Source organism: Salvelinus fontinalis, chromosome 8, assembly GCF_029448725.1.
Source record: "Salvelinus fontinalis isolate EN_2023a chromosome 8, ASM2944872v1, whole genome shotgun sequence".
Classification (NCBI taxonomy): domain Eukaryota; kingdom Metazoa; phylum Chordata; class Actinopteri; order Salmoniformes; family Salmonidae; genus Salvelinus; species Salvelinus fontinalis.
The window spans coordinates 39,625,984-39,698,072 of NC_074672.1; the positions used below are offsets into that span (position 1 = coordinate 39,625,984).

General features: G+C 42.8%; 1 protein-coding gene and 1 long non-coding RNA gene across 7 annotated transcripts; one reads left to right on the plus strand and one right to left on the minus strand.

Annotated features, from left to right (window-relative positions):
- Positions 1–3,385: 3,385 nt before the first annotated feature.
- On the plus strand, positions 3,386–48,151 carry LOC129861228 (GRIP1-associated protein 1-like). 4 transcript variants are annotated; one of them, XM_055932454.1, is made up of 7 exons: positions 3,898–4,149; positions 12,165–12,305; positions 13,083–13,216; positions 14,148–14,264; positions 16,038–16,131; positions 41,520–41,704; positions 44,782–48,151. In XM_055932454.1, exons 3-7 carry the CDS (start codon positions 13,181–13,183, stop codon positions 44,857–44,859), a joined length of 510 nt encoding a protein of 169 aa, XP_055788429.1. In that variant the 5' UTR covers positions 3,898–4,149; positions 12,165–12,305; positions 13,083–13,180; the 3' UTR covers positions 44,860–48,151. The 4 variants fall into 4 exon arrangements, with proteins under 4 accessions (XP_055788432.1, XP_055788430.1, XP_055788429.1 ...); XM_055932457.1 differs by lacking the exons at positions 12,165–12,305; positions 44,782–48,151 and adding an exon at positions 22,255–22,403 and having other exon boundaries at positions 3,386–4,149; positions 41,520–41,606; XM_055932455.1 differs by lacking the exon at positions 12,165–12,305 and having other exon boundaries at positions 3,651–4,149; positions 41,520–41,723.
- On the minus strand, positions 22,285–31,091 carry LOC129861229 (uncharacterized). 3 transcript variants are annotated; one of them, XR_008760521.1, is made up of 5 exons: positions 30,815–31,091; positions 30,023–30,106; positions 22,627–29,796; positions 22,466–22,546; positions 22,285–22,373 (listed from the first exon to the last, which is right to left on the minus strand). It is a non-coding gene; the product is annotated as an uncharacterized LOC129861229 (long non-coding RNA). The 3 variants fall into 3 exon arrangements; XR_008760522.1 differs by having other exon boundaries at positions 22,627–22,831; positions 25,612–29,796; positions 30,023–31,091; XR_008760520.1 differs by having other exon boundaries at positions 30,023–31,091.
- Positions 48,152–72,089: the final 23,938 nt, after the last annotated feature.

Consider the following 72,089-nt stretch of genomic DNA (forward strand, 5'->3'; position numbering starts at 1 on the left):
CTCTCCCTCTCTCTCTCTCCTCGCTGCCCTCTCTCTCCTCTCTCTCTCTCCTCGCTGCCTCTCTCTCCTCTCTCTCTCTCCTCGCTGCCTCTCTCTCCTCTCTCTCTCTCCTCGCTGCCTCTCTCTCCTCTCTCTCTCTCCTCGCTGCCTCTCTCTCCTCGCTGCCTCTCTCTCTCTCTCCTCGCTGCCTCTCTCTCTCTCTCCTCGCTGCCTCTCTCTCTCTCCTCGCTGCCTCTCTCTCTCTCTCCTCGCTGCCTCTCTCTCTCTCCTCGCTGCCTCTCTCTCCTCTCTCTCTCCTCGCTGCCCTCTCTCTCTCTCCTCGCTGCCTCTCTCTCTCTCTCCTCGCTTCCTCTCTCTCTCTCCTCGCTGCCTCTCTCTCTCTCTCCTCGCTTCCTCTCTCTCTCTCCTCGCTGCCTCTCTCTCTCTCTCTCTCCTCGCTGCCTCTCTCTCTCTCTCCTCGCTGCCTCTCTCTCTCTCTCCTCGCTGCCTCTCTCTCCTCGCTGCCTCTCTCTCTCTCTCCTCGCTTCCTCTCTCTCTCTCCTCGCTGCCTCTCTCTCTCTCCTCGCTGCCTCTCTCTCTCTCTCTCTCCTCGCTGCCTCTCTCTCTCTCCTCGCTGCCTCTCTCTCTCTCTCCTCGCTGCCTCTCTCTCTCTCCTCGCTGCCTCTCTCTCTCTCCTCGCTGCCTCTCTCTCTCTCTCTCCTCGCTGCCTCTCTCTCTCTCTCTCTCTCTCCTCGCTGCCTCTCTCTCTCTCTCTCTCCTTGCTGCCTCTCTCTCTCTCTCTCTCCTAGCTGCCTCTCTCTCTCTCTCTCTCTCCTCGCTGCCTCTCTCTCTCTCTCTCTCCTCGCTGCCTCTCTCTCTCTCTCTCTCTCCTCGCTGCCTCTCTCTCTCTCCTCGCTGCCTCTCTCTCTCTCTCTCTCCTCGCTTCCTCTCTCTCTCTCTCCTCGCTGCCTCTCTCTCTCTCTCCTCGCTTCCTCTCTCTCTCTCTCCTCGCTGCCTCTCTCTCTCTCTCCTCGCTGCCTCTCTCTCTCTCTCCTCGCTGCCTCTCTCTCTCTCCTCGCTGCCTCTCTCTCCTCTCTCTCTCTCCTCGCTGCCTCTCTCTCTCCTCGCTCCTCTCTCTCCTCGCTGCCTCTCTCTCCTCGCGCCTCTCTCTCTCTCTCCTCGCTGCCTCTCTCCTCTCTCTCCTCGCTGCCTCTCTCTCTCTCTCCTCGCTGCCTCTCTCTCTCTCGCTCGCTGCCTCCCTCTCGCTTGCTCCCTCTCCCTCTCGCTTGCCTCCCTCTCTCTCCTCGCTGCCTCTCTCTCTCTCTCTCTCTCTCGCTGCTCTCTCTCTCTCTCTCTCTCGCTGCTCTCTCTCTCTCTCTCTCCTCGCTGCCCTCTCTCTCTCGCTCCTCGCTGCTCTCGCTCCCTCTCTCTCTCGCTGCCTCTCTCTCTCTCGCTCGCTGCTCTCTCTCGCTCCCTCTCTCGCTCCCTCTCTCGCTCGCTCTCTCTCTCGCGCTCTCTCTCTCGCTCTCTCTCTCTCGCTCTCTCTCCCTCTCTCTCTCGCTGCCTCTCTCTCTCGCTCCTCGCTGCCTCTCTCGCTCCTCTCTCTCTCGCTCCCTCTCTCTCTCGCTCCCTCTCTCTCTCGCTCCCTCTCTCTCTCGCTCCCTCTCTCTCTCGCTCGCTCCCTCTCTCGCTCCCTCTCTCGCTCGCTCTCTCGCTCGCGCTCTCTCTCGCTCTCTCTCGCGCTCTCTCTCGCGCTCTCTCTCGCGCTCTCTCTCGCGCTCTCTCTCTCGCTCTCTCTCTCTCGCTCTCTCTCCTCGCTGCTCTCTCTCGCTCTCTCTCTCGCTAGCTGCTCTCGCTCTCTCTCGCTCTCTCTCTCGCTGCCTCTCTCTCGCTCTCTCTCTCGCTGCCTCTCTCTCGCTCTCTCTCTCGCTCTCTCTCTCGCTCTCTCTCGCTCTCTCTCGCTCCCTCTCGCTCCCTCTCGCTCCCTCTCTCGCTCTCTCTCGCTCCCTCCCTCTCTCGCTCTCTCTCGCTCCCTCCCTCTCTCGCTCTCTCTCGCTCCCTCCCTCTCTCGCTCCCTCCCTCTCTCGCTCTCTCTCGCTCCCTCCCTCTCTCGCTCTCTCTCGCTCCCTCCCTCTCTCGCTCCCTCGCTCCCTCCCTCTCTCGCTCCCTCCCTCTCTCGCTCTCTCGCTCCCTCGCTCGCTCCCTCCCTCGCTCCCTCCCTCTCTCGCTCTCTCGCTCCCTCGCTCGCTCCCTCGCTCGCTCCCTCCCTCTCTCGCTCCCTCGCTCCCTCTCTCCCTCTCTCGCTCCCTCCCTCCCTCGCTCCCTCTCTCGCTCCCTCTCTCGCTCCCTCTCTCGCTCCCTCTCTCGCTCCCTCCCTCTCTCGCTCCCTCTCTCGCTCCCTCTCTCTCGCTCTCTCTCGCTGCGCTCGCTCCCTCTCCTCTCTCGCTTCCTCTCTCTCTCTCTGGCGCTCGCTCCCTCTCTCTCTCCTGGCGCTGCGCTCCCTCTCTCTCTCTGGCGCTCGCTGCCCCTCTCTCCTCTCTCTGGCGCTCGCTGCCTCTCTCTCTCTCTGGCGCTCGGCTGCCTCTCTCTCTCTCTGGCGCTCGCTGCCCCTCTCTCTCTCTGGCGCTCGCTGCCTCTCTCTCTCTCTGGCGCTCGCTGCCTCTCTCTCTCTCTGGCGCTCGCTGCCTCGCTCCCTCTCTCGCTCCCTCGCTGCCTCCCTCTCCTCTCCGCGCTGCCTCCCTCTCTCTCGCTCCCTCGCTGCCTCGCTCTCTCTCTCTCTCTGGCGCTCGCTGCCTCTCTCTCTCTGGCGCTCGCTCCCTCTCTCTCGCTGGCGCTCGCTCCCTCTCTCTCTCCTGGCGCTGCGCTCTCTCTCTCTCTCTCTGGCGCTCGCTGCCTCTCTCTCTCTCTCTCTCCTCGCTGCCTCTCTCTCTCTCTCTCTCCTCGCTGCCTCTCTCTCTCTCTCTCTCCTCGCTGCCTCTCTCTCTCTCTCTCTCTCCTCGCTGCCTCTCTCTCTCTCTCTCTCTCCTCGCTGCCTCTCTCTCTCTCTCTCTCTCCTCGCTGCCTCTCTCTCTCTCTCCTCGCTGCCTCTCTCTCTCTCTCCTCGCTGCCTCTCTCTCTCTCTCTCTCTCCTCGCTGCCTCTCTCTCTCTCTCTCTCTCCTCGCTGCCTCTCTCTCTCTCTCTCTCTCCTCGCTGCCTCTCTCTCTCTCTCTCCTCGCTGCCTCTCTCTCTCTCTCTCTCCTCGCTGCCTCTCTCTCTCTCTCTCTCCTCGCTGCCTCTCTCTCTCTCTCTCTCCTCGCTGCCTCTCTCTCTCTCCTCGCTGCCTCTCTCTCTCTCCTCGCTGCCTCTCTCTCTCTCTCTCTCTCCTCGCTGCCTCTCTCTCTCACTCACCACTAACTTCTGAAACTGATGAGTCAGTCCCCTTCCATTTAGTACAGAGTGGAAATTTAAATTATAACTTACAGGTGGCAGGTAGGCAGACAACTCACACAGCCTTTTCGATGTGTACGTTTTTTAAAGTTTTCTTTAAACTTACTAGGCAAGTCAGTTAAGAAAAAATTCCTATTTACAATACAAACCCTCCCCTAACCCGGACGACGCTGGGCAAATTGTGTGCCGCCCTATGGGACTCCCGATCACGGCCGGTGATACAGCCCGGGATCGAACCTGGGTCTGTAGTGATGCCTCCAGCACTGCGAAGCAGTGACTTAGACCACTGTGCCACTCAGGATCCCTTTGTAACCACTCATCAGATGCCTGCCTGCCTTGATAAGTATTTTTTCTGCAGATAATTGCAAGCTTGCCTGAGGCGTAGGGGTTGTAAGGCATAGGAGTCGTAAGAGCTGTCTGTAGCTCCTTTTCCCAGCCACAATCTAAATAGTTTTCAGGGTAGGATGGTTCATCTTATTTGATTGTTTTCTTTGTCTTAATCAGACGCCTGTCTAAGATGACCTTTGCCTCTCCCTGAGTCGTATGCTGCTGTCTATGCATAGAGAGAAAAAAAACATGCTGCAATGTTGTTTAAATGAAGTAGTGTACTCTCCTCTCAAGGGCTTTGTGATGTTGTTTGTAGCTGAAAGACTTGAAGAGGCAGCTACAGCTGGAGAGGAAGAGAGCTGATAAACTCCAGGAGCGGCTACAGGAGATCCTCACCAACACTAAGACCAGGACAGGTGAGAGGAGACAACCTGATTGACCTACACACATTTCATGTCATCAGGCAAAAGTCTATATATACCACTATATGATGTTATGCAATGCCATCAAAGTATTCAAACCCCTTGACTTTCTCCAAATTTTGTTGTGTTACAACCTTAATAAAACACACTTCTTTTTTGGGGTCACTGACCTACACACAATACCCCATGATGTCAAAATGGAATTATGTTCTTTGACATTTTTACAAATTAATAAAAAATGTAAAGCTAAAATCTTGAGTCAATAAGTATTCAACCCCTTTGTTATGGCCAGACTAAATAAATTAGTCGAGCAGTGAATTTCAAACACAGATTCAACCACATTGGTTATCCAATGTCTTGCAAAAAGGGCACCAATTGGTAGATGGGTAAAAAATAAAAAAGCAGACATTGAATATCCCTTTGAGCATGGTGAAGTTATTAATTACACTTTGGATGGTGTATCAATACACTCAGTCACTATAAAGATACAGGTGTCCTTCCTAACTCAGTTGCCGGAGAGGAAGGAAACTGCTTAGGGATTTCACAATGAGGCCAATGGTGACTTTAAAACCGTTAGAATTTAATGGCTGTGATAGGAGAACTGAGGATGGATCAACAACATAGTGGTTACTCCACAATACTAACCTAAATGACAGAGTGAAAAGAAGGAAGCCTGTACATCCTGTTTGAGACAAGGCACTAAAGTAATACTCCAAAACATGTGGCAAAACAATGAACAATTTGTCCTGAAAACAAAGTGTTATGTTTGGGGCAAATGCATTTCAACACATTACTGAGTGCCACTCTCCATATTTTGAAGCATAGTGGTGGCTGCGTCATATTATGGGTATGCTTGTAATCGTTCTTAAAAGTCTACGCTGTTGTGGGGGTTCTAAGCTGATATATGGAATTGTTTGAAGATGGTCATACTATGGATCATTTAGCTATTGGGTTTAGAATTTTAGGAGCCCTTTAGCTATAAAAAAAAAATATATATATATATAAAAAATGATTTGATAAATTATTACATTTGGCCTTTACTACTATATCCCATAGAAACACATTCATAAATGGCAAAAAAGAAAGTGAAAAAGTAAATCACAAGAAACAAGGTTTTGACCTTTGTCCTATATCTAGAAGATAATAGAAAGCTCAGGAATTGTGTGTGTGTGTGTGTGTGTGATATATATATATACACACACACACACAGTTGAAGTAATTTTTCCAACAATTGTTTACAGTCAGATTATTAAACTTATAATGCACTGTATCACTATTCCAGTGGGTCAGAAGTTTACATACACTAAGTTGACTGTGCCTTTAAACAGCTTGGAACATTCCATAAAATGATGTCATGGCTTTAGAAGCTTCTGATGGGCTATTTTGCATCATTTGAGTCAATTGGAGGTGTACCTTTGGATGTATTTCTACCTTCAAACTCAGTGCCTCTTAGCTTGACATCATGGGAAAATAAAAAGAAATCAGTCAAGACCTCAGAAAAAAAATTGTAGACCTCCACAAGTCTGGTTAATCGTTGGGAGCAATTTCCAAACGCCTGAAGGTACCACGTCCATCTGTTCAAACAATAGTACACAAGTATTAACACCATTGGACCACACAGCCGTCATACCTCTCAGGAAGGAGACGCGTTCTGTCTCCTAGAGATGAACGTACTCTGGTGCGAAAAGTGCAAATCAATCCCAGAACAACAGCAAAGGACCTTGTGAAGAAAGATGCTGGAGGAAACCGGTACAAAAGTATCTATATCCACAGTAAAACTAGTACTATATCGACATAACCTGAAAGGCCGCTCAGCAAGGAAGAAACCACTGCTCCAAAACTGCCATTAAAAAGCCAGAATATGGTTTGCAACTGCACATGGTGACAAAGATCGTACTTTTTGGAGAAATGTCCTGTGGTCTGATGAAACAAAAATGTAACTGCTTGGCCATAATGACCATTTTTATGTTTGGAGGGAAAAGGGGGAGGCTTGCAAGCCGAAGAACACCATCCCAACCGTGAATAACGGGATTGGCAGCATCATGTTTTGGGGGTGCTTTGCTGCAGGAGGGACAGGTGCACTTTACAAAATAGATGGCATCATGATGGAGGAAACTTATGTGGAAATATTGACGAAAAATCTCAAGACATCAGTCAGGAAGTTAAAGCTTGGTCGCAAATGGGTCTTCCAAATGGACAATGACGCTAAGCATACTTCCAAAGTTGTGGCAAAATTGCTTAAAGGACAACAAAGTCAAGGTATTGGAGTGGCCATCACAAAGCCCTGACCTCAATCCTATAGAACATTTGTGGGCATAACTTGTGCGTGCAAGGAAGCCTACAAACCTGACTCAGTTACACCAGCTCTGTCAGGAGGAATGGGCCAAAATTCACCCAGCTTATTGTGGGAAGCTTGTGGAAAGCTACCCAAAACGTTTGACCCAAGTTAAACAATTTAAAGGCAATGCTACCAAATACTAATTGAGTGTATGTAAACTTCTGACCCACTGGAAATGTGATGAAATAAATAAATCGTTCTCTCTACTATTATTCTGACATTTCACATTCTTAAAATGAAGTGGTGATCCTAACTGACTTAGGACAGGGAATTTTTACTAGGATTAAATGTCAGGAATTGTGAAAAACTGAGTTTAAATGTATTTGGCTAAGGTGTATGTAAACTTCTGACTTCAACTGAGATATACACACACGCACACACGCACACACACACACACACACACACACAGTACCAGTCAACTTTGGACACACCTACTCATTCAAGGGTTTTTCTTTATTTGTACTATGTTCTACATTGTAGAATAATAGTGAAGACATCAAAACTTTGATATAACGCATATGGAATCATGTAGTAACCAAAAAAGTGTTAACCTCTCTTGGGTACCTGAGACGTTAGCGTCCCACCTCTTCAACAGCCAGTGAAACTGCTGGGCGTCAAATTCAAATACAGAAATACAGTAAAAATAAAGAAAACAAAAACATATTTTACATAGGTTTAAAGATGAACTTCTTGTGAATCCAACCACGGTGTTAGATTTAAAAAATGCTTTCGGCGAAAGCATACCTTATGTTTATTTGAGAACATAGCCCAGCAGACAAACCCAGTTACAAATAGTAACCAACCACAAGTAGAAGAGTTACACAAGTCAGAAATGGAGATAAAATTAATCTCTTACCTTTGATCTTCATATGGTTGCACTCAGCAGACATTCATTTACTCAATAAATGTTCCTTTTGTTCGATAAAGTCTCTTTATATCCAAAAACCTCTGTTTTGTTCGCGTTTTCTTCAGTAATCCACAGGCTCAAACGCAGTCAAAACAGGCAGACAAAAAATCCAAATTGTATCCGTAAAGTTCATAGAAACATGTCAAACGATGTTTATATTCAATCCTCAGGTTGGTTTTAGCCTAAATAATCGATAATATTTCAACCGGACAATAACGTCGTCAATATAAAAGGTAAACAAGAAAGGCACTCTCTCGGTCGTGCGCATGAAAAAGCTCTGTGACACTTTAGGGTTCACTCATTCAGACTGCTCTTACTTCCTCATTTTTCAGAATACAAGCCTGAAACAATTTCTAAAGACTGTTGACATCTAGTGGAAGGCATAGGAACTGCAGTTTGAGTCCTAAGTCAATGGATACTGTAATGGCATTGAATAGAAAACTACAAAACCACAAACTACTTCCCGAGTGGATTTTTCTCAGGTTTTTGCCTGCCAAATCAGTTCTGTTCAACTCACAAACACTATTTTAACTTCTCTGGGATATGTGGGACTTAGCCAAAAGCCAGTAAAAATGCACAGCGCCAAATTCAAATAAATTACTATAAAAATCAAACTTTCATGAAATCACACATGCAATACACCAAATTAAAGCTACTCTTGTTGTGAATCCAGCCAACATGTCAGATTTCAAATAGGCTTTTCGGCGAAAGCAAACAATGCTATTATCTGAGGATTGCACCATAGTAAACAGAGAGAGAAGCATATTTCAACCCTGCAGGCGCGACACAAAACGCAGAAATAAAAATATAATTCATGCCTTACCTTTGACGAGCTTCTGTTGTTGGCACTCCAATATGTCCCATAAACATCACAAATGGTCCTTTTGTTCGATTAATTCCGTCGATATATATCCAAAATGTCCATTTATTTGGCGTGTTTGATCCAGAAAAACACCGGTTCCAACTTGTGCAACGTGACTACAAAATATCTCAAAAGTTACCTGTATACTTTGCCAAAACATTTCAAACTACTTTTGTAATATAACTTTGGGGATTTTTTTAATGTAAATAATCAATAAAATTGAAGACGGGATGATCTGTGTTCAATACAGGATTAAAACAAACTGTAGCTAGCTTTCTGGTCACGCGCCTCTATCTAACAGTACACTTCAAGTTACCCTCGTTCTGGATCGCCGTACTAATTCATTACACAAAGGAAAAAACCTCAACCAATTTCTAAAGACTGTTGACATCCAGTGGAAGCGGTAGGAACTGCAAGAAGGTCAATTACAAATCTGGATTCCCAATGAAAACCCATTGAAAAAAGAGTTCTCCAAAACAAAAAAAATCTGAATTGTTTGTCCTCAGGGTTTCGCCTGCTAAATAAGTTCTGTTATACTCACAGACATGATTCAAACTGCCTTGAATTCGAAATAAATTTGTGTCACCAGCAAAGCACCATCACACCACCTCCATGCTTCACGGTGGGAACCACACATGCGGAGATCATCCGTTCACCTACTCTGCGTCTCACAAAGACACACTGGTTGGAACCAAAAATTTGGACTCTTCAGACCAAAGAACAGATGTCCACTGATTCACACTGTCTCTTCTGAACAGTTGATGTTGAGATGTGTCTTACTTGAACTCTGAAGCATTTATTTGGGCTGCAATTTCTGAGGCTGGTAACTCTAATGAACCTATCCTCTGCAGCAGAGGTAACTCTGGGTCTTCCTTTCCTGTGGCGGTCCTCATAAGAGCCAGTTTCATCATTACGCTTGATGGTTTTTGCAACTGCACTTGAAGAAACTGGGACATTTCTTGACATTTTCCAAATTGACTGACCTTCACATCTTAAAGTAATGATGGACTGTAATTTCTCTTTGCTTATTTGAGCTGTTCTTGCCATAATATGGACTTGGTCTTTTACTAAATGGGGCTATTTTCTGTATACCAAACCTACCTTGTCACAACACAACTGATTGGCTCAAACGCATTAAGAAGGAAAGAAATTCCACAAATTAACTTTTAACAAGGCAGACCTGTTAATTTAAATGCATTCCAGGTGACTACCTCGTGAAGCTGGTTGAGAGAATGCCAAGAGTGTGCAAAGCTGTCATCAAGGCAAAGGGTGGCTACTTTGAAGAATCTAAACAAATTAAAATACATTTAATATTTTAACACTTTTTTGTGTTACTACATGATTCCAAATGTGTTATTTCATAGCTATGATGTCTTCACTATTATTCTACAATGTAATTTTTTTTTTTTTAAATAGTAAAAATAAAAACCTGTGAATGAGTAGGTGTGACCAAACTTTTGACGTACTGTATATAACAAATGTTTACATATATTTATCTCTCAGATATAGGACAGACACTTCAGAATAAACTTCCTGTTTTATCTGTTATTATCTGTTATTCAGTGCCCCTGGCTTAGACAGGGTTTAGTCTCTTATTGGTTATAGAGTTTCCCAGAAATATTGCTGCTACAATGTACTGACTCAGGTTTGTGAATACTTATGCAAATGCATTATTTCTGTTTTCAATAAATGTGAAATTTGAAACATTTCTAAAAACACGTTTTCACGTTGTCATTATGGGGTATTGTGTGTAAATGGATGACATAAAATATACATCAATCCATTTTGAATTCGGGCTGTAACACAAGAATGTATATTAAGTCAAGGGGTGGGAATAATTTCTGATGGCACTTAAGCTACATGTGATATATGCGTTGGGTTTTTTTTGGGGGGGGGGGGGAGGTTTGACTGGGTTTAAAGGACATCCTTTCATGCCCTGAACTGTGATGCAGCGTATGTTACATCATCACAGACATGAAACATTTAGCGCAGGGAAGGGAGTCTGCAGAGATGACAACCTTGATGTCCGCAGTGTGGTTTGCTACAGGCAGGGAATAATGAGGTAAAAAGATGTGCATTGTTCACCAATATCATACAGCATCTATAACTGAGAGTGTGAATTGTTCGAGACATTGAAGAAGTAAAATATGTTTAGGAATGGTAATGGCTTGGAACCAACGGGGTTATTGTCCCTTAGCATCTAGAGACACTTGTGTTTCTAAATATGTGGGTGAGCAGCTGATTGTTGAACGTTATATTGATATGTAGAGCTAGTGAGGAGGAAATATTTAGTGGTTTATGCCACACGCTCTCCATTAACATGTCACCTTCTGAATGTAGCTGTTGTTTTTACAAAGCAAGTGAACACGTGGCACCCAAAGATTAGAAACAGAAAAACAACCACTGCAGTACCTGTGTTTTTCTCAGTAAAGTGTGGTATATGAAAAACATTTACTCCTGTGGGGACAGACCCTTCACCCCAAACACTGTCAATGAAATTAAGATATCTTAATATTTTATGTTACGCTCCCTCTTAAAATGTGCCACAGAGCAATGCAACTCTTACTTTCTCTCCGTAGGTTGTTGGTGATGCCAGGGCAATCCTCTTTTGGGCCATGTATAATTTACTAGGTGGTCATAAATGTTTAATGGTTTCTCTACAGAAAGTTGAGAATCAGACATTTTTAAAGTAGGGAGAGTTATCTCTGTCCAGAAGGGTACTGTACCCTACACCAGTCCAGAAGGGTCTTAAGTTAGTAGATACCTACATACAGTTGAAGTCGGAAGTTTACATATACCTTAGCCAAAGACATTTAAACTCAGTTTTTCACAATTCCTGACATTTAATCCTAGTAAAAAATTCCTTGTCTTAGGGCAGTTAGGTTTACCACTTTATTTTAAGAATGTGAAATGTCAGAATAGTAGTAGAGAATGATTTATTTCAGCTTTTATGTTTTTGATCACATTCTCAGTGTGTCAGAAGTTTACATACACTCAATTAGTATTTGGTAGCATTGCCTTTAAATGGTTTAACTTGGGTCAAACCTTTCAGGTAGCCTTCCACAAGCTTCCCACAATAAGTTGGGTGAATTTTGGCCCATTCCTCCTGACAGAGCTGGTGTAACTGAGTCAGGTTTGTAGGCCTCCTTGGGCGCACACGCTTTTTCAGTTCTGCCCACAAATGTTCTATAGGATTGAGGTCAGGGCTCTGTAATGGCCACTCCAATACCTTGACTTTGTTGTCCTTAAGCCATTTTGCCACAACTTTGGAAGTATGCTTGGGGTCATTGTCCATTTGGAAGACCCATTTGCAACTAAGCTTTAACTTCCTGACTGATGTCTTGAGATGTTGCTTCAATATATCCACATAATTTCCCTCCCAACGCCATCTATTTTGTGAAGTGCTCCAGTCCCTCCTGCAGCAAAGCACCCCTACAACATGCTTCCCCCCCCCGTGCTTCATGGTTGGGATGGTGTTCTTCGGCTTGCAAGCCTCCCCCTTTTTCCTCCAAACATAACGATGGTCATTATGGCCAAACAGTTCTATTTTTGTTTCATCAGACCAGAGGACATTTCTCCAAAAAGTACGATCTTTGTCTCCATGTGCAGTTGCAAACCGTAGTCTGGCTTTTTATGGCGGTTTTGGAGCAGTGGCTTCTTCCTTGCTGAGCGGCCTTTCAGGTTATGTCGATATAGGACTAGTTTTACTGTGGATATAGATACTTTTGTTCCTGTTTCCTCCAGCATCTTCACAAGGTCCTTTGCTGTTGTTCTGGGATTGATTTGCACTTTTTGCACCAAAGTACGTTCATCTCTAGGAGACAGAACGCGTCTCCTTCCTGAGCGGTATGATGGCTGCGTGGTCCCATGGTGTTTATACTTGTGTACTATTGTTTGTACAGATGGACGTGGTACCTTCAGGCGTTTGGAAATTGCTCCCAAGGATGAACCAGACTTGTGGAGGTCTACAATTTTTTTTGAGGTCTTGGCTGATTTCTTTTGATTTTCCCATGATGTCAAGCAAAGAGGCACTGAGTTTGAAGGTAGGCCTTGAAATACATCCACAGGTACACCTACAATTGACGTAAATGATGTCAATTAGCCTATCAAAAGCTTCTAAAGCCATGACATAATTTTCTGGATTTTTCCAAGCTGTTTAAAGGCACAGTCAACTTAGTGTATGTAAACTTCTGACCCACTAGAATTGTGATACGGTGAATAATAAGTTAAATAATCTGTCTGTAAACAATTGTTGGGAGAATGACTTGTGTCATGCACAAAGTAGATGTCCTAACTGACTTTCCAAAACTATAGTTTATTAACAAGAAATTTGTGGAGTAGTTGAAAAACGAGTTTTAATGACTCCAGCCTAAGTGTATGTAAACTTCCGATTTCAACTGTATATACACCTGCCAAGAAGTTCTTCCCACAGCAGCCATTAGTTTTCTATGGGAAATCCATAAGTGCCTACGGACTGAGGCTTCCCTCTATGCACAATGCACTGGGTCCTAACTTAATTACTGTGTTTGTTTCCTTATCCAAGCTCCATAATGGATGTTGGTGGTAGACGATGTTCTGTAGTTACAGTTGGGAGGACAGTAATGCAGCTTATGAAAGCCAGCCATACGTAAGCGGGTTGAAATGGTCAGCAGTGTGCCCTTGCTTTGTCCTGAAAGGGAATGTTATCCACGTCAAAAAATGTCAAACGGTGTTTGATGACTGAACAGTGACTACTTTTTTCCCCACTTAGAAATAATGACTTCAGCTGTAATTCCTCAGTAAGACTCCCCCATTGAGAGAGTGTTTGTGTGTGTTTCCAGGCCTGGAGGAGCTGGTGTTGTCAGAGATCAGCTCTCCTAGTCCTAAGCAGCAGAGGGGTGATAGCAGCAGTGTCTCGTCCTTCAGCTACGGGGAGATCATGAAGGAGGGAGCCACATCACAGAGCATCAACAAGGTACTGTGCACTACACCAGTCAGCACAGAGCACCAACACGGTACTGTAGACTACACCAGTCAGCACAGAGCATCAACAAGGTACTGTACACTACACCAGTCAGCACAGAGTACCAATAAGGTACTGTACACTACACCAGTCATCAAAGCACCAACAAAGGACACTACACTAGTCGGCTAGAGACAGGAAACCAAGTCTGCACACTGGTCCACAGAACTGGCCAAGGCACATACAATGTAGTTCGTGAAAGCAATGGTACGCAGAGTATTGACGAGATCGATGTTTGACAGTAAAGAGTACAAATGAGGTGGAAAAGAGTTATGAAACTGCATAATCCACACATAGAATAATGAGAAATGTTTTGATGTAAGGAGCCACAAAGAGAACCAATGATGTTGTCTGCAGCAACACAGTACCTCTTACATTGCATTGGTAACTGCCCAGAGTACAAACAGTACGCGCTGAGCCAGAGATGAGAGGCTGAACTTTCAGCAACCACAGTCATGACAGGCAGCTCAACAGGGAGCTCACGTGCATTTCATGTTAATGTGCTCCTCTGCTATGAATAGCTTTATAAAAACTGTGGATACTATAATTAGAATCCTTTGAATAAATACATGTCCTGTAATGTTTCTCTGCCAGGGATGTGGTTTGTTAAGGAAAGGGAAAGATGGAGAGAAAAAAATCTCTAAACCATACAATTTAGAACTCTCCAATTGTTTCCACTGTACAGATCAAATAAGGAGTCCAATTATGTGTGTATAATTCAGAGATAAGCTTGTACCATTAGACTTGTCAAGCTCCCAGTCACTGATAGAGAGAGAAGTATAATGAACGGATTGCACAAAATAGCTTCTCGCTCTGTCTGACTTTGTCTCTAAGTTAATGTAGGGAAGGTGTAACAGTGCTGTCTGGTCCTGTGTGTCCTCAGTCCGCCAGCGGCAGCCCCCAGTCCCAGCGACCTGCTGACCTGTCTGATGATGAGGTTGGGGAGCTGTTCCAGAGGCTGGCTGGGGTGCAGCAGGAGAAGTGGATGTTGGAGGAGAAGGTATAATCTCTATGCTATTCATACTTAGTTATAATATAATACTAGTGTATACATAAGCAGCAAAGGCTCAAGGAGGTGTGGGCTATGGCCAATATACCACGGCTAAGGTCTGTACTTATGCACGACACCAAGCGGAGTGCCTGGACACAGCACTTAGCTGTGGTATATTGGCCATATATCACAAACCCCTAAAGTGCTTTATTACTATTATAAACTGGTTACCAATGTAGTTGGAGCAGTAAAAATACATGTTTTATCATACCCATTGTATACGGTCTGATATACGATGGCTGTCAGCCAATCATCATTCAGGGCTCGATCCACCCAGGTTATAATATACTATTATACTACTCTACTATAATCCGTATAATATACCATACTACTATCTATATATACACACTACATGGCCAAAATGATATGGACATTCCTTTAAATTTGTGGTTTTGGCTAATTCAGCCACACACGACGGGTATAAAATCGGACACACCGCCATGCAATCTCCATAAAATAACACTGGCAGTAGAATGGCCTTACTGAAGAGCTCAGTGACTTTCAATGTGGCACTGTCATAGGTATGCCATCTTTCCAACAAGTCAGTTCATCCTATTTCTGCTCTATTAGAGCTGCCCCAGTCAACTGTAAGTGCTGTTATTGTGAAATGGAAATGTCTAGGAGCAACAACGGCTCAGCCCGAAGTGGTAGGCCACACAAGCTCACAGAACGGGACTGCAGAGTGCTGAAACGCGTTCTCTGGCGTGTTGAATCACACTTCACCATCTGGCAGTCCGACGGACGAATCTAGGTTTGGTGGATGCCAGGAGAACTCTACCTTTCTGAATGCATAGTGCCAAATGTACAGTTTGTTGAAGGAGGAATAATGGTCTGGGGCTGTTTTTCATGGTTCAGGCCCTTTAGTTCCAGTGAAGGGATATCTTAACGCTACATCATACAATGACATTCTAGACGATTCTGTGCTTCCAACTGTTTGGCAACAGTTTGGGGAAGGCTCTTTCCTGTTTCAGCTTTACAAAGCCCCCATGCACAAAGCGAGGTCCATACAGAAATGGTTTGTCGAGGTTGGTGTGTAAGAATTTGACTGGCCTGCACTAAGCCCTGCCCTCAACCCCATCGAACATCTTTGGGATGAATTGGAACGCCGACTGCGAGCCAGGCCTAATTGCGCTATATCAGTGCCCGACCTCACTAACGCTCTTGTGGCTAAATGCTAAAAGTCCCCGCAGCAATGTTCTAGCATCTAGTGGAAAGCCTTCCCAGAAGAGTGGAGGCTGTTACAGCAGCAAAGGGAGGACCAACTCCATATTAATGCCCATGATTGTGGAATGAGATGACATGAAAGAAAGTTGTGGAATAAGGTTAATGTTCCTCTCTGCAATTTATGAGTCTGCGGCAGTGATGAATCCTTATTTTTGGACCACTAGAATTGATTTATTTCCCAATGAAATTGTGATAGCATCTTTTACTGGTGATTTTAAATCACTTTGAAATGCACCAGAATATGTCTGTAGCTGCACTGAACGGGAACCTATTGCTTCTGCTTGTTTTCATGCTTTGCTGTTTTCGTGCCTTGGCCTGGCTGTTTTGCAGCCATTTTCTCGAGATCATATTATTTATTTACACTGCCTGCCTGCTCTGTGTGAGAGATGATTGATGGACTTGGTACATGCTGGTAGCTCTGACGGGTGCTTTGTATACAGTATGTATGTATTCCTGTGGTTCTGGTGCATCTAATATGTCTATCTACTGTGCTTGCAGGTGAAACACCTAGAGGTCAGCTGCTCCTCCATGGCTGATGACATCTGTAAGAAAAGTGCTATTATCGAGACCTATGTCATGGACAGCAGGATAGGTAACGTTCTGAGCTTGGGCGATATACCGTATATACTGTATACCAGGGTATTTAGAAATAGCCACAGGATGCTTTTTCAGTACCGTTCTTTTTCAATAAATTTTAATATTTGTAGCTACTTTAAGTACAGTGCATCCGGAAAGTATTCAGACCCCTTGACTTTTTCCACATTTTATTACAGCCTTATTCTAAAATGGGTTAAAATGTGTTTTTTCCCCCTCATCAATCTATACACTACCCCATAATGACAAAGCAAAAACAGGTTTTTAGAAACCTTTGGCAGCGATTACAGCTTTGACTCTTCTTGGGTATGAGGATACAAGCTTGGCACACCTGTATTTGGTGGAGTCTCTCCCATTCTTCTCTGCAGATCCTCTCAAGCTCTGTCAGGCTGGATGGGGAGCGTCGCTGCACAGCTATTTTCAGGTCTCTCCAAAGATGTTCGGTCGGGTTCAAGTCCGGGCTCTGGCTGGCCCACTCAAGGACATTGAGACTTCTCCCGAAGCCACTCCTGCATTGTCTTGGCTGTGTGCTAAGGGTCGTTGTCCTGTTGGAAGGTGAACGTTTGCCCCAGTCTGAGGTCCTGAGCGCTCTGTAGCAGATTTTCATCAGTGACCTCTCTGTTCTTCATCATTCCCTTGATCCTGATTCCTCCAGACGTGATGCTTGGTATTCAGGCTAAAGAGTTCAATCTTTGTTTCATCAGATCAGAGAATCTTGTTTCTCATGGTCTAAGAGTTCTCCAAGCAGGCTGTCATGTGCCTTTTACCGAGGAGTGGCTTCAGTCTGGCCACTCTACCATAAAGGCCTGATTGGTGGAATGCTACACAGATGTTTGTCCTTCTGGAAGGTTCTCCCATCTCTACAGAGGAACTCTGGAGCTCTGTCAGAATGACCATCTGGTTCTTGGTCACCTCCCTGATCAAGGCCCTTCTCAACCCATTGTTCAGTTTGCCCGGGCGGCCAGCTCTAGGAAGAGTCTTTGTGGTTCCAAACTGCTTCCATTTAATAAGAATGGAGGCCATTGTCTTCTTGGGGACCTTCAATGCTGCAGACATTTTAGTTCCCTTCCCCAGATCTGTGCCTCGACACATTCCTGTCTTGGCGCTATACAAACTATTTTTTCAACCTCATGACTTGGTTCTTGCTCTGACATGTGCTGTCAACTGTGGGACCTTTATATAGACAGGTGTGTGCCTTTCCAAACCATGTCCATTCAATGGAAATGACCACAGGTGGACTCCAGTCAAGTTGTAGAAACATCTCAAGGATGATCAATGGAAACGGGATGCACCTGAGCTCAATTTCGAGTCTCATAGCAAATGGACTGAATACTGACATAAATAAGGTATTTCTGTTTTTTATATTTAATACGTTTGCAAAAAAATGTCTAAACCTTTTTTCGTTTTGTCATTATGGGGTATTGTGATGTCATTATGGGGTATTGTGTGTTGGTTGATTTTTCTGTTTATTTAATCTATTTTAAAATACGACTGTAACAAAGAAAAGGTGGAAAAACTCAAGGGGTCTTAATACTTTCCGAATTAACTGTATGCCTACATATTTTGCTTAGTATTTTGTCTGTCGAATGGCAATGTAAGTTTTAAAGCCAGTTAAGATTTACTTTCATTCTGAAATGTAGCCCAACTAGGAAGTAACAGCGTATTTTCGCTGTTCGTGCAATTTATTTTTTGAATCGTGAGTTTATGGTTATGACCGTTGAACCAAAAAACAGAGGGCGCTTAAAGATGAGAGTTGACTGTTGATTATTCCAGTACATCTTGTTTCATGTCTCGAGGGCAAAAGTAGAATTGTATTTCACCTTAAATAAACTATTCTCTAACTACTTGCATAAATAGACACTATCCTGCTCCTTCACGGTGGGGGATTTATTCAATTATATTATTACATTTGAACCTGACTCACTGTCTTCCTTTTATAATCCACTCTTAAATGTTTTTCCGTTCCTATTTATAATTACGTAAAACTTAAAATAATATCCCGGAAGTTTATGTGCTTAAATCACAGAACACAACAGATGCTTTTTAGAGACAGGCTTCTATTTAAGCCAGGCTTCTATTTCCTTAAAGCACACCGCTTTTCTTCATTTGCATAGTTAATTGTTTAATTCCAGCATTCCCTTCCAGCAATTTCTTCATTTCCTGCTCATATGTGTTATCATTTACACACTTTACACTGTCACATTTATTTTGTCTTAGTATATTTTATTTTTCTAAGTAGAGTCAATGTCCTTGACAGAATAATTACTTTCCTTGACTGTGCTTTTTCAGCAGTTCTTAGAGGGTGATCGGCCGATTTCTAGGGGTCTGTACTCCCGAAGTTGATTGTTATGATTTCCAGTTAGCTAGCAGTTCTCAGCTGTTAGCAGCCAATGGCTAGCAGTTTCTTACTGGTGATTTAATTTTTTTGTCATTACTGAATTATTTAATGTAACAAACAATTCATGGTAATTCATGTTAACTTCGTAAATAATTAATTTAGACATGGCATTTATTTGAAACGCCGCTTTTATTTTTGTGAAATGTTTGCAATTGCTTGGCTATTTAAAGGGACAGGCGGCTATTTGAGATTTGGCGTTTAACATTTTACGGTAATTCGATTTTAAATTTGCCACTATTGGAGCGCTCAGACTCACTTGAAACAGCTCTTTGTTCAAACTAATAACTCTATGATAAGCTGTGGGCTCTGCTTATCATTTTATTTTGTATTTTAATAAGGTCTGGGTGGTTCGGCTGGCTGTGTATTTGAGATTCCTCTGCACCCTGTTCTGCTGTTGTCCTCGACAAGATTAGCACAAGTTCCGTTCTAAGTATTATCCGTGCTAATTTAACGTCCATGAGGCATTATGTAGAGTGGAGTGGTAAGTGGAACACCATTACCATATAAAACTGGCAGAGTTTACAAGAAAATCTATTCAGAATGAAATTCAAGCACTTTTTAGAATGATTAGCACAGTGAAACATAATAAAGTTATGCTAAGTATGCTAGCTGTGGTGTTGTTATTGGCTAGGTAGTAAAGACAGTTTCAGAAATTCACATCGAAATGGCATATTTCGCAGATCCAAAACGTCAACCATAGCAACATTTCACGTTAAACTGACGAAGATGGGCTTTAAAACGTACCATAAGCTCAATAGAGACTGACCCAGTTTCACTACCTGGACTTGTCATCAGTGCTCAGACTTGGGTCTCTGTCTGAATGCCGTCCTTATTGTGAGCGTGCGGGCACTCAAGCTCAATGATATCATCAGGCTTTAGTTTCATGAAGGTCTGTAGCATGGTGATAGGGCTCAGAGGGCACACTCCAGGGCATGCCTTTAGGAAAGCACTAGCAAAAAAGATTTGAAGTAGTTCACTCTCAAATAAAACTCTCGTTCACCCTGGATGTTTTTTCTTGATCTTCATAATGGTCCTCCTGTTGGCGATGTTGAAGAGGATATTTTCATCGTTTTCTTTGTAGATGTTGTGCATTTAAATGTAACTACTGCAATAATTGATTGAATTATTAAGACTTTTATGTAGGCCAAGTCTTAGTTACATGATACTGAAAAGAGAGCTTGTTTGTTGAAAATGTGTCTTAAGTTAATCATGGCGTAGAGACAGTACAGGTATGAGGTGAAAGATGCAAGGACAATGGCAAGATTTCTGAACCTAGAAATGTGTTTACACTACACCATGTTCTAAAATGCTACAGTGTTTAAAGCTCATTTCACATTGACATTTATTGCTTATAACTTTGAATATTTAGCTCAAATCTTGGAAGTATTCAAATTCACTTTTAACTTTGACGGATGCATCCTTTCTGTGCTCCTCTTCTATAACCCAGTTAAATGAATCTCAGAGAGAGCGAGAGGGAAAAGGAGATTGAGTAGTACTGCTAGCAACGCGCATGACCCACCCACCTGAAGATCTGTCGATTTCCTTTGATGGAGGGGTGCAGAATCCTCTTGTCATTTAAATCTCGCTGGATGGATTGCTTTCATTTTACTCCTGCGACTCTTTCATACTCTTCTTGCGACTCTTTCATACTCTTCTTGCGACTCTTTCATACTCTTCTTGCGACTCTTTCATACTCTTCTTGCGACTCTTTCATACTCTTCTTGCGACTCTTTCATACTCTTCTTGCGACTCTTTCATACTCTTCTTGCGACTCTTTCATACTCTTCTTGCTCGTGCCTGCTGTTTTTCCCCGCTAAATCTACGACCGTGGAAATGATTGTAATGACCTGGCAAACACACCCCCGGTAATGGCTGAAATGGGCTCAATGGAATACATTGTCTTTCCGTTGCGTCTATTTGTATTTATTATGGATCCCCATTAGTTCCTGCCAAGGCAGCAGCTACTCTTCCTGGGGTCCAGCAAAATGAAGGCAGTTATACAATTTTAAACACGTTACAATACAATTACAACAGATATCACAACACATTGTGTGCCCTCGACTCTACTACCACATATCTACAACACAAAATCCATGTCTACATGTGTACGCCTGTGTTTGTGTCTGATTGATGATGATTGTATGTGAGTGGGTGTGTGTAGAGTCAGTGTAAATGTGTGTATGAGAGCAAATGATGGAGTGTTTGTATGTGTGTTGGAGTATGTGTGCGTAGTATGTATGGCCCTGTGTGCAGTCCAAAAATAAAATGCAATCTTCAACTCAGATAGTCCATGTAGCCATTTAGTTAGCTATTTAGCAGTCTTATGGCATGGGGATATAAGCTGTTCAGGAGCCTGTTGGTGTCAGATTTCATGACCAAGAGCTCGGCCCCAGTGATGGTACTTGGTTGTCCGCACCACTCTGCAGCGCCATGCAATCGACGGCAGTGCTCTTGCCATACCAAGCAGTGACGCAGCCAGTCAAGATGCTCTCAATGGTACAGCTGTAGAACCACTTGAGGGCCTGCCAGGCCAAATAATACCCCCCTCTACGTCACAATGGGATTCGATAAACTATTAGCGTCCGTTGCTATATCAGCGGTGGGATGACCTAAGGATTAAGATTTTGGAGATCATTACAGCCTAAATGACATTCTTTTTATCATTGCTATGCAAACGAGGCTGATTTCCACGTCAATTTCACTGTTCCAGCAGGTTTAGTTTAGTTAATGAAATAAAACATTATTTCAAACTACTTTTGGTTACCTTGTTAACATTACAACATGAAATCCATGTCTTGAAATGGCAGAGAAAACATGCAATCTGCTTGACACATTAAAGTGACTTACCTTACAGATCAGGAAGTCAGCTCATTTCAACTCCATTCATATGCAAATCTGTTTGATTCATACACTGGCTTGTCTGGCTGTCATTTTTTTATTTGAACCTGCCATTCCCTTGTCTACACTGAAATAATATAATTTTAGTAGTCCTCTATTATGATTTTTGATTTTTTTTCATAGTTCATTAGTACACCGTTCTAGTTGAATATATATGTATCTATTGTAAGTCCTAGGATACAACAATGAAAAATGTGGAACATATAAATACCACCAAAGGACACCTTACAACGTATAATAATGAACACCTTGTGAAACAAGCTATGAAAACCAACCTGCCAATATTTAAGATTTTAATACATAAAATTCAATCGTTTTTGGTAGAGTTGTGTATTTAATTTATTTTCACAGATTTTTTGTGCACTCAGATGGCAATCATAGAATAAAATACTGAATTCTGGTGTGTGGAATATATAGAGGTGGTTGTGGTTGCTGTGTGGGTGGGAGGGAGGTTCTGCCTGTCACTTGTTCTCAACAGGCAGCCAGTCTCAGAAGAGGGAAAATGAGTGTTTGCAGTGCTAGTGTTTTTAGTTCATCTGTGTATCTTACATATTATGTGCCCAGTATGATGGTGCAATAAAAGTTTCGTAGCAGATAATGACAACAATTGCAGTTGTAAATGATGTAATGAAAAGTTGGAGGGTGGTTGGTAATGAAGGACCTCAGGTGGATCCACGTCTGAGTGTTGGGCAGAACCCAAAGGGAACAGGGTAGCAGACAGACGTAAACAAGCAAACACACAGGTTACACTTTACTGTGAGAAAATTTGATGGATTAGTGCAGTGTTATAAATGGGAGATATGTACTTTTCAACACTTTTGGAAGGTATAGTCTACCTCACGCTGGTCCCCCTCCGACTCAGAGCACAGAGAATCAGACTGATCCGAACTCACTGCTTCTGGTGGACGGTATACCTCCAGGGGGGCTCGGGACATTCGATGGTCCTAAAGTCATTTGGAGAGAGAAATTGAGAGGTAAGCTTAGCATAACTACCATTTTTCTTGCTTTCTCAAATGTCATTCAAAGCTTAACACACTTTGTATATTGGGCTTCACTGAAGTGTCGGGGGCCAGTGCTTCCAGTGGTAGACCGTCCAGCTGCTTCCACAGAGGTAACCCTAGGTAGGCAGAAAAATATCACTGTTAGGGAAACTAAAACTAGCTTCAGGTTATTTTGTGTGCAAAGGCAAATAGTTACCTGAGATTTTTTATATTCACTTTAACAGATGGTGACCCCAGCAAGGAACGAAAGAGCAGTGAGGTTTCCCAGGTCTCGTCTAACTTTCGTCCTTCTTCCAAGCCAAGTAATATGCCCCGGTGTCATAGCACTTCCTCCCCTTCTTGATTCTGCTCCGGTAGCTCTCCTTCTGTTTCTCCTGCACCTTGTCCATGTTCAGTCCTACCTTGATTGATGACAGGAATACATGCAATTATGGTTCATATTACAAATACATTTCTTACAGGGACAGAAAATAAATGATCAGCGGATAATAATTTTTGCCTGGTCAAAAACCTTCACATCCTACTCAGTCTGTGCCTGAAGGTAGTACTCGAAGGCGTTCTGATCTGGTTCGACAACTTCCACCAGATCAGGTGGGGTTTCAGTGATCCGAAAGTCTGTTATACCTTATTCCAGCGTTCATGACTTCGGTCACTCAAGATGACCTTAGTAAAAACCACCCTCCTGTGTGGCTGGCCATCCTTTCCGCGTATGTAGATATGATTGTCTAACAAGTTGAAGAGTTGTTGAAATACTCCAGTCCACATCACCTAGTTCAGGGCCTTTGGAATTACCATAATTGTTTACACCTATCCATTTCTTATTTTATTTTACCTTTATTTAACTAGGCAAGTCAGTTAAGAACAAATTCTTATTTTCAATGACGGCCTAAGACCAGTGGGTTTAACTGCCTTGTTCAGGGGCAGAACAACATTTGTACCTTGTCAGCTCGGGGATTCGATCTGATCAGGTTTAACTTTTAGCTAGACACCTCAATATGACAGACAAATAGCTATCGTTGGAGGCTGCTGATGGGAGGATGGCTCATAATGATGGCTGGAATGGAGTCAATTGAATGGTATCAACCACATGGACACCACGTGTTTGATACCATTCCATTTACTCCATTCCACATACTGTATAGCTATCAACTAGCTAACGTTAGACGGAAAATGGTTGTGAACAAATGGTTGTACATAGCTAAATCCGTCCAGTTATCTAATTGCTTAACGTTACCCTGAATTGTGAATTTCTCTGAATGTTGCTCCTCTTGTCCAAATCAGTGGTGTCTTCATAGTACTCCCAAGTGACGCAGTGGTCTAAGGCACTGCATTGCAGTGCTAGCTGTGCCACTAGAGATCCTGGTTGGAGTCCAGGCTCTGTCTATGTAAGGACAGTAGCTAGCAACGTCACTCTAAAAACAGCTTAAATTATTTATTCCTATTTAACAATGTGTACCATCAAAAACACCATCCTTGGAGAGAAATACAGAGGTAATTTATTTGCGCGGACTGAGCGGGCGTTATTGCGGTGAAATAGAACTAGAACTGCCCGCATCCTCCTCCCTTTGTGACTGCTACAAGGTAAAATAGAGCCAAGCAACCTGCATTGCAACTGACGCTTTGGTTCATTACGTAATCCAGTCAGAATGTTGCAAGTTCTAGCAACAGTCCTAGCAACAGAAGCTAGAACTCATCAAATCCCATTGTGATGTAGAGGGGGACTCTATTTGGCATGATATGCCCATGCCAAACGTTCTCAACCTCCTGAGTGGGAAGAGGTGCTGTCGCGCCTTCTTCATGACTGTGCATGTGGACCATTTTAAGTTCTTAGTGATTTGGACACTGAGGAACTTGAAGCTCTCAACCCGCTCTACTGCCACCCTGTCAATGTGGATGGGGGTGTGCTCGCCCCTCAGTTTCCTGTAGTTCACGATCCTCGGTCTTACTAACGTTGAGGGAGGTTGTTCCAGCCCCACACTACCAGGTCTCTGACCTCCACCAGCGACAATGACACAGCCTACAGGGAGATCAGGCCTACCAGCGTCTTGTCGTCAGCAAACTTGATGATGGTGTTGGAGTTGTGCGTTGCCACGCAGTCATGGGTGAACAGGGAGCACAAGAGGCGACTAAGCACACACCCTCTTATCTAGGTGGGTGAGGGCAGTGTGGAGTGCAATTGAGATTGCGTCGTCTATGGATCTGTTGGTATGCAAATTGAAGTGGGTCTGAGATGATGGAGTTGTGTGCCATAACCAATGGGTGATCTCGCTCGGACCCAAATCTTCTGGGTTGGTGGCAGCCCTCACACTATGTTAATGACAAAGCGTGCATAAATTGCATTGAGTTTGTCTAGTCGAGGCATCGCATTTCCTAATGAAGCCAGTGACGGAGGTGTTATTGGTGGAATCTCGAAACATTCCAATTAGCGCTAGCAAAGCAGCCCTGTAGCATAATCTCTGATTCTGGAGACCATTTCTCAACGAAGCGAGTCAGGGGTAATTCCTGTTTGAGTGTGTGCTTGTAAACAGGAGTACCTGATCTGATTTGCCGAATGGCGGACCAGGGAGAGCCTTGTATGCTTGCTTGAGGGTAGATTAACGGTAGTCTAGGACTTTATCGCCCCCTAGTGGCGAGGGAGACGTGTTGATGGAAGTTGGGCATCACACCTTTCAATGAAGCAGAATTAAAATCGCCGGCAACCAGAAAAGCAGCCACCGGATGTACGTTTTTCTGCTTGGTTATAGCCTCGTACATTTCGTTTAATGCCAGCTTGTTATGTTTCTTGTCCTGAGGTGGAATGTATACAACAGTCACAATAACAGCTGAAAACTCCCTCGGGAGGTAAAAGGGTTGGCATTTGACCATAAGGTACGGGTGAACAGTTAGTCAACACTTCAACCTCGCTCGAGTCAGCACACCAGTTGTTGACGAAGCAAACCCCTCCCCCCTCGATTTCCCCAACTCCACTGTCCTGTCGGTACGGTGAATGAAGAATCCATAGAGTTGGATAGCTAAAGAATAGGGGTACCGCAGACAACCCTGAGGCTACGGCAGAGGACAGGAAAAAGTCAAATAAGTCCCATATATTGTCTGAGGCATGTTTCAGAAAAGCTGAGAATATTGCAGTTTCGAGAGTCATGTCAGATCTGAGGTCATCCATCTTATTATCAACTGACTGTACCTTGGCCAATAGAATGGAGGGAAGAGGTTGCCGGTTCTTCCTTTGCCTTAATCTCACCAGGATCCCCCCTCTCTTGCCTCTGTAACGTCGGTATTTCCTCTTGGGTAGCCTGAAAATTTAGTTGGAATTACAGACAGAGCCCAGGACAGATGAGTTGAAGTTAAAACCAGAATTGAGGTAACTGCCAATCTGATGTTAGAATATAAATTAATCTCGGTTGTAAGAAATGACAGTGGATATATTTTTTTTAAATTAGGTAAAAATAAACAACAAAAGCAAAGTTTGGTCGGAGCTAGCAAATGGCGCTGTACTAGATGGCCGCCATCTTCACTTTGTTATTAAGTTATAATTACTTACATTTGCTTTCATTCAAGTATTTTTGTCAACCATCTTCCTGAAGCAACATTAGATCCTTGGGTCATAGAGCTTTATGGGAGTTTTGATAACCACTTGATAGGAAGTCTATGTCGATTCACATGGAGGGCCAACTAGAGGCCTAAAAAGGCACTACCTCTCTGTTTAATTTTCAACACCACTCCGACTTGATGCTGGATCACGCAAAGTGGAGGGGAAGGGCTAAAGGAGGTTATCGGGATTGAGCCTAGAAGTCCAATGGTCAGTAGTGCTGTTTTTCTAGCTCAGAGATGAGTGGAGGTTGATATGACCTAATAAAGAAGTCTGTGCTCATCTCTCAAGGGACTTAATATCTTTCAACAGTTCTTGGCGTGCGCGCGCGAGCACACACTGATTCCAGTTTGCAGAGTGGTGGAGGTAGGATCCTTTGTACCTCTTGTGCCCTGTAACAACCTTGGTTTTAACAATAAGAGGTCGTTATTTAACATAGTCATCCTCATTTAGAGGAAGTGGGTTGGACTTTCCATCCCCCGCATATGAGATGTGGCTTCCTCTCCTCTATGTGTGCTCTCCTCCTGTTTTTCATTTCATGACTGACTGATTTAACATTGTAATGCCAGGCTAGATTCTGTTAAGGCCGTCATCTTCCAATTGTAAATATTGTGGTGCTATGAAAGTTGAAGGTCTCCTGTTCGCTGGACTTCGCTGGTCAGACTGCGTAAACAACGGGGTGAAGTGGAGGGGGAAAAACATTCTTAGCCGATGTCTTTGAAGAGAGAATTTTGGTTTTCACTTGAGATTTGGCTTATTTGCATGTTGTTTAATGTAGCTAGAGCAGTGACACTACAGAGTATTCAAAAGATGCATTTAAAAACACATTGTATTATTGCTAGATATGAACATGTACACATCTGGCAAAGGAAAGCTCATAAAAGCTGATACTCAACACGGATATTAATTGGATCCTATAATGATCTACCGTATCTTACAATATTTACAGCCAGCTGTGCTGTAATGTTAGTGCAGATGTTTTTTTGGTACAACAACAGGCGTGCGGGTGGGGCATAGCGTTTTGTATTCAGGACAAAAATATATTTAGTAAAAAACCATGCCCTCCCATAACATCAGCCAGATCCACAGAGCAGAGAAGGCTGTAGAGGCCATGGGAAAAGGAATGGGGTCCCAACCTGTAGAAGGCAGGCAGTAAGGCGTTGGTGGTAGATGAGAGCTGACATTAGCAGGATGTAAATGATTCAGGATGCAGACATGCCTCAGTGAACCCAACACTCATCTTCAATAATGCAGCAGAAGGCTCAGCCCTCTGGTCAGCCCTGCTGGTGAGACGCAACGGGATGGGACGGGAGTAGCAACGGGATGGGACGGGAGTAGCACCCAGTAATGTTAGTGCCTGCCAGGCAACAACGGGACAGGTGCACCCAGTAATGTTAGTGCCTGCCAGGCAGCAACGGGACAGGAGCACCCAGTAATGTTAGTACCTGCCAGGCAGCAACGGGACAGGAGCACCCAGTAATGTTAGTGCCTGGCTGCCTACCTGGTCACACTGCCTGTCTGTCTGCTCTGCTGCACCATGCATCGTAACATAGTCCTTTCAGCAACTAAGTAGCACCACGTCATGTTCTTGTAGGTAATGGATATGTTGACAGTTATTTAATTAATCAATTTGAAATTGTTCCAACCTACTTTCCTTAGTGATTTTATTCTTACACAGCTTGTGGATGTGGTTGCTGGGTAATGAGCCCCAAACTCTCCACACATTAACACTGTGTGGATGATTCTACAGTAAAGTATTCACTCCCACCCTCTTAACCCGGAAGCCAGCTGCACCAATGTGTTGTAGGAAACACTGTTCAACTGACAACCGAGGTCATCCTGCAGGCGCCCAGCCCGCCACAAGGAGTCGCTAGAGCAGCCTCCCCCCGGACAAAAATGAAAAGCTGAAATATCTCAAGTAATAAACCCCTTTGTTATGGCAAGCCTAAATAAGTTCAGGAGAAAACATTTACTTAACAAGTCATAAGTTGCATTGACTCGCTCTGTGTACAATAATATTGTTTAACATGATTTTTTAATGACTGCCTCATCTCTGTAACCCACACATACAATTATCTGTAAGGTCCCTCAGTCGTGAAGTGATTTTCAAACACAGATTCAACGACAAAGACCAGGGAGGTTTTCCAATGCCTGGCAAAGAATGGCACCTGTTGATAGATGGATAAAAAACTAAAAAACAACAGACATTGAATATCCCTTTGAGCATGGTGAAGTATATTAATTACACTTTGGATGGTGTATCAATACACCCAGTCACTACAAAGATACAGGCGTCCTTCCTTACTCAGTTGCCGGAGAGTAAGGAAACCGCTCAGGGAATTCAGCATGAGGCCATTGGGACTTTGAAACAGTTAGTTTAATGGCTGTGATAGAACTGAGGATGGATCAACATTGTAGTTACTCCACAATACTAACCTAATTGACAGAGTGAAAAGAAGATAAGCCTGTACATCCTGTTTGCGACAAGGCACTAAAGTAATACTGCAAGAAATTAGGAAAAGCAATTCACTCTTTGTCCTGAATACAAAGCGTTGTGTTTGGGGCAAATACAACACATTACTGAGTACCACTCTCCAGATTTTCAAGCATAGTGGTGACTGCATCATGTTATGGGTATGCTGGTAATCATTAAGGACTGGGGAGTTTTTCAGGATAAAAAGGAGACTGAATGGAGCTATGGGAGAACCTGGTTCAGTCTGCTTTCCACCAGACACTGGGAGATGAGTTCATCTTTCAACAGGACAATAACCTAAAACACAAGACCAAAGAAGACTGAATGTTAATGAGTGGCCGAGCTAGTTTTGACTTAAATCTACTTGAAAATCTATGGCAAGACCTGAAAATGGTTATCTAGCAATGATCAACAACCAATTTGAGTATTTTGAACAGAATAATGGGCAAATGTTGCACAATCCAGGTGTGGAAAGCTCTTAGGGACTTACCCAGAAAGACTCACAGCTGTAATCGCTGCCAAAGGCGCTTCTACAAAGTATATACTCAGGGGTGTGAAGACTTCTGTATTTGATTATTAATACATTTGCAAACATTTCTAATAGCATGTTTATTATGGGGTATTGTATTGTGTGTAGATGCGCGAGAAAAAACTATTTAATACATTTTGTATTCATGCTGTAACACAACAAAATGTGGAATAAGTCAAGGGGTATGAATACTTTCTGAAGGCACTGTATTTAATAGAGTTTTGAGGAGTGATCAGTTGGTGTAATAGAGATGTCTTGACGTGTTAGACAGCGGTCTAGCCAGGGGCGAAAATCTGATATCAACCTTGGAGGGGACAATTACATGAAATTTTCTCAGGAGCAATTCCTGAGGGGGACACCAAAAGTAGTGCTGTAACACATAGACTATGTTGTAATATGTTAAATGTATATTGAGGGACCATAATCACTACTACTGGATAATTGTTAGGTACAGTAGTTAACTGAAGGGTTGTCCCAACTTGTTTAAATCATTATAATACTACTAATAATAATAGTTATAGCAATGTTCCTTATCAGTGCAGTGTTCCTCTCTCTTGAAACGTTTGCAAGAGTTTGCGGTTCTATAAATTGTGGGTGTGGCTGATATGGTTTTGTGTCATCACTGAGGTAACTGGACGATGCTGTGCCACTGTCCCCTATACTGGTGCTGCTGGCAACAAGGGTGACACCTGGTCCTGCCGTGGCTGTGACACTGTCCTCAAGTCTCTCTCCTTGGCTCTTTCCCTTTCACCACCCTCACTGACTCACAGTCTGTCTCCTAGAAAATAAATAAGGTGTTTGCTGTACTCCTAACTACCGGTACCCAAAACTACACAATTAATCACAACAGCAATACCATTGCCTTAAACAAATCTTGGTTCAGTCACCAGTTTAAATTGAGAGTGGGGGTATTCATGGCATTTTCCAATTATGTCCCTATTTTACAAATCAAAAAAATTGAGTACCTTTCATAATGTTGCCAAACAAAGACTCAACAAACTTACCTGAGACTCCCTGTCTCTGCCAGTCTGTCCCTGCATATCTGTCCCCAGCTCTGCAGTCTGTGTGCCATCTGTTGCCTGCTCTGCCTAATGACATCATTGTGAAATATTTCCATTAGCATTTCACTTCTTTCTTATGAACATTTTATCAACTGGTCTTTGAGATTTTAGGCTACTAGAGTTCTTACTTTGCGTTTTGGTGTACTGAAAAATACTCTGATGTCCGTCTTTTTACTTTTTTCTGACATTTTTCTACCTGGCTGGCTGGCTGAACGGTCTAGCTGCACACACACATTTACACAACACATGCTGCAACGTTTTGAAATTTTAACATAGTTTGTTTCATATTGGCTGGCTTCCAACAATAGCTGAATTTGCAAAGCTAGCGAGCACCAATTCCATTTCTGTGGTGTTTGCTATAATCTTTGCTACCTGGTTAAAGGTGAAAAAAATAAAAAATTCACTAGCGACAATTTAGCTTTTGCAACGAGACCATTAAATATATTTAAGACAATGGTATAAGAGAGTGTAGTTTTGTTCAGTTTGGACTTCAGTTTATCGCTAACCTTATCACAGGGACTTTGAAGCACTACAGCTGCATGCTAATCTTGGAATAAACTGACGATAGCAAATATTCCATCTTTGACGACGCCACATAAATGGAATAGGTACTAGCTAGCTTGATAGTTAATGTTTGCTTTAGTTTGCGCGCTAGCTCTGCAAATTCAGCTAGTGTGTGAACCCTGCAACATGAAAAAAATATATACATTGCTAAGCCGCGATTGACTGAATTACCTCACGTCAGTTACGTACATTGAGTGCCTTTCGGACAGTAGATACGAGCCCTCTATTACCTTGCCAGCTAAAGAACTGGCAGTGGATCAAACCATTGTGAGGCAAAGGGCGGGGGGGTCGCAATCTTGTGAAATTTAAAAACGCGCTATTAAGTGTCTATAATCAGTACAAGTGCTTTCATTGCGTATTATTAATATTATTGAAATTACATAGTTATGTTTACAGTGATATATTGGGGGGGACAAATCATATTTTCCCCAGGATGGGGGGGTCGTGTCCCCCCGTCCCCCCTGGGATTTCCGCCTATGGGTCTAGCGATGGAGGCAGAGGGTGAGAGACAAATGGAGATCGTCAATAATATGACATTTGAAATGCCTATTATTTTTTTAACTTTTCAATGTTTACTGTTAATTTCTGCTCATTTCCATTTAGTTTTTTTGTATATTTCACTTGCTTTGGCATGTTTCCCATGCCAATAAATTGAATTGTGATTGTTAGAAAGCGATAAAGAGTCATATTTGTCACATACGTAGAATACAACAGGTGTAGACTTTACCGTGAAATGCTTACTCTCCCAACAATGCAGAGTTAAAAAGTAAAAAACATTTGCAAAAATGAAATGGTAACAATAAAACAACAGTAACCAGGCTATATACAAGGAGTACCAGTACAGAGTCAATGTGCAGGGGTACAAGGCAGTTGACGTAATTGAGGTAATATGTACATGTAGGTAGGGGTTAGGGTTAGGAAAGCAAGTCAAGATGCTCTCAATGGTGAAGCTGTAGAACTTCTTGAGGATCTGAGGGCCCATGCCAAATCTTTTCAGCTTCCTGATGGGGAAAAGTAATTGTTGTGCCTCTGTCGGTGTGATTGGAACGTGATAGTTCCTCAGTGTCCACATCACTGAGGAACTATCACGGTCCAAGCACACCAACAGAGGCACAACAATTACTTTGTTGTACTAAATTACTAAACACCTCAATGCCATCAGATGAATATTTGCTTGTAAGCTGGAATCAGGAGGATCGAGTTAAGGTCAGATTTGTGTGAGGGAGAGCTTTGTATGCGTCTCTGTGTGTGGCGTAAAGGTGATCTAGAGTTTTTTTTTTGGGCTCTATTTGCACAGGTGACATGCTGGTAGAAATTAGGTAAGACTGATTTCAGATTTCCAGCATTAAAATCACCGGCCACTAGGAGCACTGCTTCTTGTTAAGCATTTTCTTGTTTGCTTATGGCCCTATACAGCTAATCAGAGATGCGGACTCGAGTCACGTGACTCAAGATTTGTTTGTCATCTTGCACACTATGTAACACTATCTGTCCTTTTATATTGGAGTGCTTCAGGTTCTGTGCATTCTGTTCTGTGTCTTGACCAATCAGATTCACGGTAATCGCAGGTTGCGCTGGGCACAAAGCGCGTCATCTAGCAAAGTGTGCCCCGCTCCACTGTCCTCCGGTATTTATTTAGCAAACATGATAACACATTACTCCCGACTTAATGAATCAGTTAGATGGGCCTTTGATTTTCATAGGGGCACGTTTTTTCACGGACCTCCTATGTCTTCACGTGCTTGCGCCTTCACAATAGTTTTAATGGTGTTATTAGTAAAGACCATAGGCAGCTCGTGAGTTTCAAGTTTGTGCAAGGTTACAGTTTATCATAATATTTCTACCGATCTGTGTGCCAGTTCTGATTATTGTTTATATAGAACATTTCTTGGAACAGTTTAATATCAATAATATCGTTATCATTTCTCAAAGTCATTGTCACATGGTTCATCAAAGAAATCCAAAGTAATATGATAAAAATCTAGAAGTTTAAATTCAACTATGCTGAGAGCACTAGCCTCTGCCATATGGGCACATTGATACACTGTGATCTACTGGATGGTAAAGAAACGACAGTGTAGAGATGCAGCAGTAGGCCTAGAACTTCCATCGTTAACTAAGTCAAATACATAGAGATGCAGCAGTAGGCCTAGAACTTCCATCGTTAACTAAGTCAAATACATAGAGATGCAGCAGTAGACCTAGAACTTCCATCGTTAACTAAGTCAAATACATAGAGATGCAGCAGTAGGCCTAGAACTTCCATCGTTAACTAAGTCAAATACATAGAGATGCAGCAGTAGACCTAGAACTTCCATCGTCAACTAAGTAAAATACATAGTGATGCAGCAGTAGACCTAGAACTTCCATCGTTAACTAAGTAAAATACATAGAGATGCAGCAGTAGACCTAGAACTTCCATCGTCAACTAAGTAAAATACATAGAGATGCAGCAGTAGACCTAGAACTTCCATCGTCAACTAAGTAAAATACATAGAGATGCAGCAGTAGACCTAGAACTTCCATCGTTAACTAAGTCAAATACATATAGATGCAGCAGTAGACCTAGAACTTCCATCGTTAACTAAGTCAAATACATAGAGATGCAGCAGTAGGCCTAGAACTTCCATCGTCAACTAAGTCAAATACATAGAGATGCAGCAGTAGACCTAGAACTTCCATCGTCAACTAAGTCAAATACATAGAGATGCAGCAGTAGACCTAGAACTTCCATCGTCAACTAAGTAAAATACATAGAGATGCAGCAGTAGACCTAGAACTTCCATCGTCAACTAAGTAAAATACATAGAGATGCAGCAGTAGGCCTAGAACTTCCATCGTCAACTAAGTAAAATACATAGAGATGTAGCAGTAGGCCTAGAACTTCCATCGTCAACTAAGTAAAATACATAGAGATGCAGCAGTAGGCCTAGAACTTCCATCGTCAACTAAGTAAAATGCATAGTCCTTAAGCCAACAAATAAAACAGTAGAAAATATCCTGATGAAAATGTTGGTTCTTTCAATCACATTCATCTATCTACTCCTCCAGTCTGCCTCCGTCTTGATCTGTCTTGACTTGAGCTTTTTGCTAGTGAAGTGCAACATCATATCAAATCATCACTTGGTCTGGCCGCACTAGCGAACTGAGTAGTATGTCCTTCGCCTCCGACTCATTAAAGTAGAAATCCTCATCCAAATCGAGGTTAGTGATCAGTGTTCTGATGTCCAGAAGCTCTTTTAGGTCATAGGAAATGATTGCGAAAACATTATGTGCAAAAAATCTACGCAAAAAATAATTTGGTAAGGAGCACGTAAAACATCAGTTATTCCCTCCAGCGCTTTTCTTTAGCGATGGATAGAGCGCGAGAGAGAGTTACACTCTCAGATTAGACACAACATATATATATTTTTTAAACCAATTCAATTTTGATATACTTGCATATCTATTAGTTGAAAAACCACAGTGTGCCTTCACAGCAGCAAGAAAAGGGCAACCAGTAGAGAACAAACACCATTGTAAATACAACCTATATTTATTGGTCTATTTATTTTCCCTTTGCACAAATGTTACAAATAGCCATAATATAGCATTTGAAATGTCTCTGTTTTTCAAACTTTTGTGAGTGTAATGTTTACTGTTCATTTCTGATTGTTTATTTCACTTTTGTTTTTATCTATTCCGCTTGCTTTGGCAATGTAGACATGTTTCCCATGCCAATAATGCCCTTTGAATTGAATTGAGAGAGATGGAGCGAGAGAGAGATGGAGTGTACTAGGGATTATGGGAGTTGGTTAATGGGGCAGTCAGTCAGGTCTGCGCTGCAGTCATGTGTGGACAGGGAGTTTATTCGTAGACTAGATTCCTCTCCTGGTTAAGTGCTCTTCCCTGCTAGAGAAGTTTTATACTGCTGCAGTCTGTAACCCCCTCGTCTTGTACACCACTGCTGCAGCTGTGTGACGTAGGCCACTGCCTAACCTTTTCATCCAACACTTTGTTCTGCTTGGACAACTCCAGAAACGGCCGACCTTCTAGAATGAAGCAGCTTACAGGTCGATGTTTTATTGGATGTGATACATGACAGTAGGTCCTTTATCAATTTGGGAAGCGTGTTGATTATTGCATCCTTTCTTTTTCACAAAGCCTCATTTCTATTCTCTGAACCTGTTAATGGAAACATTGTCATGGGATTGCTCCACACAGAAAGTCATTTTTTAATAATGAAGTTGTTATAAGTGAACATTGTATAGATCTGCTCTCTTGTAGAGGAATGATTTATCACTGGAAATGACATATGCAATGTAGTGCGTCCGTAACACGAAATGACACGTACAGAGCCTTCAGAAAGTATTCATACCCCTTGACATATTCCACATTTTGCAGTGTTACAGCCGGATTTCAAAATGAATTAAATTGTTGTTTTCTTCGCCCATCTACACACTATACCCCATAATGACAAAGTGAAAACATGTTTTAAGAAATGTTTATAAATGTATTGAAAAGGAAATACAGAAGTATCTAATTTGCTTAAGTATTCACACCCCTGAGTCAGTACATGTTAGAAGCACCTTTGGCAGCGATTACAGATGTGAGTCTTTCTGGGTAAGCCTCTAAGAGCTTTTCACACCTGGATTGTGCAACATTTGCTCATTATAATTTGTTTAATTCTTCAATCTCTGTCAAATTGGTTGTTGATCATTGCTAGACAACCATTTTCAGGTCTTACCAAATATTTTCAAGTAGATTTAGGTCAACACTGTAACTCGGCCATTCAGGAATATTCACTGTCTTCTTGGTAATCAACTCCAGTGTAGATTTGGCCTTGTGTTTTAGGTTATTGTCCTGCTGAAAGGTTTATTAATTTCCCAAAGTCTGATGGACAGGAGACTGATTTTTTTTTTTGTGCCTTGTTGCAAACAGGATGCATGTTTTGGAATAATTTTTGTTCTGTACAGTCTTCCTCCTTTTCACTATGTCAATTAGGTTAGTATTGTGGTGTAACTACAATGTTGTTGATCCATCCTCAGTTTTACCCATCTACCAATGAGGTGCCCTTCTTTGCCAGGCATTGGAAAACCGTTGTGGTTTTGGTTCAATCTGTGTTTTAAATTCACTGCTCGCCCGAGGGACCTTACAGGTAATTGTATATGTGGGGTACAGAGATGAGGTAGCCGTTCAAAAATCATGTTATAAACTATTATTGGACACAGAGAGTCTGTGACTTGTTAAATTGTCCTCCTGAACTTATTTTGGTTTGCCATAACAAAGGGGTTGAATATTTATTGACTCAAGACAGTTCAGATTTTCATTTTTAATTAATTTGTATAATTTTGAAAAGCATAATTTCCTTTTGACATCTTGGGGTATTGTGTGAAGGCCAGTGACAAAATGTTTAATTCAGGCTTTAACACAACACATTTAGGATAAAACTCAAGTGGTGTGGATACTTTCTGAGAACACTATACACTTTCAACAGGCAGGGCTTCATTGTTTCTATAGATCTAGCTTGTATACCTCCTGGCAGTGTTTCCACTTAGCCCACTCTCATCCTGTGGGAGTTGAGAGCAGGCTGGGCTGCAGTTAGTTGTAGTGCCTCTGGGGTGGCAGGCAGCCATGGCTCACTGTGTTGCTTCTGCAGTTCAGTAGCACCAGGACCACTGAGACTAGTAGCATGACTGTTCGGCCATGTTGGCATCTCAGTGCACTTCTGCAGCAAACCTCTTTTATGGGAGGAAGAGACCTGGAAGGTTTCTATGATTCAAGAAAAGAGCAATTCTTACCTATTAGAGATCTTTGTGGTTTTATCAATGTTTTAGAATTCTAACCTTACCAGAGCAAAGTAGAATAACAAGTGTTTGATGATTCTGAACAGGAGGTATCATTAGTTAAAGGAAGGTGAGAATGTCTATCTTCCATCTCTGGTTCAAGCCGGGCTTACAGCATCAGTGAGTCGGTGTTGCAGATGTTGTGTCACTTTGTGTTATGTCAGTCTGCTCTGCATTTGGCTCCCGAGTGGCGCAGCGGGCTAAGGCACTGCATCTCAGTGCTAGAGGCGTCACTACATCACAACCGTCTGTGATTGGGAGACCCATAGGGCGGCGCACAATTGGCCCAGCGTCGTCCGGGTTAGGGTTTGGCCGGGGTAGGTCATCATTGTAAATAAGAATTTGTTCTTAACTGACTTGCCTAGTTAAATTAAATAAATCAAATCTGAGTCAACCGAGTATCCCCGCACTAGTACTAGAAGGAAAGATGGGATTGGAGATAAAGTACATATAGGCTATATTCAAGTATAGCTTTTTGATGTCTATTTCTATTGTATTTATTTTCCTATTAAGTACATTTCTTACTAGAATCACATGAAGATGAGGGTGACTTGTTAAAGTCAAGAGCGCAGCATTTTTGTACTGTATTATAGCAATGAAAGGCAGTCTACTTGTGGTGTTTACTGTCAGTCTTCACAGGTGACAAAAATGTCAAGCATAGCCTGGAACAATAAAAGCAAGGCAATCCCACCAAAGGTTGGCTAATCCTTAAAGGGGTACTTCAGGATTTTGGCCTTTTTCTACTTCCTCAGTCAGATGAACTCATGGATACCATTTCTATATCTGCATGCAGTTTGAAGGATGTTGCTAACTAGCATTTTTTTATATTTTTTCATTTAAACTTTAATCATGCAAGTCAGTCAGAGCAAATTCTTATTTACAATGACGGCTTATCGGGGGACAGTGGGTTAACTGCCTTGTTCAGGGGCATAACGACAAATGTATACCTTGTCAGCTCGGGGATTCAATCTAGCACCTTTTCGGTTACTGTCCCAATGCTCTAACCACTAGGCTACCTGCCGCCCCAAAGCATTAGTATTAGCTCAATGACTGGAAGTATGTAAAACTGCTAGCATGCTAGTAGATACCATAGACTTCTAGTCGTTGCGCTAAGCATCGGCTGGCAAAACTACCTCTTAACTTACTTCATACTGGATGCAGAGACATACAAATTGTATCCATGAGGTTATCTGACTCAGGGGAAGTAGATAAAGGGCTTCATTGCCAAAATCCCAAAGTATCCCTTTAAGTGTTGGAACTAATGTCTCCATTATCAATGTGTTGTCTCTGCTGAGCAGCTTTTTCTTGTTAAGATAGCTCTTCCTTTATCAGCTACAGTACTGAAACACAATATTGATTTGTCACGGGAAACACGGTGAACTAAAATGAACCTTTTCAAAAATATTAAATACACATTTCCAAAGTGTCAAACATGAATTGCATGCGCCCCTGTACACACACACACACACACATATTTAGTCTAGAGAAAGTTAACCTAGCATCTCCTCAGTGGGCTTGATGTTATAAGTGTCAGATTGTGAAAGGTGAACTTGATTGGATGTGCCTGTCTCAACTGAGAGACGTGTCTCAGCATTAGGCTGACAAAGAGTACCCTTTACAACGCTGGCGACCCGACGCTGTTCAGACGATCCCTACTTTTGACCCGTGTTGAATCCCACTTAATAACAGTGTGACAGTTCAGCAGGGAGCTGACTTCATGGCCAGCGGAGCACTATGCACCCTTCAAGTAGGGGACCTTGTGTCTACAAGGAGCTGACAATGTCATCAACTCCCCCAATAGAAAACATGTTCTCAATTAATCATGCCATAAGCTTGTTCAGGTACAATATCACGTCAATGGCGGCTGTCATGCTCTTTAAGTAAAGCCTACTGCGTTTAGGGTTACAGCTGCTGTGACCAGGGCTGTGGCAACTGTGCACGTCCTTATCCAATTCAGAGGTGCATATTGAAGATATTGGAAGAACTGTCCACATCTACTTTTCATCAGCCAACAAGATGAGTAGGCTTAACCAATAGCAAAAGCACTAGTCTATGTCAATCTACTATCCCCCATAGTACTAAAGTCAACCTATTCTGTGCAATAAATATCCCAAAAATTGTCTGGGACAGCTGTGGGAAGCTATAGATCCCAAATGAATACAACCACTAGCATCAAAAAAACTTTTTTATGCAATGTGTCTGACACAACAGATCAGAACATTTAGGTTAAACTATTAGGGTATTTCTTCACATTATAAGCGCAGCAATGCACACATGGTAGTAGACTATAAGCGTGAATGTTCCATTAGCGGAAAACACCATTATAAAAATTGACAGCAAATGCAATTATGCATGTAATGCTTTTATTATAAAGGTGCATTTATATGGTGAAAATTGTCTGCCCCAAACTTGAAACTCACACGCTGCTAATATATGCCAGTTAGGCTCTACACCCCTTGTAAAGCGGATTAATGTGCTTCATTTTAAGAAGTTATTTGGCCACTTTAGTTGTGATACAAACCTTATTGAGAGGGCCAAGCCTATGGGTTCGTAGCTTCAACCCCACAGCACGCACACCAATTGATTAATGAACTGCTGAATGTCTCTTGCTTTGTTTGCTCTTTTCAGTATTGTGTCTTATCTCTAATAGCTAATGCTTAGAGAAGAGCTTATGTCAAGTGTTGAAGTGTTGTGGTTGCAGGTTCACTTGGCACATCTAAGCCTTCTTTTGGGGTGTTGCTATAGGTCACCGAGTGCTAACAGTCAGTATCTAAATAAGATATGTGAAATGCTTGATAGTGTATGTGATGTCAACAGAGAGGTCTACTTTCTTGGGGACCTGAATATTGACTGGTTTTCATCAAACTGTCTGCTCAACAGGAAGCTTCTTACTGTAACCAGTGCCTGTAATCTGGTTCAGGTTATTTATCAACGTACCAGGGTGTTACAAACACTACATCAACAAGATCATCTATGTGTATCGATCACATTTTTACTAATACTGTAGAACTTTGTTCTAAAGCTGTATCCGTACATATATATATATATATATATATATATATATATATATATATATATATATATATATATACACACTGCTCAAAAAAATAAAGGGAACACTTAAACAACACAATGTAACTCCAAGTCAATCACACTTCTGTGAAATCAAACTGTCCACTTAGGAAGCAACACTGATTGACAATAAATTTCACATGCTGTTGTGCAAATGGAATAGACAAAAGGTGGAAATTATAGGCAATTAGCTAGACACCCCCAAAAAAGGAGTGATTCTGCAGGTGGTGACCACAGACCACTTCTCAGTTCCTATGCTTCCTGGCTGATGTTTTGGTCACTTTTGAATGCTGGCGGTGCTCTCACACTAGTGGTAGCATGAGACGGAGTCTACAACTCACACAAGTGGCTCAGGTAGTGCAGCTCATCCAGGATGGCACATTAATGCGAGCTGTGGCAAGAAGGTTTGCTGTGTCTGTCAGCGTAGTGTCCAGAGCATGGAGGCGCTACCAGGAGACAGGCCAGTACATCAGGAGATGTGGAGGAGGCCGTAGGAGGGCAACAACCCAGCAGCAGGACCGCTACCTCCGCCTTTGTGCAAGGAGGTGCACTGCCAGCGCCCTGCAAAATGACCTCCAGCAGGCCACAAATGTGCATGTGTCAGCATATGGTCTCAGAAGGGGTCTGAGGATCTCATCCAGCATTTTGAAGGGGTGTCCACATACTTTTGTATTTACAGTATGTGTTTTAAGTCTACCATGGGTATGCTAGAAGACCTAAACACATTATCACACAGGAGGTTCACTATTTTTTCTCAACTGTCATTGTTTGGAAATAGATCTATATCTGCCTTGTAGAGCATCTCTAGTGTTGTTTTTTCAAATGGTATCGGACGTGAGGAACAATATCTCATTAGTCAGACAGATAACTGCTCAGTCCCTTTAGTTAACTGTTGAGGGGTTTAAAGTACTTAACCAGGGATCTCCAGCAGGGCATACTCCTCCCAGAATAGACTGACTAGAATCAACTTATAGACCATATGGTAATGAAACTGCTGCATAAAATGATCAAGTGATTAGATGTAGGCCAATGGATGGGTGATACTGCTGCATAAAGTTATCAAGTGATTAGATGTAGGCTAATGGATGGGTGATACTGCTGCATAAAGTTATCAAGTGATTAGATGTAGGCTAATGGATTTGTGATACTGCTGCATAAAGTTATCAAGTGATTAGATGTAGGCTAATGGATGGGTGATACTGCTGCATAAAGTTATCAAGTGATTAGATGTAGGCTAATGGATGGGTGATACTGCTGCATAAAGTTATCAAGTGATTAGATGTAGGCTAATGGATGGGTGATACTGCTGCATAAAGTTATCAAGTGATTAGATGTAGGCTAATGGATGGGTGATACTGCTGCATAAAGTTATCAAGTGATTAGATGTAGGCCAATGGATGGGTGATACTGCTGCATAAAGTTATCAAGTGATTAGATGTAGGCTAATGGATGGGTGATACTGCTGCATAAAGTTATCAAGTGATTAGATGTAGGCCAATGGATGGGTGATACTGCTGCATAAAGTTATCAAGTGATTAGATGTAGGCCAATGGATGGGTGATACTGCTGCATAAAGTTATCAAGTGATTAGATGTAGGCTAATGGATGGGTGATACTGCTGCATAAAGTTATCAAGTGATTAGATGTAGGCCAATGGATGGGTGATACTGCTGCATAAAGTTATCACGTGATTAGATGTAGGCCAATGGATGGGTGATACTGCTGCATTTGAATCATTGATCTCAACATGTACTACAACTGATTCACATTGAATGAATTACATGTCTTGTTAAATATAACAAAATGTTCATTATCACTGACAAATTAAATGTACATTAGATATCAATTATAAGCCAGTTTTAACTAGGGCCCTAGGTTATTTCCTGGGTTGGTCTCGAGGAACAACTGCTGCCTCTAGTTCAATGAAGCATGGCTGTGAATTGTCCCTTTGAGTAATGTGTACCTTCTCTGCCCTGTAGCACATGGTGCACATGGTGCAACGGCGGTTGCCCATCACGTGGGCCAGGTGGGGGGACATGGTCATGGCTTGGGCTCTGTGCTCAGGGACCTGGTGAAGCCTGGGGACGAGAACCTGCGGGAAATGAACAAGAAGCTGCAGAACATGCTGGAGGAACAGCTGACCAAGAACATGCATCTACAGGAGGTGGGCCACACTACAGGAGGTACACTGCGGTGAAAAACTATTTGCCTCCTTTCTGATTTTCTCTATTTTTGCACATTTTTGGTACTGAATGTTTTCAGATCTTCAACCAAAACCTAATATTATATAAAGGGAACCTGAGTTTACAAATAACAACAAAAATAACATTTTGAAACTGAACGCAGCAATACAATATTCCAAAACATGAAAATGGTTAAATATTAACAAATGTGAAGTTTTGGAATAGCCTAGTCAAAGTCCAGACCTAATCCCAGTTGAGATGTTGTGGCAGCATTTGAAACAAGCAGTTCATGCTTGAAAACCCACAAATGTCAATAAGTTAAAGTTCTTCATGCAAGAGTGGGCCAACATTCCTCCACAGTGATGTGACAGACTGATCAACAACTGCAAAAAGCATTAGCTGAAGGTGGCACAACCAGTTATTGAGTGTAACGGGGTAATTACTTTTTCACACAGGGGAATTGAGTGTTACATAACTTTAAATAAATAAAATAAGTATACTTTTGTTATTTGTAAAATTTAGGTTCCCTTTATCTAATATTAGGTTTTGGTTGAAGATCTGAAAAACATTCAGTATTAAAAATATGCAAACATTTTGAAAATCAGAGAAGGGGGCAAATACTTTTTCACGGCACTGTAAGCTACACTGCAGAAGGTAGGCGGGCTACACTGCAGAAGGTAGGCGGGCTACACTGCAGAAGGTAGGCGGGCTACACTGCAGAAGGTAGGCGGGCTACACTGCAGAAGGTAGGCGGGCTACACTGCAGAAGGTAGGCGGGCTACACTGCAGAAGGTAGGCGGGCTACACTGCAGAAGGTAGGCGGGCTACACTGCAGAAGGTAGGCGGGCTACACTGCAGAAGGTAGGCGGGCTACACTGCAGATGAGTTGATGTGTGGGGATCCATACCGAGGGCCAAATGTGTGACTTTGGGAGATGTGTGTAGTCAGTCAGTGTGCATGTGTAGGTGGCATGCCTGCCTGCCTGCTGTCATCCAGCCCTGATACTATTGCACCATAGAGGTTATTATTCATCACAGGCCAAGGCGTTGGAGCGCCGCCTTAATGTTCAAATGGGTTTCTACGCAGGAATAGAAATGGGTCTCCAAGCAAAGTATGGTGGTGCAGTCTCTTGTTTGATTGAATTACAGTGTGGTGTTTCCATCATCATGCAGATTATTACCTCAGAACATGAACCTATCAAATTTCTCCTGGCCTTTTGAGGAACTGTGCTGAACTAATCGGTGATGGGGGTGGTAACTGACCCCGTTTATTGTTGCATCAATGATACAGTTCTCTGTTGATATTTATACTGTGTGTGTGTGTGCTGGTTAGCTACAGGGAGGGATGTAGTGCTGTAGTAGGTCTTGGAGACAGTCTAGGTTCTTGGCTGTGTGGTGTGTAACTCCCACGGGGAGTTGTAGGTTACACAAACAACCGGCTTTAACCTTGGCTTGGAAGACACCTGAGAAATTTGGGACAGGGCTTGCCGGCAATCTGGCTCTGCTAACTTTCTAGATAACTTAGAATAGCTGTCAGTGTGTCCATACAAATAAATCAAGTCTGATATTCAGGTGTAGTTGTCCTCCTCTGGATCTTTGATTTACAGACAGCCGATGATCCCCTTTGATGTTCTCCATCGTAAATATGATAATTTAAATGCATGATAAATATTCTGGGAACGTCGTCACACATTTGTTTTATGCAGATGGGAGGAGAACTCAATTACAGTTCCCCAAAAATGTGGCTAGTTGTGGAACAATCGGCTGCTGGCTCTGACATAAGCAGCTCAAAGCTGGTGGCTAGTTGTGGAAGAAGCGGCTGCAGGCTCTGACATAAGCAGCTCAACGCTGGTGGCTAGTTGTGGAAGAAGCGGCTGCAGGCTCTTACATAAACAGCTCAACGCTGGTGGCTAGTTGGGGAAGAAGCTGCTGCAGGCTCTGACATAAGCAGCCCAAAGCTGGTGGCTAGTTGGGGAAGAAGCTGCTGCAGGCTCTGACATAAGCAGCCCAAAGCTGGTGGCTAGTTGTGGAAGAAGCAGCTGCAGGCTCTGACATAAGCAGCCCAACGCTGGTGGCTAGTTGTGGAAGAAGCTGCTGCAGGCTCTGACATAAGCAGCCCAACGCTGGTGGCTAGTTGTGGAAGAAGCAGCTGCAGGCTCTGACATAAGCAGCCCAACGCTGGTGGCTAGTTGTGGAAGAAGCTGCTGCAGGCTCTGACATAAGCAGCCCAACGCTGGTGGCTAGTTGTGCCAGACTTGTTAACAGCAACGTAACTGTTTGCTTTTATCCAAATTAAATGAGAAAATCCTGATCTGATTAAACACTTATGAGAGAATGCTGTAGGGGAGAGCAACCATGTAGGGCCACCCTCATTCCTCTCCTCTTCCACCTCCATGTCCCTCCTTCCTTCCCCATCCCTCCCTCACAGTCCCTCCCTCACCGCTGCTACTAAGCAGCCTTTCAGCCATGGGCTCCTAATCGTGTGCTGCATGATGAAGCCGCGTCGCAGCCCACAAAGTGCAGAATGACAAAGGGTGACGTGATGATTGCGCTCGATACTGGTGGGCAGGCAGGCTGCTGCCCCCCCCCTCCCCCCTATCTCCTCTCTGGATTTTGTGGGCAGCGGCAAGCAGCGAGTCATGAATATTCAGTGCCTGTTGGAGCCACCAGCCCAGAAACAAACAGCCCTGTTAATATTTGATGGCTCTTGCTTTAGAGTGAGCACACAGAGGAAGGGACATTGGCTTTTTCTGGTAGGAGATTGCAGCTGAACCTGAGTCTGTCTGCTAAATGGCTCCCCTGCACCCTGGCAGGAGGAAATGTTGATTTGGTTGATATTATATAGTCTCCATGCTACAATTGTCAATGTTACAGTTGTTTCCCAACACCTTGCATGAACTCTCTGATATTTGGTATTTCAGTAGCTACAGTACATCAGAATAAACGAGGATGAATGATGAAAGAGTTTTGGATATGAAAATGACAGAAATGAGCAGAGGTTTTGGTTTGCTACTCAGCTTTGTGGTATTAAAATAGCAATTTTTGTTTGTCTTTTTTAGGACCTTGAAGTTCTGTCTCAGGAGATTGTCCATTTAAGTAAAGACTCAAGTCCTGGAGCTGGCTCAGCTACGTGCTAAAAGACTGGAACAATTCCCTCCTCTCTGCACTCTCTCATCACCTGTTTCTGTGGCCAACAAGAGGACATTACCTAATTGACTGACTGAACCTCTGGCTGGGAACACAGATGAAAGGAGAGGGATAGAGGGGGGTATGAAGGGGTTAGTGCTCTTGAAACTGCTTTACTACTGAATATACTTACTGTAACATGTCTTGGTTCTTTCTGTGGTATTGTGACCTGACTTCTGTCTGTCTGCACTCTCTGCCTCCCCACTCTGGTGTGATCTGAAGAATGGCGGAAGGCAACAATATCTGGATGCCAGGACACAGTGCTTTACTGGTTCACGACTACAAGAGATTGTTTAATGTTGCGAATAACAAGACACATTCTGCTTACTCATACAGAGGCTTAAGCTTTTGTTTTGCCTGTACTCGTATTCATTTCTTTATACTTTCAACTCAACAACTCTTGTTTTTGTTTGTATAAATCCTGTATATATGAAAAATCAACTGGAGTAATTTAACTGTACTCAGAGTAATAAGTATTGTATATGAGCCAAAATGATTGTAAAATATTTACGTCCGTCATACATTCCAGATGCTGAAATGTCCAGTTTGAGTTTGTCTGGGGAAAGTGTGAGTATCTTAGAGCCAGTAGTAAAAAAACAATTAAATCAATAACATGCATAGTGTTGAGGACTGGACCAAAACACCACTGTTTCTTGGGGAATGGACAAAACCACCCTGTGTCCACTCACTGAGTTAGAGCTCTATGCTCGTTTCCTTTTATTCTGCACCAGGCACAAGTCCCGTGACTGCAGCAGAAGCACGGAGGAGGCCTTGGCAGCTCAGCATCTGGTGTCAACATGAACATGATGTCCAACTCCACAGAGACTGGCTAGATGCCTGCTTTGTGGCCTGCTTTCAAAATGTCACTGTGGCTGCTTTCTCTGTCCCCAATTAAGACTCCAGGTGTGGTTAGATTTGCAGATTAAATTCCGGCTTAACTCCACTTTGATATTTTCTGAAAATATTAGATTCCAAATAAATGAGGAAGCAGAGGATTCTCTGTGATGAGCAGATACATTTGTTTGATAACTCATCTCCCCCTGGCTGAGGTCTAACAACAGTGTCAGTTGTTCAACTCTTCCTTCACTCTGACAAAGCTCATCAGTGTGCTCACTGAGTTCAACATGGACAGGAAACTCATCACCAATATTTATTATCTGGCATCAATACCTGGCCATTACTGTGTGTCAGAAGAACTGGCCCCATGCTCTGTAGGGATGGCCAGGATGAGGGAAACATGGATCATGTGAAGCTGTGCCTTCTATTTCACCTGTCTTTGACTCACTTAGCAAATGTCTTATTTTAAATGACTTCAACATGACTGAACAGCAGTAGCTGGGCAGATCAGATGGTATAACACAGTGTGGTCTAACACAGCGTGCATACCTACCTGTGTTAGCCTTTTATACTTTGAGACATGTTTCCCTTATCTGAGAATGTATGCACTCCGTGAACACTTGTTTTGGAACGAAACAGATTGGTCATTGGAAGCCCCCCCCCCCCCAAGAATGTCTTCTCTTATGTACAAGTAAGACTGGGTGATATATCAAATGAATGATATATTCAAATATATTTTTTGCCGCGATGTTTCAAATGCCCGTATCACAAGAATCTAGGTTTTTATTTTATGTTCATTTTTATGAGCGTTTTATGTATTTTTGGTCTCTTCTCACTCCACAGACACCAATCCCCTCCCCCTCCACTCACAACAAAGACGAAAGATAACTTCTTCATCTCATACCATTTACAGACAGACTTTACGGTATGTTGCTTGTTTAAAAATAAAATAAAATCAGGTAATGTTTTTTAGAGCCCAATTCGTACAGTCCAATTTTTTGCCACGTTCTTGCCGGGATAAGCCTTTTATACCTCCCGTGCACATGCCGGCAAGATTAGGAGTGGGAGTAGTATTTTAATAAATTAATTGAATGTACACCATCACAAATACGTTTTTGGCAGGTCCTAAGAAACAAAAGACTAAAAATATGTTTTCAAAAGAATAGAATGGCATATTTTGAGTTGGAATTATGTTACTGGTCTGTGCAGCCTATATTCTAAATGGCTGCGCCATGCACATGAAACCAATAGTGATTTTGTTCCTTAAACAGGCAAGACACACCAGGCTACCCTGATCACAATCAACACACATATACAGCATTTTAGAATAGGCTAAGAATATCATTAAATATAACGGTATAAAATACAATTCATATTTTTCCCAAACAATTTGCACCACATCAAACTGCTGTCATGTTAAAAAAAAAAAGAAGGATATTTTGTAAGGTAAGCCCATGCTTTTATGATATCCAATTGGTAGTTACAGTCTTGGGAGAGGCGAAGATCGAGAGCCATGGTCCTCCGAAACACAACCAAGCCACACTGCTTCTTGACACAACACCTACTTCACCCGGAAGCCAGCCACACCAATGTCTGGGAAACACCGTTCACCTGGCGACCGTGTCAGCGTGCATGCGCCCGGCCTGCCACTAGAGTGCGATGGGACAAGGACATCCCTGCCGGCCAAACCCTCCCCTAACCCGGACTACGCTGGGCCAATTGTGCGCCGCCCCATAGGTCTCGCCGCCTGGACTCGAACCAGGATCTCTAGTTGCTCAGTTAGCAATTTCAAAATACGTTATTCTGCAAACTTTTTGCAGAGTGACTTACAGTAGTGAGTGGATACATTTAAAAAAACGTTTTCCCGTACTGGTAGCCTGTGGGAATCGAACCCACGACCTTGCCGTTGCAGGTGCCATTCTCTACAAACTGAGCCACACGGGACATTTACTGTGGGAATAAATATCACTGAATTATGAAAATATTGGAATATAGTAGGCTAATGCATTGAAGGCATCGAATTGTTGCTTACTGAAACTCCCAAAGTCAATAAATTATTATTACATTTACATTTAAGTAATTTAGCAGACGCTCTTATCCAGAGCGACTTACATTTTTAACCTTTATTTAACTAGGCAAGTCAGTTAAGAACAAACTCTTATTTTTCAATGACGGCCTAGGAACAGTGGGTTAACTGCCTTGTTCAGGGGCAGAACGACAGATTTGTACCTTGTCAGCTCAGGGATTTGAACTTGCAACCTTTCGGTTACTAGCCCAATGCTCTAACTACGTGCTTCTACACCTGCATTCTAGCTGTTTGGGGTTTTAGGCTGGGTTTCTGTACAGCACTTCGAGATATTATCTGATGTACGAAGGGCTATATAAAATAAAATTGATTGAAATTGATACTAGGCTACCCTGCCGCATTTTGCTCGATCGAGTATCGGCAACTACAACAGCCTGCTCAGTTAGCAACTGTGATGCGATGCAGTGCCTTAGACCACTGCTCCACTCGGTAGGCAATCTATATTTTCAAAAGCTTGTTAGTCTCGTGTTTTATATTTCACAACCTCCGCAGGCTGTTGTAGTTGCCGATAAAGTTTGCAGAATAACGTATTTTGAAATGTGTATTTGACATCAAGCAATCTGTGGTACTGTGTTGTGTGACAAAACTGCACATTTTAGAGTGGCCTTTAATGTCTAAAATATATTCCATGTTTCATCCCTTTTGGTGTTTTTGTAATTTCAGAACGATCTAGTAATCTGAGGTACAGCATGTCTCCCTGCCATATAGCTTAACATCTCAGTTCAAACACCTGCAGTGTTCATATTGCAGACTAACATGCTGAATCAGACACATGAGACTAAGGCCTAGATTCAATCCGGAGCGCGGAAGATTTAATATTTAAACGCAATGTTCCCGCGTTTGTGGAGACTGCAGTCACGCTAAACACTGCATACAGTATGTCGGCTCAATCGGAAATTCCCTTTTTATTTTTAATCAGTCTATAATGGGGATCTTCAGCGCTCCGAGTTGAATCTAGCCCTTATTTCTTGAAGCTAGCTGATTTTTTGTTATGTTTTTGCATATCTCATATTTTCTCTCCTATGCCTTCAGTCAGAAAACAGCAACTACTATTATTCATCAATACTGAACAAAAATATGAACGCAACATGTAAAGTGTTGGTCCCATGTTTCATGACTTGAAATAAGAACATTTTCCATACGCACAAAAATATTATGTCTCGCAAATTTTGTGCACAAATTTGTTTACATCCCTGCCCAGATAATCCATCCACCTGACAGGTGTGACATATCAAGAAGCTGATTAAGCAGTACAATGTTTCTAGTTGAGCATGCAATTGGCATAAGAATTTGGCAGTATGTCCAACCGGCCTCACAACCACAGACCACGTGTAACCACGCCAGCCCAGGACCTCTGTTATACCCCTTAAAGCAGGGGTGTCAAACTCATTCCACGGAGGGCCTAGTGTCTGCAGGTTTTTGGTTTTTCCTTTCAATAAAGCCCTAGACAACCAGGTGTGGGGAGTTCCTAACTAATTAGTGATGTTAATTCATCAATCAAGTATAAGGGAGGAGCGAAAACCCGCAGACACTCGGCCCCCAGTGGAATGAGTTTGACACCTGTGCCTTAAAGGGTGAAATATATAAATAAATCACACAAAGTCACCTCGTGCAAGTGAGCAGCATTCTAGCAAGCTAGCTAGCAAAACAGCTAATTTTGAAGTGGTCTAGACATACAAATAACACATTTGAATGTTTTAAACACCTTTGCTGCTGACTAAATAACACAGTAACATCTGTAACATTCTGACATTAACAAATACATTCAAAATTGCGTTCATACCTAAAAGAGGGAAATATATAAATAAATCACACAGAAATCTGGCTTCAAGTCACTTGTAATGAGTGAGCTGGGAAGCCATGTGCGCCCCTATAGGAAGTCCTAGGTATAACCTATCCAACTCGGATCAGACATCAATAGAGCACACAGATTGTATAATCAACATTAAGATAATTGAACAGCATATTACTTACTGGTACACATTATGATTATGTATTATTATTTTTGTTATAATTCAGGCACTTTAAATTCTGTCATACCTCCCATCCGGCTTCTTCACCTGCGCGATCGTCTGAGACCAGCCACCTGGACAGCTGATGAAACTGTGGGAATCTTAGGGAATCTCATCTGGGTGCTTGTCATCCTAACCATGGTCCTGACTGCAGTTCGGGGTCATAATCAACTTCAGCAGGCAAATGCTCGACTTCGATGGCCACTGGCACGCTGGAGAAGTGTGCTCTTCACAACTGTACTGGGCAGATGGCAGAGGTATGGCATCGTGTGGGCAAGCGGTTTGCTGATGTCAACCATTGTGAACAGAGTGTCCCATGGTGGGGTTATGGTATGGGCAGGCATAAGCTACGGACAACGAACACAATTGCATTTTATCGATGGCAATTTGAATGCACAGAGATACCGTGACGAGATCCTGTGGCCCGTTGTTATTCCATTCATCCACCGATATCACCTGATGTGTCAGCATGATAATGCACGGCCCCATGTCACAAGGATCTGTACACAATTCCTGTAAGCTGAAAATGTCCCAGTTCTTCTATGGCCTGCATACTCACCAGACATGTCACCCATTGAGTATGCTTGGGATGCTCTGGATCGACGTGTACGACAGCGTGTTCCAGTTCCCGGCAATATCCAGCAACTTCACACAGCCGTTGAAGAGGAGTAGGACAACATCCCACAGGCCACAATCAACAACCTGATCAACTCTATGTGAAGGAGATGTGTCACACCAGATACTGACTGGTTTTCTGATCCATGCCCCTACCTTTTCTCCCAGTCATGTGATATCCATAGTTTAGGGCCTAATGAATTTATTTCAATTGACGGCTTTCCTTACATGAACTGCAATCAGGGGTGAAAGTAAGGCGATATGGTCAGGTACTGCAGTACGGGTAAAACGTGAGCCTATCACACAACATGCACCAAAAACTATTTGCGATTACGCCATTATTTAACATTATTGCATGTAAGCAGCATGAACATGTTTCGAATTGACATTAAACCGGTTTGTATACACTCCAAATTGAGTTGTGGTTTATGGAGAACACATTTTGTCAAGGTGGAGATTAGTGTCCGAGACCAAGGTGCGCTTGGACAACAGTGGATGCATCAATTCAGGCTACAAGTGTAGGCCAATCGCAAAATGTCAGTACAATACATGTAGGTGTTTTATAACCGATGTCTCTTTCCTTTAATCAAATTGCGGGTGCACAGTGCACTAGGCATATCGCAATATTTAAAAATACAATCGCGGAAAAACTGTTTGTTTAAAAATAAATAACTATTGCTGTCAAGAGATGACAATGAAAAGACTCCAATCTGTCTTTTAGTTAGCCTAGCACAATTCTTAACTTAATTAAGCGAACAGTAGCCTGTCTTATTGGCACCAGCCGAGAACATGTGCCATATCCCCGGTGAGTGTGCATATTCACTGTCTTTATCATTGGGTCAGTGCCATTGGGTCAAGGTGTGTTATCATTGGGTCAGTAATTTCCTCCTCCAGGTAAAATGGATGTCATATTGTATTTGTCTCCCTTTTTCTTAGGCTGATTATATGGATCAGACAACATTGTTTTTATTGATATGTTTGCCAGTGTCAGCAGAGGAGGCTACTCTGTCATTTTTGTAGTATTTTATTTTATTTTAAGCGTGCCCAGTATCGGTAAGAAATTACATCTACTTTCACCCCTGACTGTAATTCAGTAAAATCTTTGAAATTGGTGAGTTTTTATATTTGTGTTCGGTGTATTTATTGAGCGCTGATAATTCTATCCTTCAGAGGGATAAAGCAATGCACCCAAACATATGCTACTCCAAAATAGAACCAGGAAGTGCAATCGATTTTGACTTCTTCACTGACCTCCAAACAAATCTCGAAATAATGTATAATTCATAGATTCGCTTAAAGCTGAAGTAGACATCTGGCCTGTGAACACATGTGTAGCACACATGTCTATAAGTGTTGTGAGATGGAATAAATTGTTAGAAGTGTGCCTGATTTGTTAAGCGTGTGCACTGGATTTAGTGATGATTGACAGACAGGCTTGTGAAGCAACCCAACCTTTGCCCACCTTGCAAGGTTCCCCGGTGACTTGCAAACAGACTAGCTAGCTTTGTCGCCAATCACTGTTTGGATTACAAATTGAGTGACAGTTTAAGTAATGCGATTTGAGACCGAGAATAAATCAATGTAAAGTTGATGTGTTGTGTAGCCACCATGAGGTTATAGATGTTTTTTAGAATATGTAATATACTGTTTTATTGATGTCATATTCTCTAAAGTGCATATGTTTTGTTACACTAATTGCTTTTCTTGGATTTTATGTCCCCCTGGAAAATGAAGTATCGAAAGGTGAAGACAAGTTTTACTGAGTTAATTTAGAAAAGATAGACACAATTTGGTTGTTGGGGTTAATTGTAGTGTCATGGTACCTACCTTTTCTAATCTGCTTTTAATTAAACACAATTCACTGAGGCGTCTCGCTCTTGACTCTCGTAATTGGACTGACGTGGGCATACAGTGGTGGGTTCAACAGTAGAATGAAGTGTTCCTCTTGAGCGTTGAATTTTTCAGTTAATATATCTTCATGTTGACCTCAGGGCTACTTCTGAACCTGTTTTCTCTGTTCACCCAATAGTGAGTAATTCCATGAAATGGTAATGTTTATTAGATCAGCCTTTCTCAAACCCAGGTGTGTGGACCGGCGCTGGTCGGTGGAGGAATGCCTGTTGGTCTGCGGCATATCCCTCATGTAAAAGTCCTACTGATTGCACCGGTTCGTCTAAATCCACGGAATGTTTAGTTCATAGAACCACAGTTACGTTAGTAACCTCCGATGTCCGCTTAGCGGTTGATAGAGCGGTGTCTTCGCTCTGGATAAGAGCGTCTGCTAAATGACTTAAATGTAAAATGTAAATGTCTTTTTTCTTCCTACGAATGTCGCTCTAACTTTAGCTGTCAGCTATTAACAATTCCTGAGAGCTATGACTCCCATGAACACGTGTGTGTCTTCTGTTTCCCTCGACTAACGCTCACAAGCCGCACAGGACAAGCTAGAAGGGACTGTTAGAAAATTGCATTTTCTACACACACACACACAATAATTACATGATTGTTGTCCTGAACTTCCCAATACTTTCTGATGCATTTCATTCACTACAAACCATAATTCCTTCAAATTGAAATGTGTCCTACCTGACTTGACATATGTTTGTATGTTATTTCAATTTGTTTAGATAATGGCAGGGAGGCCAAACTCTAGTTTTACCCCCAAAAATGGTTTACACATTTGTTTCTGATACCCCGAGGTGATCCTAAAATAGCTAATGAAATTGTTTGATGGTCCATGTTTTTACTATCTTAAGCAATTCTGTGTTAGGATAGTAGATATCATAGAGAAACGCGTAGAAAAATGTGAATTTTCAATAAAAAAGCAATTGTCAATTTTTTACCCAAGCGGTCCCACGGAAGAAGGCCATGCTTGCCGGTCCCACGGAAGAAGGCCATGCTTGCCGGTCCCACGGAAGAAGGCCATGCCTTGCCGGTCCCTGGCACAAAAAAGTTTGAGAAACTGCTTTATGCTTCCACTTCAAGATTCATGCGCCAACTGATGTTACTGTGTTTGAATTCAATACCTCTTTTTTTTACCTTTTTTAAAATCTTATCTATGAATAGGATGTATAAAGTAGTGCCATGCAGACAACACAGTCTGTTTTGTCACAGTGTATTTTGTGCTTCTCGTCTATCCTCACTGCCTCTCTTTTGAAAAGAGATGTAACATCAAACAACATTGCCCTCCTGTCATCTCAGCAACACATTTATCAACCCAGTTAGGACTGTAGATGCCAACTGTAAATGAGCACTTACGTTTTGAACAGCCTCCCAGCACAAACAGCTGAACCTCCCCTCCAGCCCACACCCCATACAAAATAAAAGCTGAACATTGCAGCTTATCAAAAAGATGGGAGAAACCACAAGGAATATACAGTAAGACATGTTGATTTCCCAACACATGTTGATACTTAAACTAAATCAATAGCTGTCATCTCTGTGATGGTAAGATTGACTATACCATCATATGCAGTACATGGTACAAAATGCAGCTTTCCACTGTTAAATAAATATATATACTGTATATATACGGTACAAGTCAAAGTTTTGAACACCTACTCATTCAAGGGTTTTTCTTTGTACTATTTTCTAGATTGTAGAGTAATAGTGAAGACATCAAAACTATGAAATAATACATGGAATCATGTACTAAGCAAAAAAGTGTTAAACAAATCAAAATATATTTTATATTTGAGATTCTTCAAATAGTCACCCGTTGCCTTGACAGTTTTGCACACTCTTGGCATTCTCTCAACCAGCATCATGAGGTAGTCACCTCGAAATTCATTTCAATTAACATGTGTGCCTTAAGTAAATTTTTAATGCGTTTGAGCCAAGGTAGTGGGTATACAGAAGATAGCCCTATTTAGTAAAATACCAAGTCCATATTATGGGCTTGATGGTTTTTGCGACTGCACTTGAAGAAACTTTCAAAGTCCTTGATATTTTCTGTATTGACTGAACCTCATGTATTAAAGTAATGATGGACTGTCGTTTCTCTTTTCTTATTTGAGCTGTTCTTGCCTATGATGAAACTGGCTCTCATGAGGACCACCACAGGAAAGGAAGACCCAGAGTTACCTCTGCTGCAGAGGATAGGTTCATTAGAGTTACCAGCCTCAGAAATTGCAGCCCAAATAAATGCTTCACAGAGTTCAAGTAACAGACAAATCTCAACATCAACTGTTCAGAGGAGACTATGTGAATCAGGCCTTCATGGTTGAATTGCTGCAAGGAAACCACTACTAATGGACACCAATAATAAGAAGAGAATTGCTTGGGCCAAGAAACATGGATAATGGACATCAGACCAGTGGAAATTTGGTCTGTAGTCCAAATTTAAGATTTTTGGTCCCAACTTCCGTGTCTTTGTGAGACGCGGTGTGGGTGAACGGATGATCTCCACATGTGTATTTCCCACCGTAATGCATGGAGGAGGAGGTGTTATGGTTTGGGGGTGCTTTGCTGGTGACACTGTCTGTGATTTATTTAGAATTCAAGGCACACTTAACCAGCACGGCTACCACAGCATTCTGCAGCGATATGCCATCCCATCTGGTTTGGGCTTAGTGGGACTATCATTTTGTTTTTCAACAGGACACAATGACCCAACACACCTTGTTGTGGAATATCTAATCAAAGGGAAGAGAGACTGCAGGTTCTTTCAAACAACACTTTATTATAAGATTTTCCAAAATGAAGCAAATCAACCATCACCAAGAATGGTTCAGAGTTGAAACTTAACAAGCATAGCCGGGTCTCTGCTTTTATAGAGGAAATACAACCCCTTTCTGTATACGTGGCAGTCAGCAGATAGTGTGTAGTCATTAGTTGATAGTCATTAGATAGTCATTAGTTGTCTGTGCAGACTTAAGGTAGCACAAGGTTGATAACCCGAGGGCTCAGTCATCTAACTGCATTCACAACAGCAAAACACTATAATGTACTCCTTTCTGCAAGTTTCCATACATGTGACTTTCTGTAGATAGTAAACCCACGGGATGTCGCACCCAAGCGGAACTTAGTCATACGAATCTTAGTCATATAGCTAAGTCCCACAAAGACACGTTTGTATCAGGTTAGCAAAAACACTAGCATATAACAAGAGACAATTCTTTTAAACAGTAAAACACGGGATTGCATGATTATTATGTAATTTTCCATGACAACCTCCAGGCTGTGTAAGGGCTATTTGACCAAGAAGGAGAGGGATGGAGTGCTGCATCAGATGACCTGGCCTCCACAATCCCCCGACCTCAACCCAGTTGAGATGGTTTGAGATGAGTCAGACTGTAGAGTGAAGGGAAAGCAGCAGCCAACAACTGTTCATCATATGTGGGAACTCCTTCAAGACTGTTGGAAAAGCATTCCTCATGAAGCTGGTTGAGAGAATGCCAAGAGTGTGCAAAGCTGTCATCAAGGAAAAGGGTGGCTATTTGAAGAATCTCAAAAATAAAATATATTTTGATTTGTTTAACACTTTGTTGGTTACTACATGATTCCATATGTGTTATTTCATTGTTTTGATGTCTTCGCTATTATGTAGATAATAGTAAAAATAAAGAAAAACCCTTGAATGAGTAGGGGTCCTAAAACATTTGACTGGTAGTGTATATACTGAACAAAAATATAAATGCAACAATTTCATTGATTTGAATGAGTTACAGTTCATATGATAATCAGTCAATTGAAATACATTTATTAGGCCCTAATCTATAGATTTCACATGACTGGGAATACAGATATGCATCTGTTGGTCATAGATACCTTTAAAAAATGGGCCTCAAAATAGGCCTTAGGATCTCCTCACCTGTTTTTGTGCATTCAAATCAAATCAAATGAAATGTTATTGGTCACATACACATATTTAGAAGATGTTATTGTGGGTGTAGTGAAATGCTTGTGTGAGCTAGTATCTAACAATTCACACATCTAAAAGTAAAAGAATGGAATTAAGAAATATATAAATATTAGATTGAGCAATGTCGGAGTGACATTGACTAAAATACAGTGAATAAAATACAGTATATACATATGAGATGAGTAAAGCAGTATGTAAACATTATTTAAACATTATTAAAGTGTCCAGTGATTCCAAGTCTATCTATATGGGGCAGCAGACTCTAAGGTGCAGGGCTGCGTAACCGCGTGGAAGCCGGCTAGTGATGGCCATTTTTAGTCTGATGGCCTTGAGATAGAAGCTGTTTTTCAGTCTCTTGGTCCCAGCTTTGATGCACCTGTACTGACCTCGCCTTCTGGATGATAGCGGGATGAACAGGCAGTGGCTCGGGTGGTTGTTGTCCTTGATCTTTTTGGCCTTCCTGTGACATCGGGTGCTGTAGGTGTCCTGGAGGGCAGGTAGTTTGCCCCGGGTGATGTGTTGGGCAGACCGCACCACCCGCTGGAGAGCCCTGCAGTTGCAGGTGGTGCAGTTGCCATACCAGGCTGTGATACAGCCCGACAGGATGCTCTCAATTGTGCATCTCTAAAAGTTTGTGAGGGTTTTAGGAGCCAAGTCAAATTTCTTCACCCTCCTGAGGTTGAAGATGCGCTGTTACACCTTCTTCACCACACTGTCTGTGTGGGTGGACCATTTCAGATTGTCAGTGATGTGTGCGCCGAGGAACTTGAAGCTTTCCACCTTCTCCACTGCTGTTCCGTCGATGTGGATAGGGGCGTGCTCCCTCTGCTGTTTCCTGAAGTCCACGATCAGCTCATTTTGTTGACGTTGAGTGAGATGTTATTTTCCTGTCACCACTCTCCCAGGGCTCTCACCTCCTCCCTGTAGGCTGTCTCGTCATTGTTGGTAATCAGGCCTACTACTGTTGTCTGCAAACTTGATGATTGAGTTGGAGGCGTGCATGGCCACGCAGTCATGGGTGAACAGTGCGTACAGGAGGGGGCTGAGCACGCACCCTTTTTGAGGATCAGTGCAGGTGATAAAATGTGATTATGTTCATTGTCCGAAGCTTATGCCTGCCACCATGGGGCACTCTGTTCACAACACTGACATCAGCAAACCGCTCGCCCACACGACCCCATACACGTGGTCTGCCGTTGTGAGGCCTGTTGGACGTACTTCCAAATTCTCTAAAACGACGACAGAGGTGCCTTATTGTAGAGAAATTAACAGCTCTGGTGGACATTCCTGCAGTCAGTATGCCAATTGCATGCTCCCTCAAAACTTTGTGCTTATGGAAAAATGTAAACACTAAACAGCCTCCATCGCCCGCACCACAGAAATAGGACTTAGGGTTCATAAAGAAGGTGGAGGTTTTGTAGGCCTTATACTTGTCGAGGAGGGGGTGAAGGTCTCGCAGGTGGACGTCCACTGCCATCCTGGCTTTGTCCCCTATACCCTTCTCCAGTCGAGCCTTGTGAATTAGAATCTGGGAGTGGAAGGAGGCGCGGTTGACTCAGTGCATGAGGAAGCAGGAGGTCATCTGACCGTCTCGTAGCATGGAGTTCTTTAGCCTGGTCAGCTGGGTGCTGAGCTGAGCCTCCAGGCTGTTGGTGTCCTGCAGCAGGAGCACTTTGATCCCTAGATGCATCTGCATGCTCTTCAGATAGTCGTCCATCAGGTCCCATGCCTCTAGGGCCTTCTCTAGCTAAATCCCCCAGAGCAGAACCCAGTTTCTCCACGTAGGCTGGGGCTTGGGTGCCTGCATACTCCAGCAGACTGCAAAAATATCTCTGCAACACAGCTGTGGAGTCCAGCCTGGAGTACAGCAAGAAGGAACAGGCGACGGAGAAAAATAGATTCTGTGAGAACCACTTAATTGAGTGTGTGTTTGTCTTCTCAGATCTCTTTTTGTAAGAATGTGTCAATTTAACCTCCCTCTCTGAGTGCCAATGAAATGTCCCTGAAGAAAAGTGGACAAAGGTATTTTTGGGGGGCGTGACACGCGGGTAGCCAATAGGTGTGCAGAACGCAACGAACACATACATTTTGTAATTGTTTTTGGTTTTAAACGAGAACGAAATCCCAATCCTTTCTCCTTGTGATATTTGTTTATGTTTATTTCAAAAGGGTGGGTGAGAGGGATGACTGAAGAGAGGTATTATTGAAATGCTATGCCAGGAAACAAACCCCAGTCTGGCATGGGGATAATATGGGGTCGGTCCGGTGTATTTGTATCTCCCCTCCTTACATGGGTGGTCCAAACATGTAAAAGGACAGACATTGACTTAAACAGGCTTACAGTAGAACCAAATCAGATTTTATGAAAGCACAGTGTTTGTTTTTTCTTCAATATGACAAGACGGGTGACAGCGAGCGACGGGTGACAGTGAGGACGGGTGACAGCGAGGACGGGTGACAGCGAGGACGGGTGACAGCGAGGACTGGTGACAGAAGACGGAACTAAGTGACTGTGTTACCTTATGAGCAAGCTTCACTTCTTTCTGTTTGAAGCTATTGTGACTTGGAGATGAGACAGGCGATAAGGCCACTGAGAGACTCTGTGTGTGTGTGTGTGTGGGGGGGGGGGGGGGGGGGGGGGGTTCAGGATAACAGCATCTGCAGTATGATCAACGTTTATCCTCTGACAGGACTGGAGGAAAGTGATGTCCCTCTCTCACTGGCACTGTGCTTGATACAGTATATGTCATGAGGAATCCACGTTGCTGCATAAACTAAAGTTCCCCCTCCCCGTCTCACGTATATTGTATTGCAGTAGAGCTGTGCTTTGGTGGTGGCTACGACTCACTGCTTAATATTTAATGTTGTCAGATTATTTTAAGCAGGTTTTATCAGGGAGGCAGAGTCATTTGTATGTTGATTACTTCCATATTGAATTAGTGCCATATTGTATGCGAATGTGTACATTCAGCTGATGTAGCCTAATCTAAAATGGACCAAATCAAGCAACTATGAGGAAATGGATGTCCATCGCTTGGGTATTATGAACATGAGAAAGAATTTACAAAAAGACATTAACTTAGATCCAATAATTCACTGAACTACGAGGGGATGCCTGAGTTCACTCAGGAATAATTTTCTGGGGGACTAGAGATGTGATAGGATGGCTCTCTTACACTTACATGGCTGATGTGCTAGCTATGTACAGACAGGTGGATCCTCTTGGTATCAGTGTTGTGAGAAACTGATCTTTGCTACTCACATTACAAACAAATGGCTAAACTTGGTTATTTAAGCATCCTTGGCAGTGTTGTTGTGAATGCCCCTGTCAGCCCCCATATAGCCTTCATGGTTGTAGAAGCCAGGCAACTACATACACCCAGTGGCCAGTTTACTTAGTACCGGGTCAGACCCCACTTTACATACAGAACAACCTGAATTATTGGGGGCATGGATTCTACAAGGTGTGGTGTTCCAATGTTGCTCAATTGGTATCAAGGGACCTAACATGTGCCAGGAAAACATTCCCCACATCAGTACACCACCGCCACCAGCCTGTACCGTTGACACCAGGCAGGATGAAGCCATGGACTCATGCTGCTTACATCAAATCCTGACTCTGCCGTCAACATGACGCAACAGGAACCGAGATTCGGTGGACCAGGCAATGTTTTTCTACACGCAATTTTCCAGTGTTGGTGATTGCGTGCCCACTGGAGCCGCTTCTTGTTTTCTATCTGATAGGAGTGGAACCCTGTGTGGTAGTCTGCTGCAGTAGCCCATCCGTGACAGGAAACGATGAGTTGTGCATTCCAAGATTCCGTTTTGCACACCACTGTTGTACTGTGCCTTTATTTGTCCGCCTGTTAGCTTGCGTGATTCTTGCCATTCTCCTTCGACCTCTCTCATCAACGAGCTGTTTTCGCCCACAGGACTTCCGCTGACTGGATGGTTTTTTGTTGCACAGTTCTCGGTTAACCCTAGGCACTGTCTTGTGTGAAAAGCCCAGGAGGCTGGCCATTTCTGAGATACTGGAAGCGACTGGCACCGATGATCATACCACACTCAAAATCGCTTAGATCACTCGTTTTGCCCATTCTAACATTCAATCAAACAGTAACTGGATGCCTGTCTGCCTGTTTTATATAGCAAGCCACGTGACTCACTGTCTGTAGGCGCGAACCATTTTTGTGTACGGGGTACCTAATAAACTGGCCATTGAGTTTATTTTAGAGGTCAAAAACACACTAGTAAATTACTGCTATGTTCTCATGTGTCCCATTGCATTATGTCCAGTGTTTCCACACAGTGCGTACGACTCGTAATTTATAGATGTAACCTTAATGGTGCATGCCAACCAACAAACCAGGGGACACTCCTGGCAGACTGGGAGGCATAGCTTACCTACTCCTTAGTAACGCATAATCAGCTTTCTTTGTGAAGCTCATTGCTCTCTAATATACTTATCCAGTTACACACACACACTTCTCCATTACCAGCAGCTTTTGATTGATGTAGAGTTGCTGTCCCAGGTGTCTGAAATATCAGGTCTCTTAGTTCTTTCCTATCGGGTCATTCAGGTCAGGTCACAACAAACTCACAACAACCTGAGCTTGTTGGGAGGTTGGTTTGTCTCGCAGGTTGTATCAATGATGTGCCTTAATGAAAGATGATACCTTTTATTGCTATACTTTCATACTGTATATACCCTCTGTAACATTACTTTATTTAGTCCAAGGCATCTGTATATACAGTTGAAGTCAGAATTTTACATACACTTAGGTTGGAGTCATGAAAACTCGTTTTTCCACCACTCCAAAAATGTCTTGTTAACAAACTATAGTTTTTTCAAGTCGGTTAGGACATCTACTTCGTGCATGACACAAGTCATTTTTCCAACAATTGTTTACAGGCAGATTATTTCACTTATAATTCACTGTATCACAATTCCAGTGTGTCAGAAGTTTACATACACTAAGTTGACTGTGCCTTTAAAAAGCTTGGAAAATTCCAGAAAATGACGTCATGGCTTTAGAAGCCTCTGATAGGCTAATTGACATAATCTGAGTCAATTGGAGGTGTACCTGTGGATGTATTAGTGCCTCTTTGCTTTACATGGGAAAATAAATCAGCCAAGACCTCAGAAAAAAATTGTAGACCTCCACAAGTCTGGTTCATCCTTGGGAGCAATTTCCAAACACCTGAAGGTACTACGCTCATCTGTACAAACAATAGTACGCAAGTATAAACACCATGGGACCACGCAGCCATCATACCGCTCAGGAAGGAGACGCGTTCTGTCTCCTAGAGATGAACGTACTTTGGTCTGAAAAGTTCAAATCAATCCCAGAACAACAGCAAAATACCTTGTGAAGATGCTGGAGGAAACCAGCAGTAAAACGAGTTCTATATCGACATAACCTGAAAGCCCGCTCAGCAAGGAAGAAGCCACTCCTCCAAAACCGTGATAAAAAAGCCAGACTACGGTTTGCAACTGCACATGGGGACAAAGGTCGTACTTTTTGGAGAAATGTCCTCTGGTCTGATGTAACAAAAATAGAACTGTTTGGTCATAATGACCATCGTTATGTTTGGAGGAAAAGGGGGGACGCTTGCAAGCCGAAGAGCACCATCCCAACTGTGAAGCACGGGGGTGGCAGCATCATGTTGTGGGGATGCTTTGCTGCAGGAGGGACTGGTGCACTTCACAAAATAGATGGCATCATGAGGAGGAACATTATGTGGATATATTGAAGCAACATCTCAAGACATCAGTCAGGAAGTTAAAGCTTGGTCGCAAATGGGTCTTCCAAATGGATAATGACCCCAAGCATACTTCCAAAGTTGTGGCAAAATGGCTTAAGGACAACAAAGTCAAGGTATTGGAGTGGCCATCACAAAGCCTTGACCTCAATCCTATAGAAGATTTGTGGGCAGGACTGAAAAAGTGTGTGCGAGTAAGGATGCCTACAAACTGACTCAGTTACACCAGCTCTGTCAGGAGGAATGGGCCAAAGTTCACCCAACTTATTGTGGGACGCTTGTGTGGAAGGCTACCTGAAAGGTTTGACCCAGGTTAAACAATTTAAAGGCAATGCTACTAAATACTAATTGTGTGTATGTAAACTTCTGCCCACTGAGAATGTGATGAAAGAAATCAAAGCTGAAATAAATCATTCTCTCTACTATTATTCTGACATTTCACATTCTTAAAATAAAGTGGTGATCCTAACTGACCTAAGACAGGGAATTTTTCAAGGATTAAATGTCAGGAATTGTGAAAAACTGAGTTTAAATGTATTTGGCTAAGGTGTATGTAAACTTCCGACTTCAACTGTAGCTACACACAATAATACCAAAGTCAATATCAGCATGTGAAGTAACTAGCTAGCTGTAAAACTAGCTAGCTGCCAAAACAAACTGCTCTGTCCATTTAGGACTATATCTCACAGAGTTCAACTTGTAGTTCGTCTCTGCCAGTGTTGCCAACTCCTCAGTAAGGAAAGTAGCTATTGGCTGTCCTAAAAGTCGCTAGAAGTCACCTAATTTGCATAATCGTCCAAGTGGATGTAATTGTGATGGACGCTGTAGGAGAGAGGAATAATGTCGTGGGAGAGACAAAAAGTTAGTAAAAAACACACTAAATATGTTTAGAACTACAAATGAACTTTCTTCTGTCGATTCTTGTTTTTTTTTAATGTCACAATTCCAACCCTCCTCCTTTATCTGGGCTTGGGACCGGCAAAAGAGACACTCTGGCGGAGTTACTTAGTTTTTTAGTTTAGTTTTTAGTTTTTTAGTTTAGTTTTCTTAATTTGGTTTGGGTTTTAACCTTATGGTCCACTTAGGAGCCTACAACAAGACACAGTAAAACATTAACATTTTTAACCATAACATAAAAAAAAAAAAAAAAAAAAAAATCTACATTAAAAATCTAAATGGACCAAAAAGAGACAATAGAAAAAACTGTCAATGGCAGAGAGTTCAGCTGACTCTGCTTTCACTCGCTCTGGAAGATGATTATTTGAAGATAGGCTAGCCAGCTGTATTGATGGTTCTCAGTGGGGTGATGAGAGTGGTAGAATATGATGGTTTGAAGAGTGGTGGATGGTCCCACTTAAATTCGCTTTTCTAGATACTTTACTTAGGACAGCTAATCAGCCGTACAAGTGATTGTCCAGGAGGTGAGCTTCTCGCCTCTACCTCGTGTTGATATTCAGAGTTCGAACCACTTTGGATGTGAGCTGCAGCTACATGCCTCTCTGGTCTGATATGTTAATTCTTAACCCACCGTTTTAACCCACCAATATTTAAGTTTTTTTTAAGTGTTTTACAGCGAAAACACAATATATATTTATATTAGCTCACCACAATAGCCAAACACACAACCATTTATTCACCGCCAACATAGCTTTCACAAAACCCACAAATAGAGATAAAATTAATCACTAACCTTTGAACAACTTCATCAGAAGACAGTCTTATAACATCATGTTATACAATACATTTATGTTTTGTTCGAAAATGTGCATATTTAGAGCTACAAATCGTGGTTTTACATTGTGAATATGTAGCCATAATGCACCAAATTGTCCTGAGAAATTTTGGACCGTCACGTAATCTAACCAAAAAACTCATCATAAACTTTAATAAAAAATACATGTTGTACAGCAAATGAAAGATACACTGGTTCTTAATGCAACTGCTGTGTTAGATTTAAAAAATAACTTCAGTACAAAGTACAGCATGCAATATTGTGAGACAGCGCTCACCAATTCTCCGCCTTGTTGGAGCCAACATAAACCACAAAAATACGAAATAACATCATAAATATTCTCTTACCTTTGATGATCTTCCATCAGAATGTAGTGCAAGGAGTCCTAGTTCCACAATAAATCGTTGTTTTGTTTTAGAATGTCCATTTCTTCTGTCGAATTAGCAACTTTGGCTAGCATTGTGGAGCGCACATGTCCAAGAACTCTTGGCGCATGGAACGAAAAATTAAAAAAATTCACAATAAACGTTGAATAAACTGGTCAAACTCGGTTGCAAATCCATCTTTATGATGTTTTTATCATATGTATCCAATAAAGTCCGAGCCGGAGCATTTCGTCGTGTATACCTAACGCATTTCAGAAGACAATGTGGGGTTCCCTGGTGCGCAGTTGAATACTGCCAATAGGGCGGACCTGTCACTCCAAAAGCTCTCATTCGGTCTCACATCAAGCTAGACACCCCATTCAACATTCTACTGCCTGTTGACATCTACTGGAAGGCGTATGAAGTGCATACAGATCCATAAATTTAAGGCAATTGAATAGGCAGGCCCTGACACAGAGCCCCATTTTCAGAATTTTCACTTCCTGTTTGAAAGTTTGCTGCCAAATGAGTTCTGTTTTACTCACAGATATAATTCAAACAGTTTTAGAAACTTCAGAGTGTTTTCTATCCAATAGTAATAATAATATGCATATTGTATGATCTAGAACAGAGTACGAGGCCGTTTAATTTGGGCACGATTTTTTCCCAAAGTGAAAACAGCGCCCCCTATTAAGAAGAACTTAACAAAAACACTTTGAACATTTTTCATATTTCATACGCAACGTAGAGGATGGAGACTTTGTACATGGAGACTTTTACATTTTTTAAAGACATCACAAAATAACAACCAAAATGACATTATTATTCGTTAGATGGCCTCTGACCATTCCCCACATTCTATGTTAGAATTATTGTTCCAGTATTCACTTTAGAACGTGTTAGAGTTTCCCGGGAAAACGTCTGTGAAACAAAGGCACATTCCTGTGTGAATTTGGAGAGGGAGATAGCTGAAAGTTCTAATCCTTGATTTACAACTGTCAACCCCCCCCCCCCCCCCCCCCCCCCCTCTATAGGGTAAGAGGTGGTCTGGCTGAAGTTATTTATTGGCAAGCTGATCTGACCTATTCGGATCCTCACAGGACAGTCATGACAATATGCAGGGGTACAGGTTAGTCGAGTTAATTTGTACATGTAGGTAGGGGTAAAGTGACTATCCATAGATAATAAACAGAGTAGCAGCGGTGTTAAAACAAATGGGAGGGGGGGGTGTCAATGTAAAAAGTCCGGGTAGCCATTTAATTAATTGTTCAGCAGTCTTATGGCTTGGGAGTAGAAGATGTTAAGGAGCCTTTTGGACCTTGACTTTGCGCTCCGCTACCGCTTGCTGTGCGGTAACAGAGAGAACAGTCTATGACTGGGGTGACTGGAGTCTTTGACCATTTTTTGGGCCTTCCTCTGACACCGGCTGATATAGAGGCGCTGGATGGCAGGAATCTTGGCCCCAGTGATGTACTGGGCCGTACTCACTGCCGTCTGTAGCGCCTTACAGTCGGATGCCGAGCAGTTGCCATACCAGGCGGTGATGCAACCGGTCAGGATACACTCGATGGTGCAGCTGTAGAACTTTTTAAAGATCTGGTGACCCATGCCAAGTATGTTCAGTCTCCTGAGGGGGAAAAGGTGTTGTTGTGCCCTCTTCACGACTGTCTTGGTGTGTTTGGACCATGATAGTTTGTTGGTGATGTGGACACCAAGGAACTTGAAATTCTCGACCCGCTCCACTACAGCTCCGTCGATGTGAAAGGGGGCGTGTTTGTCCCTCCTATTCCTGTAGTACATGATCAGCTCCTTTGTCTTGCTCACGTTGAGGGAAAGGTTGTTGTCCTGGCACCACACGGCCAGGTCTCTGACCACCTCCTATAGGCTGTTTCGTCGTTGTCGGTGATCAGGCCTAACACTGTTGTGTCGTCAACAAACTTAACGATGGTGTTGGAGTCTTGTTTGGCCACTCAGTCTTGGATGAACAGGGAGTACAGGAGGGGACTATTGTCTTTGATTTCAGATATTACATATAATCCATTACTTTTTTTTGCTTTTTGTTTGACCACATAGGCTATCACTAGCAATCTATGATGACATTTGCAGTAGGCCCTTCTATACCATCTTAAATTGGCTCCTTTCTCAGTTCTTTCATTTTCCTCAGCCATCATCCCAGCTCTCACAGCTTCCTTCAACACCAGCCAGGGAGGGGAAACCTGTGATGCAACCATTTCCTACATCAGTGCCCTCTTACTACCAGCAGACGCTGCTATCTCCTGCCCTTCAATGTGAGATGTTTTGAAGAGCACTGTAACATGTTGCTAAGGTTGTATTGATTCTCCTTCTAAGTGGCTGTGTAATGAAATCTGCCTGCGTTTTTTTTTTTTTTTTGGCCTCCAGAGTGGGTGTGCAGTGTGTCATTGAGGCAGTGCACGCACACGGCCATCCGGCGTGGGAGGCTGTCAGAGAGTGTGTGGGGAATCTCCTCATTCAGAATGAAGGGTTTAAATCCAGTCTCTCTTGAAGAAACCATTTATCGGGGGGAAAAAGAGGAGTCAAATGATCATTTGCCAAAAATCTCTCTTTGTGCTGTTTGACCCATTCCAGTAGTAGTCTGGAGATAATGAAAACACCTTCCCTGGAGTTTTATTATACACTCAATCACCTTTTCACATCCCAAAAGAGATGAGAAAGATTTCCCCCCCTACTATCTGAGCCCATGGAATAATCAGGATATTTTTTTTTTCCTCAAGTGTTAGAATAGCTCTTGTTTTAAAGGTCAGGGTTAAGAACTATATACTGTAGGACATGTCTTATTCATGTTGTACAAACTCAAAATATATATTTTTGAATGAGTGGAAAGCATTTGTCATACATTTTGTTTAGCTACTGTCTGACCGAACAGCCTATGCCTGTCCCAACAATTGATGTGATTAATTTGTGCCTAGGGTCAAGTAAAATACTAGACTAACCTCCATTTTTGTTTTTACATCAAATGTTATTTTAGTTGGCTTAGATAAATAGCCCTTATTGTCAAATGAGAAGATGGATTTTTATGGATTTTAAAGAGGAACTGTTTTAGTAGGAACCATTGGTAATGACCATTGCTTTATAGTTCTCTCGGGACAGTTAATTAATCTGGATAGTCCATTTCTCTGGGCAAACGTGCCCTGTCTGTCTGTCCACTGATGACTTTTCCAACCTGTCCATTTCATTACTCTGCCATGCTTGTAAACTGGGCCTTATGATGCACTAGAGATGTGATTATATTGGTAGGAACAGTCCATTCAATGTACCATCAGGAGTCTATCTATAATGCAGTTGTAGTAGTAGTAGTAGTAGCACCAGCTGCAATAGTAGTAGTAGTAGTAGTAGCACCAGCAGTAGTAGTAGTAGCACCAGCAGTAGTAGTAGTAGTAGCACCAGCACCAGCTGTAGTAGTAGTAGCATCAGCTGCAGTAGTAGTAGTAGTAGCACCAGCAGTAGTAGTAGTAGCACTAGCTGCAGTAGTAGTAGCACTAGCTGCAGTAGTAGTAGCACCAGCAGTAGTAGTAGTAGTAGCACCAGCAGTAGTAGCACCAATAGTAGTAGTAGTAGTAGCACCAATAGTAGTAGTAGTAGTAGTATCACCAGCAGCAGTAGTAGTAGTAGCACCAGTAGTAGTAGTAGCACCAGCAGTAATAGTAGTAGTAGCACCAGCAGTAGTAGTAGTAGTAGCACCAGTAGTAGTAGTAGCACCAGTAGTAGTAGTAGTAGTAGCACCAGCAGCAGTAGTAGTAGTAGCACCAGCAGTAGTAGTAGTAGTAGCACCAGTAGTAGTAGTAGCACCAGTAGTAGTAGTAGTAGTAGCACCAGCAGTAGTAGTAGTAGTAGCACCAGCAGCAGTAGTAGTAGTAGCACCAGCAGTAGTAGCACCAATAGTAGTAGTAGTAGTAGTAGCACCAGCAGTAGTAGTAGTAGTAGTAGTAGTAGCACCAGCAGTAGTAGTAGTAGTAGCACCAGCAGTAGTAGTAGTAGTAGCACCAGTAGTAGTAGTAGCACCAGCAGTAGTAGCACCAATAGTAGTAGTAGTAGTAGTAGTAGTAGTAGTAGTAGTAGCACCAGCAGTAGTAGTAGTAGTAGCACCAGTAGTAGTAGTAGCACCAGCAGTAGTAGCACCAGCAGTAGTAGCACCAATAGTAGTAGTAGTAGTAGTAGTAGTAGTAGCACCAGCAGTAGTAGCACCAATAGTAGTAGTAGTAGTAGTATCACCAGCAGCAGTAGTAGTAGTAGCACCAGCAGCAGTAGTAGTAGTAGCACCAGCAGTAGTAGCACCAATAGTAGTAGTAGTAGTAGTAGCACCAGCAGTAGTAGTAGCAGTAGTAGTAGTAGCACCAGCAGTAGTAGTAGTAGTAGTAGTAGTAGCACCAGCAGTAGTAGCACCAATAGTAGTAGTAGTAGCACCAGTAGTAGTAGTAGTAGCACCAGCAGTAGTAGCACCAATAGTAGTAGTAGTAGTAGTAGCACCAGTAGTAGTAGTAGTAGTATCACCAGCAGCAGTAGTAGTAGTAGCACCAGCAGTAGTAGTAGTAGTAGCACCAGCAGTAGTAGTAGTAGTAGCACCAGTAGTAGTAGTAGCACCAGCAGTAGTAGTAGTAGTAGCACCAGCAACAGTAGTAGTAGTAGCACCAGCAGTAGTAGTAGCACCAGCAGCAGTAGTAGTAGTAGTAGTAGTAGTAGTAGTAGCACCAGCAGTAGTAGTAGTAGCACCAGCAGTAGTAGCACCAGTAGTAGTAGTAGTAGTAGTAGTAGCACCAGCAGTAGTAGTAGTAGCACCAGCAGTAGTAGCACCAGTAGTAGTAGTAGTAGTAGTAGCACCACCAGCAGTAGTAGTAGTAGTAGTAGTAGTAGTAGCACCAGCAGTAGTAGCACCAATAGTAGTAGTAGTAGTAGTAGTAGTAGCACCAGCAGTAGTAGTAGTAGCACCACCAGCAGTAGTAGTAGTAGCACCACCAGCAGTAGTAGTAGTAGTAGCACCAGCAGTAGTAGTAGTAGCACCAGCAGCAGTAGTAGTAGTAGTAGCACCAGCAGTAGTAGCACCAGTAGTAGTAGTAGTAGCACCAGCAGTAGTAGTAGTAGCACCAGCAGTAGTAGTAGTAGCACCAGCAGTAGTAGTAGTAGCACCAGCAGCAGTAGTAGTAGTAGTAGCACCAGCAGTAGTAGTAGTAGCACCACCAGCAGTAGTAGCACCAGCAGTAGTAGTAGTAGCACCAGCAGTAGTAGTAGTAGCACCAGCAGTAGTAGTAGTAGCACCAGCAGCAGTAGTAGTAGTAGTAGCACCAGCAGTAGTAGTAGTAGCACCACCAGCAGTAGTAGCACCAGCAGTAGTAGTAGTAGCACCACCAGCAGTAGTAGTAGTAGCACCACCAGCAGTAGTAGTAGTAGTAGCACCAGCAGTAGTAGCACCACCAGTAGTAGTAGTAGTAGCACCACCAGTAGTAGTAGTAGTAGCACCACCAGCAGTAGTAGTAGTAGTAGCACCACCAGTAGTAGTAGTAGTAGTAGTAGTAGCACCAGCAGTAGTAGTAGTAGTAGCACCACCAGCAGTAGTAGTAGTAGTAGCACCAGCAGTAGTAGTAGTAGTAGCACCACCAGCAGTAGTAGTAGTAGTAGCACCAGCAGTAGTAGTAGTAGCACCACCAGCAGTAGTAGCACCAGCAGTAGTAGTAGTAGCACCACCAGCAGTAGTAGTAGTAGTAGCACCAGCAGTAGTAGTAGTAGCACCACCAGCAGTAGTAGCACCAGTAGTAGTAGTAGTAGTAGCACCACCAGTAGTAGTAGTAGTAGCACCACCAGCAGTAGTAGCACCACCAGTAGTAGTAGTAGTAGCACCACCAGTAGTAGTAGTAGTAGCACCACCAGCAGTAGTAGTAGTAGCACCACCAGCAGTAGTAGTAGTAGTAGCACCACCAGTAGTAGTAGTAGTAGTAGCACCACCAGTAGTAGTAGTAGTAGCACCACCAGTAGTAGTAGTAGTAGTAGCACCACCAGTAGTAGTAGTAGTAGTAGCACCACCAGTAGTAGTAGTAGTAGCACCACCAGCAGTAGTAGTAGTAGTAGCACCACCAGTAGTAGTAGTAGTAGCACCACCAGCAGTAGTAGTAGTAGCACCACCAGCAGTAGTTGCACCAGTAGTAGTAGTAGTAGTAGCACCACCAGTAGTAGTAGTAGTAGCACCACCAGCAGTAGTAGTAGTAGTAGCACCACCAGTAGTAGTAGTAGTAGCACCACCAGCAGTAGTAGTAGTAGTAGCACCAGTAGTAGTAGTAGTAGTAGTAGTAGCACCAGTAGTAGTAGTAGTAGTAGTAGCACCACCAGCAGTAGTAGTAGTAGCACCACCAGCAGTAGTAGTAGTAGTAGTAGTAGTAGTAGCACCAGCAGTAGTAGCACCAGCAGTAGTAGCACCAGCAGTAGTAGCACCACCAGCAGTAGTAGTAGTAGCACCACCAGCAGTAGTAGTAGTAGTAGTAGTAGTAGTAGTAGTAGTAGCACCACCAGCAGTAGTAGCACCAGTAGTAGTAGTAGTAGTAGCACCAGCAGTAGTAGCACCACCAGCAGTAGTAGTAGTAGCACCACCAGCAGTAGTAGCACCAGTAGTAGTAGTGGCACCACCAGCAGTAGTAGTAGTAGTAGTAGTAGTAGTAGTAGTAGTAGCACCACCAGCAGTAGTAGTAGTAGTAGTAGTAGTAGTAGTAGTAGCACCAGCAGTAGTAGTAGTAGCACCAGCAGTAGTAGCACCAGTAGTAGTAGTAGTAGTAGTAGCACCACCAGCAGTAGTAGTAGTAGTAGCACCAGCAGTAGTAGTAGGAGCACCAGCAGTAGTAGCACCAGTAGTAGTAGTAGTAGTAGTAGCACCACCAGCAGTAGTAGTAGTAGTAGTAGTAGTAGTAGCACCAGCAGTAGTAGCACCAATAGTAGTAGTAGTAGTAGTAGTAGCACCAATAGTAGTAGTAGTAGTAGTAGTAGCACCAGCAGTAGTAGCACCAGTAGTAGTAGTAGCACCACCACCAGTAGTAGTAGTAGCACCAGCAGTAGTAGCACCAGTAGTAGTAGTAGCACCACCACCAGTAGTAGTAGTAGTAGTAGTAGTAGTAGCACCAGCAGTAGTAGCACCAGTAGTAGTAGTAGCACCACCACCAGTAGTAGTAGTAGCACCAGCAGTAGTAGCACCAGTAGTAGTAGTAGTAGTAGTAGCACCACCAGCAGTAGTAGTAGTAGTAGTAGTAGTAGTAGCACCAGCAGTAGTAGCACCAATAGTAGTAGTAGTAGTAGTAGTAGCACCAATAGTAGTAGTAGTAGTAGTAGTAGCACCAGCAGTAGTAGCACCAGTAGTAGTAGTAGCACCACCACCAGTAGTAGTAGTAGCACCAGCAGTAGTAGCACCAGTAGTAGTAGTAGCACCACCACCAGTAGTAGTAGTAGTAGTAGTAGTAGTAGCACCAGCAGTAGTAGCACCAGTAGTAGTAGTAGCACCACCACCAGTAGTAGTAGTAGCACCAGCAGTAGTAGCACCAGCAGTAGTAGCACCACCAGCAGTAGTAGTAGTAGCACCACCAGCAGTAGTAGTAGTAGTAGTAGTAGTAGTAGTAGTAGTAGCACCACCAGCAGTAGTAGCACCAGTAGTAGTAGTAGTAGTAGCACCAGCAGTAGTAGCACCACCAGCAGTAGTAGTAGTAGCACCACCAGCAGTAGTAGCACCAGTAGTAGTAGTGGCACCACCAGCAGTAGTAGTAGTAGTAGTAGTAGTAGTAGTAGTAGTAGCACCACCAGCAGTAGTAGTAGTAGTAGTAGTAGTAGTAGTAGTAGCACCAGCAGTAGTAGTAGTAGCACCAGCAGTAGTAGCACCAGTAGTAGTAGTAGTAGTAGTAG

Coding starts and splice junctions, on each gene's coding strand:
- LOC129861228 (XM_055932454.1), top strand. CDS start 13,181: ATGAAGGAGGGAGCCACATCACAGAGCATCAACAAG. Junction 16,132..41,519: donor TGTCATGGACAGCAGGATAG/GTAACGTTCTGA, acceptor TCTGCCCTGTAG/CACATGGTGCACATGGTGCA. Junction 41,705..44,781: donor AGAACATGCATCTACAGGAG/GTGGGCCACACT, acceptor TGTCTTTTTTAG/GACCTTGAAGTTCTGTCTCA.